Here is a 72,089-nt window from a genome sequence, read left to right on the forward strand (position 1 = left end):
ACATTCCGAACGGAACTTTCCAAACGGAACACTTTGAATGGAACTTTCCAAAAGGAACACTCCAAATGGAACTTTCCAAATGGAACACTCCAAATGGAACATTCCAAATGGAACATTCCAAATGGAAAATTGTAAATGGAACTTTTCAAATGGAACACTTCGAATGGATCATTCCGAACCGAACATTCCAAACGGAACTTTTCAAATGGAACACTCCGAATGGAACATTCCAAACGGAACATTCTAAATGGAACTTACTGAACATTCTGAATGGTACATTGTTGACTGAACATTCCGAATGGAACATTCCAAACGGAACACTCCGAATTGAAAATTCCAAAACAAACATTCCAAATTGAACATTCCGAACCGAACATTCCGAACGGAACTTTCCGAACATTCTGAATGGAACATTCCAAGTGTAACACACTGAACATTCTGAATGGAACATTCCAAATGTATCACTCCGAACGGTACATTCCAAAAGCAACACTCTTAATGGAACTTTCCAAATGGAACACTCCGAACGGAACTTTCCAAACGGAACACTCCGAACGGAACTTTCCAAATGGAACACTCCGAACGGAACTTTCCAAAAGGAACACTCCGAACGGAACTTTTCCAAACGGAACACTCTGAATGGAACTTTCCAAATGGAACTCCCCGAATGGAACTTTCCAAATGGAACACTCTGAATGGAACATTCCGAACCGAACATTCCGAACGGAACTATCGGAACATTCTGAATGGAACATTGTAGACTGAACATTCCGAAAGGAACATTCCAAACGGAACACTCGGAACGGTACATTCCAAACGGAACACTCCGAACGGAACTTTGCAAAAGAATACTCTGAACGGAACATTTCAAATGGAACACTCCCAATGGAACATTCCGAACTGAACATTCCGAACGGAACTTTCCGAACATTCTGAATGGAACATTCCAAATGTAACAATCCGAACGGTACATTCCAAACGGAGCACTCTGAATGGAACTTTCCAAACGGAACAAACAGAACAGAACTTTCAAAAGGAACACACCGAATGGAACTTTCCAAATGGAACACTCCGAACAAAACTTTCCAAACCGAAAATTCCAAATGGAACTTACCGAACATTCTGAATAGAACATTGTTGACTGAACATTCCGAACGTAACATTCCAAATGGAACACTCTGAACTGAACTTTCCAAACGGAACTCTCTGAACGGATTCTTCCAAACGGAACAATCCGAACAGAACTTTCCAAACGGAACACTCTGAATGGAAATTTCCAAACGGAAGACGCCAAAAGTAACTTTCCAAACGGAACACTCCAAATGGACCATTCCTAATGGAACATTCCAAATAGAACTTTCCAAACGGAACACTCCGAAAGGAACTTTCCAAACGGAACACTCCGAACGGAACTTTCCAAACGGAACACTCCGAACGGAACTTTCCAAAAGAAACACTCCAAATGGAACATTCCAAATGGAACATTCCAAACGGAACATTTCAAATGTAACCCACCGAATGGATCATTCCGAACCGAACATTCCGAAGGGAACTTTCCAAACGGAACACTCCAAAAGGACCATTCCAAATGGAACATTCCAAACGGAACTTTTCAAATGGAACACTCCTAACGGAACATTCCGAACCAAACATTCCGAACGGAACTTTCCGAACATTCTGAATGGAACATTCCAAATGTAACACTCCGAACGGTACATTCCAAAAGGAACACTCTTAATGGAACTTTCCAAATGGAACACTCTGAACGGAACTTTCCAAAAGGAACACTCCGAACGGAACTTTCCAAACGGAACACTCCGAACGGAACTTTCCAAAAGGAACATTCCGAACGGAACTTTCCAAATGGAACACTCCGAACGGAGCTTTCCAAACGGAACACTCTGAATGGAACTTTCCAAATGGAACTCCCCGAATGGAACTTTCCAAATGGAACACTCCGAACGGAACTTTCCATACAGAACACTCCGAATGGAACATTGCAGAGCACTCCGAACGGAACATTTTAAATGGAACACTCCGAATGGAACATTCCGAACCGAACAATCCGAACGGAACTTTCCGAAAATTCTGAATGGAACATTCCAAATGTAACACTCTGAACAGTATATTCCAAACGGAACACTCTGAAGGTAACTTTCCAAACGGAACAAACCGAACGGAACTTTCCAAAAGGAACACTCCGAATGGAACTTTCCAAATAGAACACTCCGAATGAAACTTTCCAAACGGAACACTCTGAATGAAACTTTCCAAATGGAACACTCCGAATGGAAAATTCCAAACCGAAAATTCCAAATGGAACCTACCGAACATTCTGAATGGAACATTATTGACTTAACATTCCGAATGGAACATTCCAAACGGAACACGCTGAACGTAACATTCCAAATGGAACACTGTGAACTGAACTTTCCAAACGGAACACTCTGAACGGAATCTTCCAAACGGAACAATCCAAACAGAACTTTCCAATCGGAACACTCCCAACGGAACTTTTCAAATGCAACACTCCGAACAGAACTTTCCAAACGGAACACTCGGAACGGAACTTTCCAAACGGAACACTCCGAACGGAACTTTCCAAAAGGAACACTCCGAACGGAACTTTCCAAATGGAACACTCCGAACGGAGCTTTCCAAATGGAACACTCTGAATGGAACTTTCCAAATGGAACACTCCGAACGGAACATTCCAGAGCTAACACTCTGGACCGAACATTCCAAACGGAACTTTTCAAATGGAACTTACCGAACATTCTGAATGGAACATTGTTTTCTGAACATTCCGAATGGAACTTTCCAAACGGAACAGTCTGAATGGAACTTGCAAAATGGAACACTCCGAATGGAACTTTCCAAACGGAACACTCCAAACGGAAAATTCCTAATGTAACATTCCAAATGGAACATTCCTAATGGAACTTTTCAAATGGAACACTCCGAATGGATCATTCTGAACCGAACATTCCGAACGGAACTTTCCAAACGGAACACTTTGAATGGAACTTTCCAAAAGGAACACTCCAAATGGAACTTTCCAAATGGAACACTCCAAATGGAACATTCCAAATGGAACATTCCAAATGGAAAATTGTAAATGGAACTTTTCAAATGGAACACTTCGAATGGATCATTCCGAACCGAACATTCCAAACGGAACTTTTCAAATGGAACACTCCGAATGGAACATTCCAAACGGAACATTCTAAATGGAACTTACTGAACATTCTGAATGGTACATTGTTGACTGAACATTCCGAATGGAACATTCCAAACGGAACACTCCGAATTGAAAATTCCAAAACAAACATTCCGAATTGAACATTCCGAACCGAACATTCCGAACGGAACTTTCCGAACATTCTGAATGGAACATTCCAAGTGTAACACACTGAACATTCTGAATGGAACATTCCAAATGTATCACTCCGAACGGTACATTCCAAAAGCAACACTCTTAATGGAACTTTCCAAATGGAACACTCCGAACGGAACTTTCCAAACGGAACACTCCGAACGGAACTTTCCAAATGGAACACTCCGAACGGAACTTTCCAAAAGGAACACTCCGAACGGAACTTTTCCAAACGGAACACTCTGAATGGAACTTTCCAAATGGAACTCCCCGAATGGAACTTTCCAAATGGAACACTCTGAATGGAACATTCCGAACCGAACATTCCGAACGGAACTATCGGAACATTCTGAATGGAACATTGTAGACTGAACATTCCGAAAGGAACATTCCAAACGGAACACTCGGAACGGTACATTCCAAACGGAACACTCCGAACGGAACTTTGCAAAAGAATACTCTGAACGGAACATTTCAAATGGAACACTCCCAATGGAACATTCCGAACTGAACATTCCGAACGGAACTTTCCGAACATTCTGAATGGAACATTCCAAATGTAACAATCCGAACGGTACATTCCAAACGGAGCACTCTGAATGGAACTTTCCAAACGGAACAAACAGAACAGAACTTTCAAAAGGAACACACCGAATGGAACTTTCCAAATGGAACACTCCGAACAAAACTTTCCAAACCGAAAATTCCAAATGGAACTTACCGAACATTCTGAATAGAACATTGTTGACTGAACATTCCGAACGTAACATTCCAAATGGAACACTCTGAACTGAACTTTCCAAACGGAACTCTCTGAACGGATTCTTCCAAACGGAACAATCCGAACAGAACTTTCCAAACGGAACACTCTGAATGGAAATTTCCAAACGGAAGACGCCAAAAGTAACTTTCCAAACGGAACACTCCAAATGGACCATTCCTAATGGAACATTCCAAATAGAACTTTCCAAACGGAACACTCCGAAAGGAACTTTCCAAACGGAACACTCCGAACGGAACTTTCCAAACGGAACACTCCGAACGGAACTTTCCAAAAGAAACACTCCAAATGGAACATTCCAAATGGAACATTCCAAACGGAACATTTCAAATGTAACCCACCGAATGGATCATTCCGAACCGAACATTCCGAAGGGAACTTTCCAAATGGAACACTCCAAAAGGACCATTCCAAATGGAACATTCCAAACGGAACTTTTCAAATGGAACACTCCTAACGGAACATTCCGAACCAAACATTCCGAACGGAACTTTCCGAACATTCTGAATGGAACATTCCAAATGTAACACTCCGAACGGTACATTCCAAAAGGAACACTCTTAATGGAACTTTCCAAATGGAACACTCTGAACGGAACTTTCCAAAAGGAACACTCCGAACGGAACTTTCCAAACGGAACACTCCGAACGGAACTTTCCAAAAGGAACATTCCGAACGGAACTTTCCAAATGGAACACTCCGAACGGAGCTTTCCAAACGGAACACTCTGAATGGAACTTTCCAAATGGAACTCCCCGAATGGAACTTTCCAAATGGAACACTCCGAACGGAACTTTCCATACAGAACACTCCGAATGGAACATTGCAGAGCACTCCGAACGGAACATTTTAAATGGAACACTCCGAATGGAACATTCCGAACCGAACAATCCGAACGGAACTTTCCGAAAATTCTGAATGGAACATTCCAAATGTAACACTCTGAACAGTATATTCCAAACGGAACACTCTGAAGGTAACTTTCCAAACGGAACAAACCGAACGGAACTTTCCAAAAGGAACACTCCGAATGGAACTTTCCAAATAGAACACTCCGAATGAAACTTTCCAAACGGAACACTCTGAATGAAACTTTCCAAATGGAACACTCCGAATGGAAAATTCCAAACCGAAAATTCCAAATGGAACCTACCGAACATTCTGAATGGAACATTATTGACTTAACATTCCGAATGGAACATTCCAAACGGAACACGCTGAACGTAACATTCCAAATGGAACACTGTGAACTGAACTTTCCAAACGGAACACTCTGAACGGAATCTTCCAAACGGAACAATCCAAACAGAACTTTCCAATCGGAACACTCCCAACGGAACTTTCCAAATGCAACACTCCGAACAGAACTTTCCAAACGGAACACTCGGAACGGAACTTTCCAAACGGAACACTCCGAACGGAACTTTCCAAAAGGAACACTCCGAACGGAACTTTCCAAATGGAACACTCCGAATGGAGCTTTCCAAACGGAACACTCTGAATGGAACTTTCCAAATGGAACACTCCGAACGGAACATTCCAGAGCTAACACTCTGGACCGAACATTCCAAACGGAACTTTTCAAATGGAACTTACCGAACATTCTGAATGGAACATTGTTTTCTGAACATTCCGAATGGAACTTTCCAAACGGAACAGTCTGAATGGAACTTGCAAAATGGAACACTCCGAATGGAACTTTCCAAACGGAACACTCCAAACGGAAAATTCCTAATGTAACATTCCAAATGGAACATTCCTAATGGAACTTTTCAAATGGAACACTCCGAATGGATCATTCTGAACCGAACATTCCGAACGGAACTTTCCAAACGGAACACTTTGAATGGAACTTTCCAAAAGGAACACTCCAAATGGAACTTTCCAAATGGAACACTCCAAATGGAACATTCCAAATGGAACATTCCAAATGGAAAATTGTAAATGGAACTTTTCAAATGGAACACTTCGAATGGATCATTCCGAACCGAACATTCCAAACGGAACTTTTCAAATGGAACACTCCGAATGGAACATTCCAAACGGAACATTCTAAATGGAACTTACTGAACATTCTGAATGGTACATTGTTGACTGAACATTCCGAATGGAACATTCCAAACGGAACACTCCGAATTGAAAATTCCAAAACAAACATTCCGAATTGAACATTCCGAACCGAACATTCCGAACGGAACTTTCCGAACATTCTGAATGGAACATTCCAAGTGTAACACACTGAACATTCTGAATGGAACATTCCAAATGTATCACTCCGAACGGTACATTCCAAAAGCAACACTCTTAATGGAACTTTCCAAATGGAACACTCCGAACGGAACTTTCCAAACGGAACACTCCGAACGGAACTTTCCAAATGGAACACTCCGAACGGAACTTTCCAAAAGGAACACTCCGAACGGAACTTTTCCAAACGGAACACTCTGAATGGAACTTTCCAAATGGAACTCCCCGAATGGAACTTTCCAAATGGAACACTCTGAATGGAACATTCCGAACCGAACATTCCGAACGGAACTATCGGAACATTCTGAATGGAACATTGTAGACTGAACATTCCGAAAGGAACATTCCAAACGGAACACTCGGAACGGTACATTCCAAACGGAACACTCCGAACGGAACTTTGCAAAAGAATACTCTGAACGGAACATTTCAAATGGAACACTCCCAATGGAACATTCCAAACTGAACATTCCGAACGGAACTTTCCGAACATTCTGAATGGAACATTCCAAATGTAACAATCCGAACGGTACATTCCAAACGGAGCACTCTGAATGGAACTTTCCAAATGGAACAAACAGAACAGAACTTTCAAAAGGAACACACCGAATGGAACTTTCCAAATGGAACACTCCGAACAAAACTTTCCAAACCGAAAATTCCAAATGGAACTTACCGAACATTCTGAATAGAACATTGTTGACTGAACATTCCGAACGTAACATTCCAAATGGAACACTCTGAACTGAACTTTCCAAACGGAACTCTCTGAACGGATTCTTCCAAACGGAACAATCCGAACAGAACTTTCCAAACGGAACACTCTGAATGGAAATTTCCAAACGGAAGATGCCAAAAGTAACTTTCCAAACGGAACACTCCAAATGGACCATTCCTAATGGAACATTCCAAATAGAACTTTCCAAACGGAACACTCCGAAAGGAACTTTCCAAACGGAACACTCCGAACGGAACTTTCCAAACGGAACACTCCGAACGGAACTTTCCAAAAGAAACACTCCAAATGGAACATTCCAAATGGAACATTCCAAACGGAACATTTCAAATGTAACCCACCGAATGGATCATTCCGAACCGAACATTCCGAAGGCAACTTTCCAAACGGAACACTCCAAAAGGACCATTCCAAATGGAACATTCCAAACGGAACTTTTCAAATGGAACACTCCTAACGGAACATTCCGAACCAAACATTCCGAACGGAACTTTCCGAACATTCTGAATGGAACATTCCAAATGTAACACTCCGAACGGTACATTCCAAAAGGAACACTCTTAATGGAACTTTCCAAATGGAACACTCTGAACGGAACTTTCCAAAAGGAACACTCCGAACGGAACTTTCCAAACGGAACACTCCGAACGGAACTTTCCAAATGGAACACTCCGAACGGAGCTTTCCAAACGGAACACTCTGAATGGAACTTTCCAAATGGAACTCCCCGAATGGAACTTTCCAAACGGAACACTCCGAACGGAACTTTCCAAATGGAACACCCTGAACTGAACTAACCAAACGGAACTCTCTGAACGGATTCTTCCAAACGGAACAATCCGAACAGAACTTTCCAAACGGAACACTCTGAACGGAACTTCCCAAATGGAACACGCAGAATGGAACTTTCGAAATGGAACACTCCGAACGGAACTTTCCAAATGGAACACTCTGAATGGAAATTTCCAAACGGAAGACTCCAAATGGAACTTTCCAAACGGAACACTCCAAATGGACCATTCCCAATGGAACATTCCAAATAGAACTTTCCAAAAGGAACACTCCGAAAGGAACTTTCCAAACGGAACACTCCGAGCGGAACTTTCCAAACGGAACACTCCAAATGGACCATTCAAAATGGAACATTCCAAATGGAACATTCCAAATGGAACTTTTCAAATGGAACACTCCGAACGGAACTTTCCAAAAGGAACACTCCGAACGGAACTTTTCCAAACGGAACACTCTGAATGGAACTTTCCAAATGGAACTCCCCGAATGGAACTTTCCAAATGGAACACTCTGAATGGAACATTCCGAACCGAACATTCCGAACGGAACTATCGGAACATTCTGAATGGAACATTGTAGACTGAACATTCCGAAAGGAACATTCCAAACGGAACACTCGGAACGGTACATTCCAAACGGAACACTCCGAACGGAACTTTGCAAAAGAATACTCTGAACGGAACATTTCAAATGGAACACTCCCAATGGAACATTCCGAACTGAACATTCCGAACGGAACTTTCCGAACATTCTGAATGGAACATTCCAAATGTAACAATCCGAACGGTACATTCCAAACGGAGCACTCTGAATGGAACTTTCCAAACGGAACAAACAGAACGGAACTTTCAAAAGGAACACACCGAATGGAACTTTCCAAATGGAACACTCCGAACAAAACTTTCCAAACCGAAAATTCCAAATGGAACTTACCGAACATTCTGAATGGAACATTGTTGACTGAACATTCCGAACGTAACATTCCAAATGGAACACTCTGAACTGAACTTTCCAAACGGAACTCTCTGAACGGATTCTTCCAAACGGAACAATCCGAACAGAACTTTCCAAACGGAACACTCTGAATGGAAATTTCCAAACGGAAGACGCCAAAAGTAACTTTCCAAACGGAACACTCCAAATGGACCATTCCTAATGAAACATTCCAAATAGAACTTTCCAAACGGAACACTCCGAAAGGAACTTTCCAAACGGAACACTCCGAACGGAACTTTCCAAACGGAACACTCCGAACGGAACTTTCCAAAAGAAACACTCCAAATGGAACATTCCAAATGGAACATTCCAAACGGAACATTTCAAATGTAACCCACCGAATGGATCATTCCGAACCGAACATTCCGAAGGGAACTTTCCAAACGGAACACTCCAAAAGGACCATTCCAAATGGAACATTCCAAACGGAACTTTTCAAATGGAACACTCCTAACGGAACATTCCGAACCAAACATTCCGAACGGAACTTTCCAAACATTCTGAATGGAACATTCCAAATGTAACACTCAGAACGGTACATTCCAAAAGGAACACTCTTAATGGAACTTTCCAAATGGAACACTCTGAACGGAACTTTCCAAAAGGAACACTCCGAACGGAACTTTCCAAACGGAACACTCCGAACGGAACTTTCCAAAAGGAACATTCCGAACGGAACTTTCCAAATGGAACACTCCGAACGGAGCTTTCCAAACGGAACACTCTGAATGGAACTTTCCAAATGGAACTCCCCGAATGGAACTTTCCAAATGGAACACTCCGAACGGAACTTTCCATACAGAACACTCCGAATGGAACATTGCAGAGCACTCCGAACGGAACATTTTAAATGGAACACTCCGAATGGAACATTCCGAACCGAACAATCCGCACGGAACTTTCCGAAAATTCTGAATGGAACATTCCAAATGTAACACTCTGAACAGTATATTCCAAACGGAACACTCTGAAGGTAACTTTCCAAACGGAACAAACCGAACGGAACTTTCCAAAAGGAACACTCCGAATGGAACTTTCCAAATAGAACACTCCGAATGAAACTTTCCAAACGGAACACTCTGAATGAAACTTTCCAAATGGAACACTCCGAATGGAAAATTCCAAACCGGAAATTCCAAATGGAACCTACCGAACATTCTGAATGGAACATTATTGACTTAACATTCCGAATGGAACATTCCAAACGGAACACGCTGAACGTAACATTCCAAATGGAACACTGTGAACTGAACTTTCCAAACGGAACACTCTGAACGGCATCTTCCAAACGGAACAATCCAAACAGAACTTTCCAATCGGAACACTCCCAACGGAACTTTCCAAATGCAACACTCCGAACAGAACTTTCCAAACGGAACACTCGGAACGGAACTTTCCAAACGGAACACTCCGAACGGAACTTTCCAAAAGGAACACTCCGAACGGAACTTTCCAAATGGAACACTCCGAACGGAGCTTTCCAAACGGAACACTCTGAATGGAACTTTCCAAATGGAACACTCCGAACGGAACATTCCAGAGCTAACACTCTGGACCGAACATTCCAAACGGAACTTTTCAAATGGAACTTACCGAACATTCTGAATGGAACATTGTTTTCTGAACATTCCGAATGGAACTTTCCAAACGGAACAGTCTGAATGGAACTTGCAAAATGGAACACTCCGAATGGAACTTTCCAAACGGAACACTCCAAACGGAAAATTCCTAATGTAACATTCCAAATGGAACATTCCTAATGGAACTTTTCAAATGGAACACTCCGAATGGATCATTCTGAACCGAACATTCCGAACGGAACTTTCCAAACGGAACACTTTGAATGGAACTTTCCAAAAGGAACACTCCAAATGGAACTTTCCAAATGGAACACTCCAAATGGAACATTCCAAATGGAACATTCCAAATGGAAAATTGTAAATGGAACTTTTCAAATGGAACACTTCGAATGGATCATTCCGAACCGAACATTCCAAACGGAACTTTTCAAATGGAACACTCCGAATGGAACATTCCAAACGGAACATTCTAAATGGAACTTACTGAACATTCTGAATGGTACATTGTTGACTGAACATTCCGAATGGAACATTCCAAACGGAACACTCCGAATTGAAAATTCCAAAACAAACATTCCGAATTGAACATTCCGAACCGAACATTCCGAACGGAACTTTCCGAACATTCTGAATGGAACATTCCAAGTGTAACACACTGAACATTCTGAATGGAACATTCCAAATGTATCACTCCGAACGGTACATTCCAAAAGCAACACTCTTAATGGAACTTTCCAAATGGAACACTCCGAACGGAACTTTCCAAACGGAACACTCCGAACGGAACTTTCCAAATGGAACACTCCGAACGGAACTTTCCAAAAGGAACACTCCGAACGGAACTTTTCCAAACGGAACACTCTGAATGGAACTTTCCAAATGGAACTCCCCGAATGGAACTTTCCAAATGGAACACTCTGAATGGAACATTCCGAACCGAACATTCCGAACGGAACTATCGGAACATTCTGAATGGAACATTGTAGACTGAACATTCCGAAAGGAACATTCCAAACGGAACACTCGGAACGGTACATTCCAAACGGAACACTCCAAACGGAACTTTGCAAAAGAATACTCTGAACGGAACATTTCAAATGGAACACTCCCAATGGAACATTCCGAACTGAACATTCCGAACGGAACTTTCCGAACATTCTGAATGGAACATTCCAAATGTAACAATCCGAACGGTACATTCCAAACGGAGCACTCTGAATGGAACTTTCCAAACGGAACAAACAGAACAGAACTTTCAAAAGGAACACACCGAATGGAACTTTCCAAATGGAACACTCCGAACAAAACTTTCCAAACCGAAAATTCCAAATGGAACTTACCGAACATTCTGAATAGAACATTGTTGACTGAACATTCCGAACGTAACATTCCAAATGGAACACTCTGAACTGAACTTTCCAAACGGAACTCTCTGAACGGATTCTTCCAAACGGAACAATCCGAACAGAACTTTCCAAACGGAACACTCTGAATGGAAATTTCCAAACGGAAGACGCCAAAAGTAACTTTCCAAACGGAACACTCCAAATGGACCATTCCTAATGGAACATTCCAAATAGAACTTTCCAAACGGAACACTCCGAAAGGAACTTTCCAAACGGAACACTCCGAACGGAACTTTCCAAACGGAACACTCCGAACGGAACTTTCCAAAAGAAACACTCCAAATGGAACATTCCAAATGGAACATTCCAAACGGAACATTTCAAATGTAACCCACCGAATGGATCATTCCGAACCGAACATTCCGAAGGGAACTTTCCAAACGGAACACTCCAAAAGGACCATTCCAAATGGAACATTCCAAACGGAACTTTTCAAATGGAACACTCCTAACGGAACATTCCGAACCAAACATTCCGAACGGAACTTTCCGAACATTCTGAATGGAACATTCCAAATGTAACACTCCGAACGGTACATTCCAAAAGGAACACTCTTAATGGAACTTTCCAAATGGAACACTCTGAACGGAACTTTCCAAAAGGAACACTCCGAACGGAACTTTCCAAACGGAACACTCCGAACGGAACTTTCCAAAAGGAACATTCCGAACGGAACTTTCCAAATGGAACACTCCGAACGGAGCTTTCCAAACGGAACACTCTGAATGGAACTTTCCAAATGGAACTCCCCGAATGGAACTTTCCAAATGGAACACTCCGAACGGAACTTTCCATACAGAACACTCCGAATGGAACATTGCAGAGCACTCCGAACGGAACATTTTAAATGGAACACTCCGAATGGAACATTCCGAACCGAACAATCCGAACGGAACTTTCCGAAAATTCTGAATGGAACATTCCAAATGTAACACTCTGAACAGTATATTCCAAACGGAACACTCTGAAGGTAACTTTCCAAACGGAACAAACCGAACGGAACTTTCCAAAAGGAACACTCCGAATGGAACTTTCCAAATAGAACACTCCGAATGGAACATTCCAAACGGAACATTCTAAATGGAACTTACTGAACATTCTGAATGGTACATTGTTGACTGAACATTCCGAATGGAACATTCCAAACGGAACACTCCGAATTGAAAATTCCAAAACAAACATTCCGAATTGAACATTCCGAACCGAACATTCCGAACGGAACTTTCCGAACATTCTGAATGGAACATTCCAAGTGTAACACACTGAACATTCTGAATGGAACATTCCAAATGTATCACTCCGAACGGTACATTCCAAAAGCAACACTCTTAATGGAACTTTCCAAATGGAACACTCCGAACGGAACTTTCCAAACGGAACACTCCGAACGGAACTTTCCAAATGGAACACTCCGAACGGAACTTTCCAAAAGGAACACTCCGAACGGAACTTTTCCAAACGGAACACTCTGAATGGAACTTTCCAAATGGAACTCCCCGAATGGAACTTTCCAAATGGAACACTCTGAATGGAACATTCCGAACCGAACATTCCGAACGGAACTATCGGAACATTCTGAATGGAACATTGTAGACTGAACATTCCGAAAGGAACATTCCAAACGGAACACTCGGAACGGTACATTCCAAACGGAACACTCCGAACGGAACTTTGCAAAAGAATACTCTGAACGGAACATTTCAAATGGAACACTCCCAATGGAACATTCCGAACTGAACATTCCGAACGGAACTTTCCGAACATTCTGAATGGAACATTCCAAATGTAACAATCCGAACGGTACATTCCAAACGGAGCACTCTGAATGGAACTTTCCAAACGGAACAAACAGAACAGAACTTTCAAAAGGAACACACCGAATGGAACTTTCCAAATGGAACACTCCGAACAAAACTTTCCAAACCGAAAATTCCAAATGGAACTTACCGAACATTCTGAATAGAACATTGTTGACTGAACATTCCGAACGTAACATTCCAAATGGAACACTCTGAACTGAACTTTCCAAACGGAACTCTCTGAACGGATTCTTCCAAACGGAACAATCCGAACAGAACTTTCCAAACGGAACACTCTGAATGGAAATTTCCAAACGGAAGACGCCAAAAGTAACTTTCCAAACGGAACACTCCAAATGGACCATTCCTAATGGAACATTCCAAATAGAACTTTCCAAACGGAACACTCCGAAAGGAACTTTCCAAACGGAACACTCCGAACGGAACTTTCCAAACGGAACACTCCGAACGGAACTTTCCAAAAGAAACACTCCAAATGGAACATTCCAAATGGAACATTCCAAACGGAACATTTCAAATGTAACCCACCGAATGGATCATTCCGAACCGAACATTCCGAAGGGAACTTTCCAAACGGAACACTCCAAAAGGACCATTCCAAATGGAACATTCCAAACGGAACTTTTCAAATGGAACACTCCTAACGGAACATTCCGAACCAAACATTCCGAACGGAACTTTCCGAACATTCTGAATGGAACATTCCAAATGTAACACTCCGAACGGTACATTCCAAAAGGAACACTCTTAATGGAACTTTCCAAATGGAACACTCTGAACGGAACTTTCCAAAAGGAACACTCCGAACGGAACTTTCCAAACGGAACACTCCGAACGGAACTTTCCAAAAGGAACATTCCGAACGGAACTTTCCAAATGGAACACTCCGAACGGAGCTTTCCAAACGGAACACTCTGAATGGAACTTTCCAAATGGAACTCCCCGAATGGAACTTTCCAAATGGAACACTCCGAACGGAACTTTCCATACAGAACACTCCGAATGGAACATTGCAGAGCACTCCGAACGGAACATTTTAAATGGAACACTCCGAATGGAACATTCCGAACCGAACAATCCGAACGGAACTTTCCGAAAATTCTGAATGGAACATTCCAAATGTAACACTCTGAACAGTATATTCCAAACGGAACACTCTGAAGGTAACTTTCCAAACGGAACAAACCGAACGGAACTTTCCAAAAGGAACACTCCGAATGGAACTTTCCAAATAGAACACTCCGAATGAAACTTTCCAAACGGAACACTCTGAATGAAACTTTCCAAATGGAACACTCCGAATGGAAAATTCCAAACCGAAAATTCCAAATGGAACCTACCGAACATTCTGAATGGAACATTATTGACTTAACATTCCGAATGGAACATTCCAAACGGAACACGCTGAACGTAACATTCCAAATGGAACCATGTGAACTGAACTTTCCAAACGGAACACTCTGAACGGAATCTTCCAAACGGAACAATCCAAACAGAACTTTCCAATCGGAACACTCCCAACGGAACTTTCCAAATGCAACACTCCGAACAGAACTTTCCAAACGGAACACTCGGAACGGAACTTTCCAAACGGAACACTCCGAACGGAACTTTCCAAAAGGAACACTCCGAACGGAACTTTCCAAATGGAACACTCCGAACGGAGCTTTCCAAACGGAACACTCTGAATGGAACTTTCCAAATGGAACACTCCGAACGGAACATTCCAGAGCTAACACTCTGGACCGAACATTCCAAACGGAACTTTTCAAATGGAACTTACCGAACATTCTGAATGGAACATTGTTTTCTGAACATTCCGAATGGAACTTTCCAAACGGAACAGTCTGAATGGAACTTGCAAAATGGAACACTCCGAATGGAACTTTCCAAACGGAACACTCCAAACGGAAAATTCCTAATGTAACATTCCAAATGGAACATTCCTAATGGAACTTTTTAAATGGAACACTCCGAATGGATCATTCTGAACCGAACATTCCGAACGGAACTTTCCAAACGGAACACTTTGAATGGAACTTTCCAAAAGGAACACTCCAAATGGAACTTTCCAAATGGAACACTCCAAATGGAACATTCCAAATGGAACATTCCAAATGGAAAATTGTAAATGGAACTTTTCAAATGGAACACTTCGAATGGATCATTCCGAACCGAACATTCCAAACGGAACTTTTCAAATGGAACACTCCGAATGGAACATTCCAAACGGAACATTCTAAATGGAACTTACTGAACATTCTGAATGGTACATTGTTGACTGAACATTCCGAATGGAACATTCCAAACGGAACACTCCGAATTGAAAATTCCAAAACAAACATTCCGAATTGAACATTCCGAACCGAACATTCCGAACGGAACTTTCCGAACATTCTGAATGGAACATTCCAAGTGTAACACACTGAACATTCTGAATGGAACATTCCAAATGTATCACTCCGAACGGTACATTCCAAAAGCAACACTCTTAATGGAACTTTCCAAATGGAACACTCCGAACGGAACTTTCCAAACGGAACACTCCGAACGGAACTTTCCAAATGGAACACTCCGAACGGAACTTTCCAAAAGGAACACTCCGAACGGAACTTTTCCAAATGGAACACTCTGAATGGAACTTTCCAAATGGAACTCCCCGAATGGAACTTTCCAAATGGAACACTCTGAATGGAACATTCCGAACCGAACATTCCGAACGGAACTATCGGAACATTCTGAATGGAACATTGTAGACTGAACATTCCGAAAGGAACATTCCAAACGGAACACTCGGAACGGTACATTCCAAACGGAACACTCCGAACGGAACTTTGCAAAAGAATACTCTGAACGGAACATTTCAAATGGAACACTCCCAATGGAACATTCCGAACTGAACATTCCGAACGGAACTTTCCGAACATTCTGAATGGAACATTCCAAATGTAACAATCCGAACGGTACATTCCAAACGGAGCACTCTGAATGGAACTTTCCAAACGGAACAAACAGAACAGAACTTTCAAAAGGAACACACCGAATGGAACTTTCCAAATGGAACACTCCGAACAAAACTTTCCAAACCGAAAATTCCAAATGGAACTTACCGAACATTCTGAATGGAACATTGTTGACTGAACATTCCGAACGTAACATTCCAAATGGAACACTCTGAACTGAACTTTCCAAACGGAACTCTCTGAACGGATTCTTCCAAACGGAACAATCCGAACAGAACTTTCCAAACGGAACACTCTGAATGGAAATTTCCAAACGGAAGACGCCAAAAGTAACTTTCCAAACGGAACACTCCAAATGGACCATTCCTAATGGAACATTCCAAATAGAACTTTCCAAACGGAACACTCCGAAAGGAACTTTCCAAACGGAACACTCCGAACGGAACTTTCCAAACGGAACACTCCGAACGGAACTTTCCAAAAGAAACACTCCAAATGGAACATTCCAAATGGAACATTCCAAACGGAACATTTCAAATGTAACCCACCGAATGGATCATTCCGAACCGAACATTCCGAAGGGAACTTTCCAAACGGAACACTCCAAAAGGACCATTCCAAATGGAACATTCCAAACGGAACTTTTCAAATGGAACACTCCTAACGGAACATTCCGAACCAAACATTCCGAACGGAACTTTCCGAACATTCTGAATGGAACATTCCAAATGTAACACTCAGAACGGTACATTCCAAAAGGAACACTCTTAATGGAACTTTCCAAATGGAACACTCTGAACGGAACTTTCCAAATGGAACACTCCGAACGGAGCTTTCCAAACGGAACACTCTGAATGGAACTTTCCAAATGGAACTCCCCGAATGGAACTTTCCAAACGGAACACTCCGAACGGAACTTTCCATACAGAACACTCCGAATGGAACATTGCAGAGCACTCCGAACGGAACATTTTAAATGGAACACTCCGAATGGAACATTCCGAACCGAACAATCCGAACGGAACTTTCCGAAAATTCTGAATGGAACATTCCAAATGTAACACTCTGAACAGTATATTCCAAACGGAACACTCTGAAGGTAACTTTCCAAACGGAACAAACCGAACGGAACTTTCCAAAAGGAACACTCCGAATGGAACTTTCCAAATAGAACACTCCGAATGAAACTTTCCAAACGGAACACTCTGAATGAAACTTTCCAAATGGAACACTCCGAATGGAAAATTCCAAACCGAAAATTCCAAATGGAACCTACCGAACATTCTGAATGGAACATTATTGACTTAACATTCCGAATGGAACATTCCAAATGGAACACGCTGAACGTAACATTCCAAATGGAACACTGTGAACTGAACTTTCCAAACGGAACACTCTGAACGGAATCTTCCAAACGGAACAATCCGAACAGAACTTTCCAATCGGAACACTCCCAACGGAACTTTCCAAATGCAACACTCTGAACAGAACTTTCCAAACGGAACACTCGGAACGGAACTTTCCAAACGGAACACTCCGAACGGAACTTTCCAAAAGGAACACTCCGAACGGAACTTTCCAAATGGAACACTCCGAACGGAGCTTTCCAAACGGAACACTCTGAATGGAACTTTCCAAATGGAACACTCCGAACGGAACATTCCAGAGCTAACACTCTGGACCGAACATTCCAAACGGAACTTTTCAAACGGAACTTACCGAACATTCTGAATGGAACATTGTTTTCTGAACATTCCGAATGGAACTTTCCAAACGGAACAGTCTGAATGGAACTTGCAAAATGGAACACTCCGAATGGAACTTTCCAAACGGAACACTCCAAACGGAAAATTCCTAATGTAACATTCCAAATGGAACATTCCTAATGGAACTTTTCAAATGGAACACTCCGAATGGATCATTCTGAACCGAACATTCTGAACGGAACTTTCCAAACGGAACACTTTGAATGGAACTTTCCAAAAGGAACACTCCAAATGGAACTTTCCAAATGGAACACTCCAAATGGAACATTCCAAATGGAACATTCCAAATGGAAAATTGTAAATGGAACTTTTCAAATGGAACACTTCGAATGGATCATTCCGAACCGAACATTCCAAACGGAACTTTTCAAATGGAACACTCCGAATGGAACATTCCAAACGGAACATTCTAAATGGAACTTACTGAACATTCTGAATGGTACATTGTTGACTGAACATTCCGAACTTAACATTCCAAATGGAACACTCTGAACTGAACTTTCCAAACGGAACTCTCTGAACGGATACTTCCAAACGGAACAATCCGAACAGAACTTTCCAAACGGAACACTCCGAATGGAACATTCCAAACGGAACATTCTAAATGGAACTTACTGAACATTCTGAATGGTACATTGTTGACTGAACATTCCGAATGGAACATTCCAAACGGAACACTCCGAATTGAAAATTCCAAAACAAACATTCCGAATTGAACATTCCGAACCGAACATTCCGAACGGAACTTTCCGAACATTCTGAATGGAACATTCCAAGTGTAACACACTGAACATTCTGAATGGAACATTCCAAATGTATCACTCCGAACGGTACATTCCAAAAGCAACACTCTTAATGGAACTTTCCAAATGGAACACTCCGAACGGAACTTTCCAAACGGAACACTCCGAACGGAACTTTCCAAATGGAACACTCCGAACGGAACTTTCCAAAAGGAACACTCCGAACGGAACTTTTCCAAACGGAACACTCTGAATGGAACTTTCCAAATGGAACTCCCCGAATGGAACTTTCCAAATGGAACACTCTGAATGGAACATTCCGAACCGAACATTCCGAACGGAACTATCGGAACATTCTGAATGGAACATTGTAGACTGAACATTCCGAAAGGAACATTCCAAACGGAACACTCGGAACGGTACATTCCAAACGGAACACTCCGAACGGAACTTTGCAAAAGAATACTCTGAACGGAACATTTCAAATGGAACACTCCCAATGGAACATTCCGAACTGAACATTCCGAACGGAACTTTCCGAACATTCTGAATGGAACATTCCAAATGTAACAATCCGAACGGTACATTCCAAACGGAGCACTCTGAATGGAACTTTCCAAACGGAACAAACAGAACAGAACTTTCAAAAGGAACACACCGAATGGAACTTTCCAAATGGAACACTCCGAACAAAACTTTCCAAACCGAAAATTCCAAATGGAACTTACCGAACATTCTGAATAGAACATTGTTGACTGAACATTCCGAACGTAACATTCCAAATGGAACACTCTGAACTGAACTTTCCAAACGGAACTCTCTGAACGGATTCTTCCAAACGGAACAATCCGAACAGAACTTTCCAAACGGAACACTCTGAATGGAAATTTCCAAACGGAAGACGCCAAAAGTAACTTTCCAAACGGAACACTCCAAATGGACCATTCCTAATGGAACATTCCAAATAGAACTTTCCAAACGGAACACTCCGAAAGGAACTTTCCAAACGGAACACTCCGAACGGAACTTTCCAAACGGAACACTCCGAACGGAACTTTCCAAAAGAAACACTCCAAATGGAACATTCCAAATGGAACATTCCAAACGGAACATTTCAAATGTAACCCACCGAATGGATCATTCCGAACCGAACATTCCGAAGGGAACTTTCCAAACGGAACACTCCAAAAGGACCATTCCAAATGGAACATTCCAAACGGAACTTTTCAAATGGAACACTCCTAACGGAACATTCCGAACCGAACAATCCGAACGGAACTTTCCGAAAATTCTGAATGGAACATTCCAAATGTAACACTCTGAACAGTATATTCCAAACGGAACACTCTGAAGGTAACTTTCCAAACGGAACAAACCGAACGGAACTTTCCAAAAGGAACACTCCGAATGGAACTTTCCAAATAGAACACTCCGAATGAAACTTTCCAAACGGAACACTCTGAATGAAACTTTCCAAATGGAACACTCCGAATGGAAAATTCCAAACCGAAAATTCCAAATGGAACCTACCGAACATTCTGAATGGAACATTATTGACTTAACATTCCGAATGGAACATTCCAAACGGAACACGCTGAACGTAACATTCCAAATGGAACACTGTGAACTGAACTTTCCAAACGGAACACTCTGAACGGAATCTTCCAAACGGAACAATCCAAACAGAACTTTCCAATCGGAACACTCCCAACGGAACTTTCCAAATGCAACACTCCGAACAGAACTTTCCAAACGGAACACTCGGAACGGAACTTTCCAAACGGAACACTCCGAACGGAACTTTCCAAAAGGAACACTCCGAACGGAACTTTCCAAATGGAACACTCCGAACGGAGCTTTCCAAACGGAACACTCTGAATGGAACTTTCCAAATGGAACACTCCGAACGGAACATTCCAGAGCTAACACTCTGGACCGAACATTCCAAACGGAACTTTTCAAACGGAACTTACCGAACATTCTGAATGGAACATTGTTTTCTGAACATTCCGAATGGAACTTTCCAAACGGAACAGTCTGAATGGAACTTGCAAAATGGAACACTCCGAATGGAACTTTCCAAACGGAACACTCCAAACGGAAAATTCCTAATGTAACATTCCAAATGGAACATTCCAAACGGAACATTTCAAATGTAACCCACCGAATGGATCATTCCGAAGGGAACTTTCCAAACGGAACACTCCAAAAGGACCATTCCAAATGGAACATTCCAAACGGAACTTTTCAAATGGAACACTCCTAACGGAACATTCCGAACCAAACATTCCGAACGGAACTTTCCGAACATTCTGAATGGAACATTCCAAATGTAACACTCAGAACGGTACATTCCAAAAGGAACACTCTTAATGGAACTTTCCAAATGGAACACTCTGAACGGAACTTTCCAAAAGGAACACTCCGAACGGAACTTTCCAAATGGAACACTCCGAACAGAACTTTCCAAACGGAACACTCCGAACGAAACTTTCCAAAAGGAACACCCCGAATGGAACATTCCGAACCAAACATTCCGAACGGAACTTTCCGAACATTCTGAATGGAACATTGTTGACTGAACATTCCGAATGGAACATTCCAAACGGAACACTCTGAACGTAACATTCCAAATGGAACACCCTGAACTGAACTAACCAAACGGAACTCTCTGAACGGATTCTTCCAAACGGAACAATCCGAACAGAACTTTCCAAACGGAACACTCTGAACGGAACTTCCCAAATGGAACACGCAGAATGGAACTTTCGAAATGGAACACTCCGAACGGAACTTTCCAAATGGAACACTCTGAATGGAAATTTCCAAACGGAAGACTCCAAATGGAACTTTCCAAACGGAACACTCCAAATGGACCATTCCCAATGGAACATTCCAAATAGAACTTTCCAAAAGGAACACTCCGAAAGGAACTTTCCAAACGGAACACTCCGAGCGGAACTTTCCAAACGGAACACTCCAAATGGACCATTCAAAATGGAACATTCCAAATGGAACATTCCAAATGGAACTTTTCAAATGGAACACTCCGAATGGATCATTCCGAACCAAACATTCCGAATGGAACTTTCCAAACGGAACACTCCAAATGGACCATTCCAAATGGAACATTCCAAACGGAACTTTTCAAATGGAACACTACGAATGGAACATTCCGAACCAAACATTCCGAACGGAACTTTCCGAACATTCTGAATGGAACATTCCAAATGTAATACTCCGAACGGTACATTCCAAAAGGAACACTCTGAATGGAACTTTTCAAACGGAACACTCTGAACGGAACTTTCCAAAAGGAACACTCCGAACGGAACTTTCCAAATGGAACACTCCGAACGGAACATTGCAGAGCACTCCGAACGGAACATTTCAAATGGAACACTCCGAATGGAACATTCCGAACCGAACATTCAGAATGGAACTTTCCGAAAATTCTGAATGAAACATTCCAAATGTAACACTTCTAACGGTATATTCCAAACGGAACACTCTGAATGGAACTTTCCAAACGGAACACTCTGAACGGAACTTTCCAAAAGGAACACTCCAAATGGAACTTTAAAATAGAACACTCCGAATGGAACTTTCCAAATGGAACACTCCAAATGGAACATTCCAAATGGAACATTCCAAATGGAAAATTGTAAATGGAACTTTTCAAATGGAACACTTCGAATGGATCATTCCGAACCGAACATTCCAAACGGAACTTTTCAAATGGAACACTCCGAATGGAACATTCCAAACGGAACATTCCAAATGGAACTTACTGAACATTCTGAATGGTACATTGTTGACTGAACATTCCGAACGGAACATTCCAAAAGGAACACTCTGAATGGAACTTTCCAAACGGAACACTCTGAACGGAACTTTCCAAAAGGAACACTCCGAACGGAACTTTCCAAATGGAAATCTCCGAACGGAGCTTTCCAAAACGGAACACTCTGAATGGAACTTTCCAAATGGAACTCCCCGAATGGAACTTTCCAAACGGAACACTCCGAACGGAACTTTCCATACAGAACACTCCGAACGGAACATTGCAGAGCACTCCGAACGGAACATTCCGAACCGAACATTCCGAACGGAACTTTCCGAACATTCTGAATGGAACATTCCAAGTGTAACACTCCGAACAGTACATTCCAAACGGAACACTCCGAACGGAACTTTCCAAATGGAACACTCCGAACGGAACTTTCCAAAAGGAACACTCCGAACGGAACTTTTCCAAACGGAACACTCTGAATGGAACTTTCCAAATGGAACTCCCCGAATGGAACTTTCCAAATGGAACACTCTGAATGGAACATTCCGAACCGAACATTCCGAACGGAACTATCCTAACATTCTGAATGGAACATTGTAGACTGAACATTCCGAAAGGAACATTCCAAACAGAACACTCTGAACGGAACTTTCCAAAAGAATACTCTGAACGGAACATTTCAAATGGAACACTCCGAATGGAACATTCCGAACTGAACATTCCGAACGGAACTTTCCAAACATTCTGAATGGAACATTCCAAATGTAACAATCCGAACGGTACATTCCAAACGGAACACTCTGAATGGAACTTTCCAAACGGAACAAACAGAACGGAACTTTCAAAAGGAACACACCGAATGGAACTTTCCAAATGGAACACTCCGAACAAAACTTTCCAAACCAAAAATTCCAAATGGAACTTACCGAACATTCTGAATGGAACATTGTTGACTGAACATTCCGAACGTAACATTCCAAATGGAACACTCTGAACTGAACTTTCCAAACGGAACTCTCTGAACGGATTCTTCCAAACGGAACAATCCGATCAGAACCTTCCAAACGGAACACTCTGAATGGAAATTTCCAAACGGAAGACGCCAAAAGTAACTTTCCAAACGGAACACTCCAAATGGACCATTCCTAATGGAACATTCCAAATAGAACTTTCCAAACGGAACACTCCGAAAGGAACTTTCCAAACGGAACACTCCGAACGGAACTTTCCAAACGGAACACTCCGAACGGAACTTTCCAAAAGAAACACTCCAAATGGAACATTCCAAATGGAACATTCCAAACGGAACATTTCAAATGTAACCCACCGAATGGATCATTCCGAACCGAACATTCCGAAGGGAACTTTCCAAACGGAACACTCCAAAAGGACCATTCCAAATGGAACATTCCAAACGGAACTTTTCAAATGGAACACTCCTAACGGAACATTCCGAACCAAACATTCCGAATGGAACTTTCCGAACATTCTGAATGGAACATTCCAAATGTAACACTCAGAACGGTACATTCCAAAAGGAACACTCTTAATGGAACTTTCCAAAAGGAACACTCCGAACGGAACTTTCCAAATGGAACACTCCGAACAGAACTTTCCAAACGGAACACTCCGAACGAAACTTTCCAAAAGGAACACCCCGAATGGAACATTCCGAACCAAACATTCCGAACGGAACTTTCCGAACATTCTGAATGGAACATTGTTGACTGAACATTCCGAATGGAACATTCCAAACGGAACACTCTGAACGTAACATTCCAAATGGAACACCCTGAACTGAACTAACCAAACGGAACTCTCTGAACGGATTCTTCCAAACGGAACAATCCGAACAGAACTTTCCAAACTGAACACTCTGAACGGAACTTCCCAAATGGAACACGCAGAATGGAACTTTCGAAACGGAACACTCCGAACGGAACTTTCCAAATGGAACACTCTGAATGGAAATTTCCAAACGGAAGACTCCAAATGGAACTTTCCAAACGGAACACTCCAAATGGACCACTCCCAATGGAACATTCCAAATAGAACTTTCCAAAAGGAACACTCCGAAAGGAACTTTCCAAACGGAACACTCCGAGCGGAACTTTCCAAACGGAACACTCCAAATGGACCATTCAAAATGGAACATTCCAAATGGAACATTCCAAATGGAACTTTTCAAATGGAACACTCCGAATGGATCATTCCGAACCGAACATTCCGAATGGAACTTTCCAAACGGAACACTCCAAATGGACCATTCCAAATGGAACATTCCAAACGGAACTTTTCAAATGGAACACTACGAATGGAACATTCCGAACCAAACATTCCGAACGGAACTTTCCGAACATTCTGAATGGAACATTCCAAATGTAATACTCCGAACGGTACATTCCAAAAGGAACACTCTGAATGGAACTTTCCAAACGGAACACTCTGAACGGAACTTTCCAAAAGGAACACTCCGAACGGAACTTTCCAAATGGAACACTCCGAACGGAACATTGCAGAGCACACCGAACGGAACATTTCAAATGGAACACTGCGAATGGAACATTCCGAACCGAACATTCAGAATGGAACTTTCCGAAAATTCTGAATGAAACATTCCAAATGTAACACTTCTAACGGTATATTCCAAACGGAACACTCTGAATGGAACTTTCCAAACGGAACACTCTGAACGGAACTTTCCAAAAGGAACACTCCAAATGGAACTTTAAAATAGAACACTCCGAATGGAACTTTCCAAATGGAACACTCCAAATGGAACATTCCAAATGGAACATTCCAAATGGAAAATTGTAAATGGAACTTTTCAAATGGAACACTTCGAATGGATCATTCCGAACCGAACATTCCAAACGGAACTTTTCAAATGGAACACTCCGAATGGAACATTCCAAACGGAACATTCCAAATGGAACTTACTGAACATTCTGAATGGTACATTGTTGACTGAACATTCCGAACGGAACATTCCAAAAGGAACACTCTGAATGGAACTTCCCAAACGGAACACTCTGAACGGAACTTTCCAAAAGGAACACTCCGAACGGAACTTTCCAAATGGAACTCTCCGAACGGAACTTTCCAAATGGAACACTCCGAACAGAACTTTCCAAACGGAACACTCCGAACGAAACTTTCCAAAAGGAACACCCCGAATGGAACATTCCGAACCAAACATTCCGAACGGAACTTTCCGAACATTCTGAATGGAACATTGTTGACTGAACATTCCGAATGGAACATTCCAAACGGAACACTCTGAACGTAACATTCCAAATGGAACACCCTGAACTGAACTAACCAAACGGAACTCTCTGAACGGATTCTTCCAAACGGAACAATCCGAACAGAACTTTCCAAACGGAACACTCTGAACGGAACTTCCCAAATGGAACACGCAGAATGGAACTTTCGAAACGGAACACTCCGAACGGAACTTTCCAAATGGAACACTCTGAATGGAAATTTCCAAACGGAAGACTCCAAATGGAACTTTCCAAACGGAACACTCCAAATGGACCATTCCCAATGGAACATTCCAAATAGAACTTTCCAAAAGGAACACTCCGAAAGGAATTTTCCAAACGGAACACTCCGAGCGGAACTTTCCAAACGGAACACTCCAAATGGACCATTCAAAATGGAACATTCCAAATGGAACATTCCAAATGGAACTTTTCAAATGGAACACTCCGAATGGATCATTCCGAATCGAACATTCCGAATGGAACTTTCCAAACGGAACACTCCAAATGGACCATTCCAAATAGAACATTCCAAACGGAACTTTTCAAATGGAACACTACGAATGGAACATTCCGAACCAAACATTCCGAACGGAACTTTCCGAACATTCTGAATGGAACATTCCAAATGTAATACTCCGAACGGTACATTCCAAAAGGAACACTCTGAATGGAACTTTCCAAACGGAACACTCTGAACGGAACTTTCCAAAAGGAACACTCCGAACGGAACTTTCCAAATGGAACACTCCGAACGGAACATTGCAGAGCACTCCGAACGGAACATTTCAAAAGGAACACTCCGAATGGAACATTCCGAACCGAACATTCAGAATGGAACTTTCCGAAAATTCTGAATGAAACATTCCAAATGTAACACTTCTAACGGTATATTCCAAAAGGAACACTCTGAATGGAACTTTCCAAACGGAACACTCTGAACGGAACTTTCCAAAAGGAACACTCCAAATGGAACTTTAAAATAGAACACTCCGAATGGAACTTTCCAAATGGAACACTCCAAATGGAACATTCCAAATGAAACATTCCAAATGGAAAATTGTAAATGGAACTTTTCAAATGGAACACTTCGAATGGATCATTCCGAACCGAACATTCCAAATGGAACTTTTCAAATGGAACACTCCGAATGGAACATTCCAAACGGAACATTCCAAATGGAACTTACTGAACATTCTGAATGGTACATTGTTGACTGAACATTCCGAACGGAACATTCCAAAAGGAACACTCTGAATGGAACTTTCCAAACGGAACACTCTGAACGGAACTTTCCAAAAGGAACACTCCGAACGGAACTTTCCAAATGGAACTCTCCGAACGGAACTTTCCAAATGGAACACTCCGAACAGAACTTTCCAAACGGAACACTCCGAACGAAACTTTCCAAAAGGAACACCCCGAATGGAACATTCCGAACCAAACATTCCGAACGGAACTTTCCGAACATTCTGAATGGAACATTGTTGACTGAACATTCCGAATGGAACATTCCAAACGGAACACTCTGAACGTAACATTCCAAATGGAACACCCTGAACTGAACTAACCAAACGGAACTCTCTGAACGGATTCTTCCAAACGGAACAATCCGAACAGAACTTTCCAAATGGAACTCTCCGAACGGAGCTTTCCAAACGGAACACTCTGAATGGAACTTTCCAAACGGAACATTCCGAACGGAAATTTCCATACAGAACACTCCGAACGGAACATTGCAGAGCACTCCGAACGGAACATTTCAAATGGAACACTCCGAATGGAACATTCCGAACCAAACATTCCGAACGGAACTTTCCGAACATTCTGAATGGAACATGCCAAATGTAACACTCCGAACGGTACATTCCAAAAGGAACACTCTTAATGGAACTTTCCAAATGGAACACTCTGAACGGAACTTTCCAAAAGGAACACTCCGAACGGAACTTTCCAAAAGGAACATTCCGAACGGAACTTTCCAAATGGAACACTCCGAACGGTACTTTCCAAACGGAATACTCCGAACGGAACTTTCCAAATGGAACACTCTGAATGGAAATTTCGAAACGGAACACTCCGATTGGAACTTTCCAAACAGAACACTCCAAATGGAACATTCAAAATGGAACATTCAAAATGGAACATTCCAAATGCAACTTTTCAAATGGAACACTCCGAATGGATCATTCCAAACCGAACATTCCGAACGGAACATTCCAAACGGAACACTCCAAATGGACCATTCCAAATGGAACATTCCAAACGGAACTTTTCAAATGGAACACTACGAATGGAACATTCCAAACCAAACATTCCGAACGGAAGTTTCCGAACATTCTGAATGGAACATTCCAGATGTAAAACTGCGAACGGTACATTCCAAAAGGAACACTCTTAATTGAACTTTCCAAACGGAAAACTCTGAACGGAACTTTGAAAACGGAACACTCTGAACGGAACTTTCCAAAAGGAACACTCCGAACGTAACTTTCCAAATGGAACACTCCGAACGGAGCTTTCCAAACGGAACACTCTGAATGGAACTTTCCAAATGGAACACTTCGAACGGAACTTTCCATACAGAACACTCCGAACGGAACATTGCAGAGCACTCCGAACGGAACATTTCAAATGGAACACTACGAATGGAACATTCCGAACCGAACATTCAGAATGGAACTTTCCGAAAATTCTGAATGAAACATTTAAAATGTAACACTTCTAAAGGTATGTTCCAAACGGAACACTCTGTATGGAACTTTAAAAAATGGAACACTCCGAACGGAACTTTCCAAAAGGAACACTCCAAATGGTACTTTCCAAACGGAACACTCCGAACGGAACTTTACAAACGGAACACTCCGAACGGAACTTTCCAAACGGAACACTCCGAACGGAACTTTCCAAACGGAACACTCCGAACGGAACTTTCCAAACGGAACACTCCGAACTGAACTTTCCAAAAGGAACACTCCGAACGGAACTTTCCAAATGGAACACTCTGAACGGAACTTTTCCAAACGGAACACTCTGAATGGAACTTTCCAAATGGAACTCCCCGAATGGAACTTTCCAAATGGAACACTCCGAATGGAAAATTCCGAACTGAACATTCCGAACGGAACTTTCCGAACATTCTGAATGGAACATTGTAGACCGAACATTCCGAAAGGAACATTCCAAACGGAACACTCGGAACGGTATATTCCAAAAGGAACACTCTTAATGGAACTTTCCAAATGGAACACTCTGAACGGAACTTTCCAAAAGGAACACTCCGAACGGAACTTTCCAAATGGAACACTCCGAACAGAACTTTCCAAACGGAACACTCCGAACGAAACTTTCCAAAAGGAACACCCCGAATGGAACATTCCGAACCAAACATTCCGAATGGAACTTTCCGAACATTCAGAATGGAACATTGTTGACTGAACATTCCGAATGGAACATTCCAAACGGAACACTCTGAACGTAACATTCCAAATGGAACACCCTGAACTGAACTAACCAAACGGAACTCTCTGAACGGATTCTTCCAAACGGAACAATCCGAACAGAACTTTCCAAACGGAACACTCTGAACGGAACTTCCCAAATGGAACACGCAGAATGGAACTTTCGAAACGGAACACTCCGAACGGAACTTTCCAAATGGAACACTCTGAATGGAAATTTCCAAACGGAAGACTCCAAATGGAACTTTCCAAACGGAACACTCCAAATGGACCATTCCCAATGGAACATTCCAAATAGAACTTTCCAAAAGGAACACTCCGAAAGGAACTTTCCAAACGGAACACTCCGAGCGGAACTTTCCAAACGGAACACTCCAAATGGACCATTCAAAATGGAACATTCCAAATGGAACATTCCAAATGGAACTTTCCAAACGGAACACTCCGAATTGAAAATTCCAAAACAAACATTCCGAATTGAACATTCCGAACCGAACATTCCGAATGGAACTTTCCGAACATTCTGAACGGAACATTCCAAGTGTAACACTCTGAACATTCTGAATGGAACGTTCCAAATGTATCACTCCGAAAGGTACATTCCAAAAGCAACACCCTTAATGGAACTTTCCAAATGGAACACTCCAAACGGAACTTTCCAAACGGAACACTCCAAATGGACCATTCCAAATGGAACATTCCAAACGGAACTTTTCAAATGGAACACTCTGAATGGAACATTCCGAACCAAACATTTCGAACGGAACTTTCCGAACATTCTGAATGGAACATTCCAAATGTAACACTCCGAACGGTACATTCCAAAAGGAACACTATGAATGGAACTTTCCAAACGGAACACTCCGAACGGAACTTTCCAAAAGGAACACTCCGAATGGAATTTTCCAAACGGAACACTCCGAACGGAACTTTCCAAACGGAACAATCCGAACAGAACTTTCCGAATGGAACACTCTGAATGGAAATTTCCAAACGGAAGACGCCAAAAGTAACTTTCCAAACGGAACACTCCAAATGGACCATTCCTAATGGAACATTCCAAATAGAACTTTCCAAACGGAACACTCCGAACGGTACATTCCAAAAGCAACACTCTTAATGGAACTTTCCAAATGGAATACTCCGAATGGAACTTTCCAAACGGAACACTCTGAACGGAACTTTCCAAAAGGAACACTCCGAACGGAACTTTCCAAACGGAACACTCGGAACGGAACTTTCCAAACGGAACACTCCGAATGGAACTTTCCAAAAGGAACACTCCGAACGGAATTTTCCAAATGGAACACTCCGAACGGAGCTTTCTAAACGCAACACTCTGAATGGAACTTTCCAAATGGAACTCCCCGAATGGAACTTTCCAAACGGAACACTCCGAACGGAACATTCCAGAGCTAACACTCCGGACCGAACATTCCAAACGGAACTTTTCAAACGGAACTTACCGAACATTCTGAATGGAACATTGTTTTCTGAACATTCCGAATGGAACTTTCCAAACGGAACACTCTGAATGGAACTTGCAAAATGGAACACTCCGAATGGAACTTTCCAAACGGAACACTCCAAACGGACAATTCCTAATGTAACATTCCAAATGGAACATTCCAAATGGAACTTTTCAAATGGAACACTCCGAATGGATCATTCCGAACCGAACATTCCGAACGGAACTTACGAAACGGAACACTTTGAATGGAACTTTCCAAAAGGAACACTCCAAATGGAACTTTCCAAATGGAACACTCCAAACGGAACTTTCCAAACGGAACACTCCAAATGGACCATTCCAAATGGAACATTCCAAACGGAACTTTTCAAATGGAACACTCTGAATGGAACATTCCGAACCAAACATTTCGAACGGAACTTTCCGAACATTCTGAATGGAACATTCCAAATGTAACACTCCGAACGGTACATTCCAAAAGGAACACTCTTAATGGAACTTTCCAAACGGAACACTCCGAACGGAACTTTCCAAAAGGAACACTCCGAATGGAATTTTCCACCATCTTTCCATTATACCCACTATGTTTTCATTAGCAACCAAGCACTCCAGCTTGCCCATTTCAGCTCAGAGGGTTCTGACATTGGTATATAGATACCTATATGCCGAGTCTCTTACCTGACGTAGGCATGTGCTATCTCCCATACTGTCATTTGACCTTTTTGACCAGTTGTCATGTGTTCGTCTGTTCTGTTCCCTGATTCTACTCTGTCCTCTTCTGCTTTATTTGAAAAGTTTCACCCTCGCACCTTTGGGGATTTTGCTTGCCAAACCAGATACTACCAAGTTCTTGTCAGCAATCCCCCAGGCATCATTTTAAAAGCTGCGCTGCAACCTTTAAAAAATTTAAGTGCCAGCAGTCTGGTTCCATCTCGGTTTGAGTGGAGCCTGTCCCTTCAGTACCTGCGTTGCTTGCCCCACAATGTATCCCAGTGCCTAACAACTCTAAACCCCTCCTCTTGGCACCACCACCTTATCCATGCATTGAGAGTCCTCAACTCTGCCTGTCTCACTTGCCCTGTGTGTGGGTCAACCTACCTCAGGGTATTTCTGTTGCCACTACTCAGATCTGTTTTGGAAAGATCTGAAACCAGAATCACAATTCTTCCTCCTGTTTTATTATATGGTAGTGTGGGGTATCTCCTCTGGCGATGTGAGAGAAGAAGTAAAATGTTTTAACTCTTTGTAGCTGGTCTTGTGGTAGCAAGCATGACTTGTCCCCATAGCTAAGCAGGGTCTGCCCTGGTTGCATCTGAATGAGAGACTTGATGTATGAGCACTGCAAGATATTCCCCTCAGGGGATGAAGCCGCTCTGGGAAGAGCAGAAGGTTTCAAGTTCCCTCCCTGGCTTCTCCAAGATAGGGCTGAGAGAGATTCCTGCCTGAAACCTTGGAGAAGCCGCTGCCAGTCTGTGAAGGCAATACTGAGCTAGATAGACCAATGGTCTGACAGTATATGGCAGCTTCCTATGTTTGTATGTTCCTTATTGTTGTAGCAGAAGTTCTTAATGAGGTTATTCACACATGCGTGCAAAACTGGGCTAAGGCAACCCAGCCCAGTTTTGTACATTTGTGTGAACCACCAGGATTAGACCGATCGCTGCAACAAAGCTGCTTAATTAGCCTCCCTTAAAAATGAGGTTAAGCGAGCAAGAGCTCCCCTAACCTCTTTTTTCCTTGTGTGTTACGGCTGCTTGCAGATGATCCACCTGCCTGGGTAAGGGGAGACGATTGTCTAAAGGGAAGGTCGTGTTTAACTCACCTTCCCGGCACCCACCCACAAGTCCTCCTCACTGCTCAATGTGTAATGCTTTCAAGTTTTAGTTGTAAGTAAACATAGTGGTTTCAGGGTGTTGCCATAAACCCTTAGCTTTAATTTACAGAGGTGATGACATTCTTAAGATGAAAAACAGTTGTAGTTCTTTCCTTGTTTATTTTCTCCACTTTGGGGCAGGAGTGCCTTGCTTGGTTACTTAATATCTGACCAGCTTCCCTTCTGAGAATGTTTAGGACTTTCTCTGAACAGAAAATTGCTTTCCTATAGAGAGCAGATTTACCCCTGCGTCTACTCAAGCCCCACTTCTCTCTTCCTCCAAAAAGTCTCTCCTGCCCAGTGCTCTTTTTATCTCCAAGCCTCCAGCTCATCTTTATATCCAGCAGTCATCCATCTGTTCCTCCACTGTTTCCCCTGCCTTCTGTTTCCTTTTCTCCTGCATTCTAAGCAGGTTTTCTTTTCTGCAGGGGTCTCACTGCTGCTGCTGCTGCCTCCCTTTCAGTCAAACTCCTTCCTGCACAGACTTTAACCGTATTATCTTGCCTTTTACTTAGTTCTATAACAAAAACTTTAGATTGTGCAAACACAGAGAGAGCTGCAATTAAACACTTCTAACAGAAATGCCAAAATGTCTCAGCATGTTTACCAATTGAATTTTCAAATGCCAACAGGACTATAGTGAAATTATATTCCATAAAAGCAAAGTGCATAAGTTATTTTTGTTTTGTGATGGTGGGGAGAGGTAAGGTTCGTGAATCATGCTTCCCTCTTTGGAACTGCATATCTCCTCCTGGAGCTTGTATTGCCATGCTGGATTTTTGTTTGGAAAAGATTGATCGCGACATTCTCCTCAGATCTCGCATGGAAGAACTCATCGTGTGATGGAAAATCTAACAAAAATACAAGTTCTCTGGAATGTATCAGATTTAACAACATGAACACATTTGGATGAGAAACAGGTAGAGAATAAGATTTTTGAAAGGTAATAGGAAACTCATTTTTTGAGTCAGAGCAGGAGGTTAGAGGAAATCTTGCCATTTCTTTACCCCTCCATACATGGGGATAAAGTAAATAAGATGACATTTTGGGATGGATATTGAACATTAACTCAACTGCCAGTCACTACACAGGAAAGGTCTTGAGGTCATAGCTTAAAGCCCCCTTACAGTGTCATCCTTGTGTGTAACACTGGAATAAAATTTCAAGATGAGATTAATAGAAAGTGTATTGAAAGTAAGTTCTAGATCTGAACAATGGCCTCATTCAGAATACCATGCACCCTATAGTTTTGACCATCCCTTTGGAAAGTAGTTTCCCACCTACTTACATAAGGATTTTGTGGATGTGTACTTTCAGTTTTCTACTAAGTGTGTCAGAATAAACTAATTAGGCTAAGCTAGTGCCTCCCAATTTGACAAAAAGGGGAGAGATGTTAAACAGTGGATATTTCTGTGATGATAAATAGTGACAAATATAGACTGCTCCTTGCACACTATACAATTTACTTTTAACATTAAATAAACAGTATCTTGTTCTTCCTCAGTGAGAAGAGAGAGGTCAAGATGCTGCTTGTGCATGAAAGCTGTAATTAATCCCACAATACAACACAGCACGAGTTCTTCTCTAGCAAAGGCTTTTTTTTAGGAATATTTGCTCCAAGTTGCATTTGTTAAAGGAAATTGGTTTCACTTAAGAGCAGAGGCGTAACTAGGGAAAACGGCGCCCAGGGCAAGCACTGAAATCGCGCCCCCCCCGCCCCCCAACATACATCTGACTGACACACATGTGTTTTTTCCTCACAACAACCCTGTGAAGTTGGCTTGTATCTCAAACATCAGAGTTATGATGCAATGAATGTTACATACTACATTACACTTAGGTTTTTCCTCACAACAACCCTGTGAAGTTGGCTGGTATCTCAAACATCAGAATTATGATGCAATGAATGTTACATACTACATTACACCTAGGTTTTTCCTCACAACAACCCTGTGAAGTTGGCTGGTATCTCAAACATCAGAGTTATGATGCAACGAATGATGATATACATACTACATTACACCTAGGTTTTTCCTCACAACAACCCTGTGAAGTTGGCTGGTATCTCAAACATCAGAATTATGATGCAATGAATGTTATATACTACATTACACCTAGGTTTTTCCTCACAACAACCCTGTGAAGTTGGCTGGTATCTCAAACATCAGAATTATGATGCAATGAATGTTACATAATACATTACACCTAGGTTTTTCCTCACAACAACCCTGTGAAGTTTGCTTGTATCTCAAACATCAGAATTATGATGCAATGAATGATGATATACATAATACATTACACTTAGGTTTTCCTCACAACAACCCTGTGAAGTTGGCTGGTATCTCAAACATCAGAATTAGCCTAGAAGACTTCTCAGATATAACATTCCTACACTCTTATTGAAATGAATTGGATAGACATCAAGGTAACAGAGAGGGAAAATGAGAACTTCCCCCACTCCCCTCCCTTCCTTTAGGTCTCCAGAGATTACAATACCAAAAGAACAGATTAGATAGCGAGGAAAAAACCCTAATCACATGATGCAGCTGAAGGCATTTGTTTCAAAGCCAATTGGAACATTAAAGGAGCAGACAATGAAGAGAAAAGGCTCGGAGAGCAAGCAGACCACGGGGGAGAAACTACAGTCATGATTACAATTTGTAATCTCTGGAGACCTAAAGGAGCGTCTCTCTCTTTTACAGTACTAAAAGAATAAATAGCGACTAGCAAGGAAAAATCACATGATGCAGCTGAAGGCATTGTTTCAAAGCCAATTGGAACATTTAAGGAGCAGACAATGAAGAGAAAAGGCACGGAGAGGGAGCAAGCAGTTCGGACCACGGAGGGAGAATACCAAAAGAATAGATTAGATAGCGAGATAGATTTAGATAGCAATTTGGAAAGTAATTATTTTCAGTAAAAGCAATAGTAGGAAAAAGCCCAGAGCCTGAGGATAAGGAAGTGGCAGAACGGGCGGGGAAGGGATTGATAAGTAAGAACGAACGAAGATAGAACAGTAACACAAACACACACACCTGAGTGCATGCTTGACGCTTTTAATTAATAAACGGACGCCCTCGAGGTCTGGTTCTTGGCTTCTTCTAGAGTCCGACATCCTGCCGTCCTCCTCCACCTCCTGCCTTCGCCTGGCTCTGCTGCAGCCCTACCCCAGCCCCCAGCAACGCTCTCCTCGGCTCTGCCGTGCTCCACGTGCAGAAAAGCAGGCGAGCCGAGCTGGGAGGAAGCTGCCGACGGACTCACACGCATGCGCAGCGCGTGTGTGTGTGTTTGATGATGAGACCGGGCTAGAGATCCGAGAGAGAGAGAGAACGCCGCCGACCAGCCGTGCGCCTTAAGAAGCAGCTCCTGTGCTGCCAATCAGTGCCGTGCTCGCTCATGCGCGCTCTCTTTCTCTCTTTCCCGCTGGCGGCGGCACGGCACCTGTGTCTCCCAGTAGTCCCAAGCCAGGCCAGCAAAGCAATGGAGGGGGGCACGGGCGCCGTGCGAAGGGACATTTAAAAATTTTTTTAAAAATAAAAAATAAAATTTTTTTGCATCGTCGGGGGTCATGGCGGCGCCCCCCACGTGACCTACAGAGATGGTGCCGGGGGCACGTGCCCCCCTGCCCCCCCTATCGTTACGCCTCTGCTTAAGAGTTCTAATCTCTTTAATAAGAGATTAACAACTCACACAATTTAGCTTGTCAAAGAACAGGCACCAGCAACAAAAACCTTAGAAGTGACAAGGTCAAGAATTACATTATTAGTTCCATGAAAGCGAATTGTTAATTGGTGATTCACACTAGTCTTAAGGCAAAGCCCTCCACAATAATCCAGTTTGCTCAACTAGTGACCTAATCTCTGATTTCTAAATTTCTGCACCTCTATGAGCAAACTTGCATATACTGTAGATGCTTATCAGTGAAACTCTATATTGAGATCATTATGGTTAAACTTCCCTTATTTTGGTAGTGCTTGGATGCATATTGAAAGCCACCTAATGGCACAGCGGGAAATGACTTGACTAGCAAGCAAGCCAGAGGTTGCTGGTTCGAATCCCCGCTGGTATGTTTCCTAGACTATGGGAAGCACCTATATCAGGCAGCAGTGATATAGGAAGATTCTGAAAGGCATCATCTTAGTTTGCGCAGGAGTTGGCAATTGTAAACCCCTCCTGTATTCTACCAAAGACAACCACAGGGCTCTTTGGTCGCCAGAAGTCAACACAGACTTGACGGCACAACTTTACCTTTAGGATGCATATGCTCCTTTCAGCCAGATTACTGGTATGTGAATAAGGGCCAATATGTTGGGCACCCCAACATTAGATCCAGAGGTACCAGCCTGGAAGTATATGGAATTCAGGCCTGTGTCTGATTTCATTTTATATTAAGAGTTCAATTAAATGCCTGAACTTGAGGTGAACATGATGCCCAGATCTCATGACTGCCTGGTAAATGATTTGTAAAGGCAGGGGTAATCTAGCATTGGTTATCAGTGTTTGTGGAACTCACAAGAGACACAATGGGTCAGGCTTAATTACCAGTCTCACAGTGCTGAAATTAACCTGCTGTCCAGTAATCCCTTTACCTCACTGACAGGATGCTTCTGCCTTAGTCATATGTGTTGATTAACTTGCCTCACACATGCTCCCCTTTTGATGTTACTTTAAATATTCTTTTGTTATAATTACACACTAGATAGAGGTACACAAGAAGTAATTTAATTGCTGTCTCACACAAATAGAGCTAATTCTTTCACTAACTCCTGACTTTTAACATTCTTGGGACAAGGCAGGAGAAGATGTAGATTTGTTTTGGGGAATGACAATAGAACAATACTCTGCTAACAGGAGAGACCCTGTTTACCCTGGACTGACCAAATATCCTGAGCGAATTTTGATAATTAAAAGACGATAGATGCCTATTGTGATCCAGAAGACTCAAATGAACATCAAAGGATGGAACCACTATAAGAAGGAGTCTCTGGACATGGCAGAGGGGAGTCTTGTGCCTACAAGCAGTCTTGTGCCTACAAGCAAGATCTGCTCAAGAGCCATCCCAGAGTTTGCTACTAAGCTGTAGGGCAACAAGCAGGAACTCTGTCCATGAACCGGAACTCTGTGACTTCTGCTGCACAGTGAGAAGTCAAGACTTCCCCAACCATGGTGCTCTGACTCTCAGCCTTGCTCTGAGCAAACTGCATGCTTGATGATCGCTCTGAAGACTCTTGTCCCCAGCTACAGCCTCCAGCTGAAAGATCCACCATTCTCAAGCCTCTGATCCGGGTAATATGCTGCCTCCACAAGCCTTGGATCCCTCCATCCTTTCCCTTCCTTCTCCTTTCCCCTCGTCCCTCTACTAATTCCTGATCACCCCAAACCTTGCCAGCCCTCAGCCTTCCTTACCTCCCCCCCCCGCTTTTTCCGTCTATATCTGAATTGTATTAGGCTCTAGGAAGATTTAACACACACACATATGTTAGTTAGGAACACTGGGTGAATATTGGTGCTGGCTAGGGTTGAAATACTGTTAGTAATATTGATCAAATGTTCTGCTTTCTGCTCAGCTAGACTGATGTTGTTATTCTTTTATACTCAATAAAGCCCACTGAATCATTTAGGATTGGTTTGATCTCCTTTCTTCCTTGCGCCCAGATCCTACATGGTCACTATATAAAAGAACTTGGTCACTTGGTGACACTATGAGACAGGCCTAATTTTGTATGCTAGCTAATGAGCATATAAAAGCAAGGTGAAACATAGATTTAGTAACTGGAGATAAAGGGCATCCAAACAATGTGTGTCAAGTCTGGGCTCATCAGTTCAAAGATGCTTAGACTGATTTTCTCAAGCAGGAACCCTCCTTCCCACAATGCTGCATGGCAAACTGAGGAAAGTTTCAAAAAGCAGTTTGCAATATAGCATGAGAGCAGGGAGAAACTGCTGTTCAAAAGTCAAATGTTCTACCAGGGTAATGCAAAACCCTTGCAAAAACCAAGCAGCTCTTTGGATACGAGCCAAACCTTGGATGCATAAATTGACTGTGTGATTTGTTACCCATGCTAGCAGTTTAATTCTGTCACTGCTAACCAACTCTATGAAGTTCTTGTCATGGCTTGATAAAATTGACAGTTATTTTGGGGAAATTAGAAATTTAACATGTAGTGAATTGTCACCCCACTTTAGGATTTACCTCACTACTGAACTCAACCCAGATTTCAATTGTGTGAATTGATCTTGTGTTTCTTTTCCAGGAACACATGCTCTGACCAAACTAAGCCATTTACAAGCCTATGAATGCATTGATTCATTTAAAAACAATGACAGTCACAATCTTTTCCACAATAAATCATAGTTAGGGCTTGATCTTGTAAGTACTTATGGTAGCCACACTACAAGTGCAGCATCAGGTTCAGGGGTGTTGCATTAGATTCTATATATTCCACAGAAGCAGTGATTTGGTTGATGTCACTACAGGGACATACTGAGGCATTCTAACAAAGCAGTTCCATGACACTGAAATAGGCAGACAAGGCAACATGACTGGAAACCTCACAAAAATAGACTTTTAAGAACTGCTTCAGACAATTTAGGAAAGTGGCAGCCAAGGAAGTACATGCTATTCACAGTTCCTTGCTAATGCCCACTACTTCTGGATTTTGTGAAATGGGGATATAGCAGGGCAGACTTGGTATGTATCACAGAGACTTGGCTGAGGGAGGCTGGTGGCCCAGTGTAGTCCCAACTTCTCTTCCAGGGTACTCTGTTGAAGAGCAGGAGCAGGGATGTGGGTGGGGAGGTGCAGTGGCTGTGATCTATAGGAGTAAAATCTTCCTGACCAGGATACTTGTTGAAGTGTCTGACCATATTGAATGTTTGTACCTAACTTGGGGGACCACGGATAGACTGTGACTTCTGTTGGTGCACCAATTGCCGCACTGCTCAATGGAGTCCCTAACTGAGCTGGCGGACTTGGTTTTGGGTTTGGCGTTGGAGTCCCCCAGGCTTGTGGTGCTGGGAGACTTCAAAGTCCACTGGGGGGGGGCGTGGCTAGCCACTGGGGAAGATGTCACATTGAGCCTGTTGCTCTCCCTCCAACTGAGCCTATTAGTCAGCTTTATTCTGTTTAATTTTGCCTGAGCTCTATTTGAAGCCAAGATTTTATAGAATGTCTAGAAAAGATATGCAGCGAAAAGGAAGGAGAATTAGAGCTTATTTGGACAAAGCAAAGACAGCTGGAGTGATGCCTCAGTCCAGTAATGAGGAGGAAGATATGCAGGACATTGAAGTAGCACAGGAGTATTGCTTAAAAACCTCCTCAAATCTTGGATGAGGTATGGAGGCTGATTTAATTGAAAGTTTGATAAAACAGCTCAAACATGAATTGAAAATGGAATGGGACAAACCCATTGGGATGATAAGGAATGACTTGGCAGGTATGTCTGAACAAATGATCAATTTAAGGAATTGTCTCAACAAATTTCAGACATTGTTCAAACTGCTAGCAAGGCTTATGATATGGTTACACAAAACACACCTGATATAAGCAAAGTTTTTAAAGATATTTCTGAAATCAAGACAGACTTGGCTGATGTTCAAAGTTGCAATAGGAGAAAAAATATACAGATAAAAGGAATGAGTGAGAGTATGGGGAAAGCTGATTTAATTGGATATATTGTTCCTAGCTGATTTAATTTGGATATTGCTAGACCTAAAGATTGTGGACAAAGATATTGAACGAGCTCATCGAGTGTTTTCTCCGAGGCTGTTGCAGCAAGCAAGAGACATTTCTGTGAGATTTGTTAATGCTGGCATAAAAGACAGGATTATGAGAAAAAGTGTGTGAAGTGCAACAGATTAATTGGGATGGAAGCAAAGTTAAAAAATTCCAAGACATTAGCATAGCTACACTTCAGAAGAGAAGAGACTTTAAACCACTCAGGGAATAATTAGTAAAAAAAGAATTATTTATTAAATTTGTTTGCGGACAATATGATCATAACTCTTGCAAATTCTGTATGTTGAGCTAAATATATTAAGGAGATGTTACAAGATTTCACGGAAGTATCAGGTTTAACGGTTAATTTTCAAAAATCTCAGTTTTTTCATACTATAGTTCAGAAAGCAGTATCTAATATTTTGGGAAAACTGGTAATCTATCACTCATTTAGATACGTAGGTATAAATGTTACTAAAAATTTCAATAAATTATTTAATAATTTTATACAAGTATGGGAAAAATTAAGTAAAGAGATGAAATTGGGGGTGGGGGCATATTAATATATTAGGATGGATTGAACCTGTAAAAATGATGGTTACTTGAAGATTATATTCCAAACAGAAGATTATATTCCAAGATTATATTCCAAACAGAACACTCTGAATGGAACATTCCAAACGGAAAACTCCGAACGGAACATTCCACATTCTGGACCGAACACTCCAGACCGAACATTCCAGACCGAACATTCCAAACGGAACATTCCAAATGGAACTTTTCAAATTGAACTTTCCGAATAGAACACTCCGAATGGAACATTATGAACCGAACATTCCGAGTGGAACTTTCCGAACATTTTGAATGGAACATTGTTGACCAAACATTCCGAATGGAACATTCCAAAAGGAACACTGCGAAGGGAACTTTCCATACAGAACACTCCGAATGGGACTTTTCAAATGGAACATTCCGAATGGAATATTCCGAACCTAACATTCCGAACGGAACTTTCCAAACATTCAAAATGGAACATTGTGGACCGAACAATCTGAATGGAACATTCCAAACGGAACATTCTGAACATAACATTCCAAATGGAAAACTCCAAACAGAACATTCCAAATGGAACATTCCAAACGGAACTTTTCAAATGGAACACTCCGAATGGAAGATTCAGAACCGAACATTCCAAACGGAACATTCCAAATGGAACAATCTGAACGGAAATTTCCAAACGGAAGACTACGAATGGAACTAACCAAACGGAACACTCCGAATGGAACTTTACAAACGGAACACTCTGAACGGAACATTCTGGACAGAACACTCCAGACCGAACATTCCGGACCGAACATTACAAACGGAACATTCCAAACGGAACTTTTCAAATTGAACTTTCCGAATAGAACACTCCAAACAGAACTTTCTGAACAGAACACTCAGAACGGAACATTCCAAATGGAACACAACGAACTGAACATTCCGGACCGAACATTCCGAACAGAACTTTCAGAACATTCTGAATGGAACATTGTGGACCGAACATTCCGAAAGGAAGATTCAAAATGGAACACTCCGAATGTAACATTCCAAAAGGAACTCTCCAAACGGAACTTTCCAAACGAAACCTTACGAATGGAACTTTCCGAACGGAAAACTCTGAACGGAACTTTGCAAATGGAACACTCCGAACGGAACATTCCAAAGAGAAAACTAAGAATGGAAGTAACCAAATGGAACACTCCTAATGGAACTTTCCAAATGGAACACTCTGAACTGAACTTTTCATATGGAACAATCCGAACGGAACATTCCGGACCTAACACTCTGGACGGAATATTCCAAATGGAACATTCCATACGGAACTTTCCAAACAGAACACTCCTAACGGAACGTTCCAAACGGAACAATCCGAACGGAATTTTCCAAACGGAAGACTCCGAACGGAACATTCCATACGGAACACTGCGAATGTAAAATTCCAAACGGAACACTGCGAAAGGAAATTTCCAAATGGAACACTCCGAATGGAACATTCCAAACAGAAAACTCCGAAAGTTACTTTCAAAAAGGAAGACTCCGACAAAAGGAATACTCTGAATGGAACATTCCAAACGGAACACTGCGAATGGAAAATTCCAAATGGAACACTCCGAACGGAACTTTTCAAATGGAACACTCCGAACGGAACTTTTCAAATGGAACACTCCGAACGGACCTTTGCAAATGGAACACTCCGAACGGAACTTTCCATATGGAACACTCCGAGCAGAACATTCCGGAGCTAACACTCCGGACCGAACATTCCAAATGGAATATTCCGAATGGAACTTTTCAAATGGAACACTCAGAATGGAACATTCCGAACCGAATCTTCCGAACGGATCTTTCCGAACATTCTGAATGGAACATTGTGGACCGAACATTCCGAATGGTACATTCCACACAGAACAATCCAAACGGAATTTCCATACGGAAAACTTCGAACAGAACATTCTGGAGCTAACACTCAGGACAGTACATTCCAAACGGAACATTCCAAACAGAACTTTTCAAATGGAACACTCCGAATGGAACATTATGAACCGAACATTCCGAGTGGAACTTTCCGAACATTTTGAATGGAACATTGTTGACCAAACATTCCGAATGGAACATTCCAAAAGGAACACTGCGAAGGGAACTTTCCATACGGAACACTCCGAATGGGACTTTTCAAATGGAACATTCCGAATGGAACATTCCGAACCTAACATTCCGAACGGAACTTTCCAAACATTCAAAATGGAACATTGTGGACCGAACAATCTGAATGGAACATTCCAAACGGAACATTCTGAACGTAACATTCCAAATGGAAAACTCCAAACGGAACATTCCAAATGGAACATTCCAAACGGAACTTTTCAAATGGAACACTCCGAATGGAAGATTCAGAACCGAACATTCCGAAAGGAACTTTCCGAACATTTTGAATGGAACATTGTAGACCGAACATTCCGAATGGAACATTCCAAACGGAACACTGCGAAGGGAACTTTCCATACGGAACACTCCGAATGGGACTTTTCAAATGGAACACTCACAATGGAACATTCCGAACCTAACATTCCGAACGGAACTTTCCAAACATTCAAAATGGAAAATTGTGGACCGAACAATCTGAATGGAACATTCCAAAAGGAACATTCTGAACGTAACATTCCAAATGGAAAACTCCAAACGGAACATTCCAAATGGAACATTCCAAACGGAACTTTTCAAATGGAACACTCCGAATGGAAGATTCAGAACCGAACATTCCGAACGGAACTTTCCGAACATTTTGAATGGAACATTGTAGACCTAACATTCCGAAAAGAATATTCCAAACGAAACACTCCAAACGGAATATTCCATATGGAACACTCCAAACGGAACTTTCCATACGGAAAACTTCAAACAGAACATTCCGGAGCTAACACTCCGGATCCAACATTCCAAACGGAACATTCCAAACGAAACTTTTCAAATGGAACACTCCGAATGGAACATTCCGAACCGAACATTCCGAGTGGAACTTTCCAAACATTTTGAATGGAACATTGTTGAACAAACATTCCGAATGTAACATTCCAAATGGAACACTCCGAACGGAACTTTCCAAAGTGAACAATCCGAACGGAACATTCCAAACGGAGCACTCCGAATTGAACATTCCAAATGGAACACTCGGAATGGAAATTTCCGAACATTCTGAATGGAACATTGTAGACCAAACATTCCGAATGGAACATTCCAAACGGAACACTCCGAACGGAACTTTCCAAACGGAACACTACGAATGGAACGTTACAAACGGAACACTCTGAATGGAACTTTCCAAACGGAACATTCCGGAACGAACATTCCCAATGGAAGATTCCAAATGGAACTTTTCAGATGGAACACTCCGAATGGAACATTCTGAACCGAACATTCTGAATGGAACTTTCCGAACATTCTGAATGGAACATTGTGGACTGAACATTCCGAAAGGAACATTCCAAACGGAACCCTCCAAATGGAACATTCCAAATGGAACTCTCCAAATGGAACTTTCCAAACGGAACACTCCGAACGGAAATTTCCAAACGGAAAACTCCGAACAGAACATTCCAGACCTAAAACTCCGGACCGAACATTCCAAATGGATCATTCCAAATGGAGCTTTTCAAATGGAACAATCCGAATGGAACATTCCGAACCGAAGATTCCAAACAGAACTATCCAAACATTCTGAATGGAACATTGTGGACCAAAAATTCCTAATCGAAAATTCCAAACGGAACACTCCGAACGTAACATTACAAATGGAAAAATTCGAATGGAAATTTCAAAATGGAACACTCCGAACGGAAATTTCCAAACGGAACAATCCGAATGGAACTCTCCAAACGGAACTCTCCGAACGGAACTTTCCAAACGGAACACTCCAAACGATGCTTTCCATATGGAACATTCCGAACAGAACATTCAGGACCTACCACTCCAGACAGAACATTCCAAATGGAACATTCCAAATGGAACTTTTCAAATGGAACACTCCGAATGGAACATTATGAACCGAACAATCCGAATGGAAGTTTCCAAATGGAACAATCTGAACGAAACTATCCAAACGGAACTCTCCGAACGGAACATTCCAAATGGAACACTCCTAACGGAACTTTACAAATGGAGCAATCCGAACAGAACTTTCCAAACGGAACACTCCGAACAGAACATTCTGGACCTAACACTCTGAACGGAATTTTCGAAACGGAACAATCCGAACGGAATTTTCCAAATGGAACAATCCGAAAGGAACTTTGCAAATGAAACATTCCGAACGGAAGTTTCCAAATGGAAGACTCCGAACGGAACATTCCAAACTGAACACTGCAAATGGATCTTTCCAAATGGAACAGTCCAAACGGAACTTTGCAAATGGAACACTCCGAAAGTAACGTTCCAAATAGAACAATCCGAACGGAACTTTCCAAACGGAAAACTCCGAACGTAACATTCCAAAAGGAACACTCTGAACGTAACTTTACAAATGGAACACTCCTAACGGAACATTTCAAACGGAACACTCCGAATTGAACATTCCAAAACAAACATTCCGAATGGAACATTCCGAACCGAACATTCCGAACGGAAATTTCCGTACATTATGAATGGGACATTGGGGATCAAACATTCCGAATGGAACATTCCACACGGAACACACCGAATGGAACTTTCCATACGGAAAACTCCGAACAGAACATTCCGGAGCTAATACTCCGGACAGAACATTCCTAACGGACCATTTCATATGGAACTGTTCAAATGGAACACTCCGGACCGAACATTCCGGACCAAACATTCCAAATGAAACATTCCAAACGGAACTTTTCAAATGGAACATTCCAAACGGAACACTCCGAACAGAACTTTCCGAACATTCTGAAAGGAGCATTGTGGGCCGAACATTCCGAATGGAAGATTCCGAAGGGAACACTCCGAATGGAAGATTCCAAACGGAACTCTACGACCGGAACTTTCCAAACGAAACCCTCCGAACGGAACTTTCCAATCGGAACACTCCAAAAGGAACATTCCGAACTGAAAATTCCGAACGGAACATTTAGAACATTCTGAATGGAACATTGTGGACCGAACATTCCGAATGGAATATTCCAAGTGTAACACTCCGAATGTAACATTCCAAAAGGAACACTCTTAATGGAACTTTCCAAATGGAACACTCCGAACGGAACTTTCCAAACGGAACACTCCGAACGGAACTTTCCAAATGGAACACTCAGAATGGAAATTTCGAAACGGAACACTCCAAATGGACAATTCAAAATGGAACATTCCAAATGGAACGTTCCAAATGGAACTTTTCAAATGGAACACTCCGAATGGATCATTCTAAACCGAACATTCTGAATGGAACATTCCAAATGGAACACTCCGAATGGAATTTTCAAAACGGAGCACTCCGAACGGAACATTCCAAATGGAAAACTCCGAACGTAACATTCCAAACGGAACACTCCCAACGTTACTTTCCAAAAGGAACAATCCGAATGGAACTTTCCAAATGGAACACTCCAAACGGAACTTTCCAAACGGAACACTCTGAATGGAACTTTCCAAATGGAACACTCTGAATGGAACTTTCCAAACGGAACACTCCAAATGAAACTTTCCGTACAGAACACTCCGAATGGAACACTACGGAGCTAACACTCTGGACCGAACATTCCAAACGGAACTTTTCAAATGGAACATTCCAAATGGAACATTCCCAACCGAATATTCTGAACGGAACTTTCTGACCATTCTGAATGGAACATTGTGGAGCGAACATTCCGAATGGAATATTCCAAATGGAACACTCCTAATGAAATTTTTAAAACACAACACTCCGAACAGAACATTCCGGACCTAACACTCCGGACCGAACATTCCAAATGGAACATTCCAAACGGAACTTTTGAAATGCAACACTCCGAATGGAACATTCCAAACTGAACTTTCCGAATGGAACTTACCTAAAATTCTGAATGGAACATTGTTGACTGAACATTCCAAATGGAACATTCCAAACTGAACACTCTGAACGTAACATTCCAAATGGAACACTCTGAACGGAACTTTCCAAACGGAACTCTCCGAACGGAACTTTCCAAACGGAACACTCCAAGTGGACCATTCCAAATGGAACATTCCAAATAGAACATTCCAAATGGAACTTTTCAAATGGAACATTCCGAATGAATCATTCCGAACCGAACATTCCAAACGGAACATTCCAAACGGAACACTCTGAATGGAATTTTACAAACGGAACACTCCGAATGGAACTTTCCAAATGGAACACTCCGAACGGAACTTTGCAAATGCAACACTCCGAATGGAAATGTCCAAACGGAACACTCCAAATGTAACTTTCGATAAGGAACACTCTGAATGGAAATTTGCAAACGGAACACTCCGAATGGAACTTTCCAAACGGAACACTGCAAATGGACCATTCCAAATGTAAAATTCCAAATGGAAGATTCCAAATGGAACTTTTCAAATGGAACACTCTGAATGGATCATTCCAAACCAAACATTCCGAATGGAACATTCCAAATGGAACACTCCGTACGTAACTTTCCAAAAGGAACACTCCGAACTGAACTTTCCAAATGGAACACTCCGAACGGAACTTTCTAAACAGAACACTCTGAATGGAACTTTCCAAACGGAACACTCTGAATGGAATTTTCCAAACGGAATACTCCGAACGGAACATTCCGCAGCTAAAATTCTGGACCGAATATTCCAAACGGAACTTTTCAAATGGAAGACTCCAAAAGGAACATTCCAAATCGAACGTTCCAAATGGAACTTTTCAAATGGAACACTTCGAAAGGAACATTCCGAACCAAACATACCGAATGAAACTTTTTGAACATTCTGAATGGAAAATTGTAGACAGAACATTCTGAAAGGAACATTCCAAATATAACACTCCGAATGGTACATTCCAAACAGAACACTCTGAATGGAACTTTCCAAACGGAACACTCTGAACGGAACTTTCCAAAAGGAACACTCGGAACGGAACTTTCCAAACGGAACACTCCAAATGGAATTTTCCATACAGAACACTCCGAACGGAACATTCCAGAGCTAAAACTCCGGACGGAACATTCCAAACGGAACTTTGCAAACGGAACACTCCGAAGAGAACTTTCCAAATGTAACATTCCGAATGGAACTTTCCAAACAGAACACTCCAAATAGACCATACCAAAAGTAACATTCCAAATGGAACTTTCCAAACGGAAAACTCCGAATGGAACTTTCCAAAAGGAACACTCTGAATGGATCATTCCGAACTGAACATTCAAAACGGAACTTTCCAAACGGAACACTCCGAAAGGAACTTTCCAAAAGGAACACTCCGAACGGAACTTTCCAAAGGGAACACTCTGAATGGAACTTTCCTAATTGAACTCTCCGAATGGAATTTTCCAAACGGAACACTCCAAATGGAACTTTCCATATGGAACACTCCGAACGGAACATTCCGGAGCTAAAACTCCGGACCGAACATTCCAAACGGAACTTTGCAAATGGAACACTCCGAATGCAACTTTCCAAACGGAACACTCTGAATGGAACTTTGCGAACGGAACACTCCGAATGGAACTTTTCAAATGGAACACTCCAAATGGATCATTCCAAGCTGAACATTCAAAACGGAACTTTTCAAATGGAACACTCCGAATGGAACATTCTGAACAAAACATTCCGAACGGAACTTTCCGAACATTCTGAATGGAACATTGTAGACCGCACATTCCGAGAGGAACATTCCAAACGCAACTCTCCGAACGGTACATTCCAAACGGAACACTCTGAATGGAACTTTCCAAAAGGAACACTCTGAATGGAACTTTTCAAACGGAACACTCGAAATGGAACTTTCCATACGGAACACTCCGCATGGAACATTCCGGAGCTAACATTCCGGACCGAACATTCCAATCGGAACTTTCCAAACGGAACATTTCAAATGGAACACTCCGAATGGAACATTCCGAAGCGAACATTCCGAACGGAACTTTCCGAACATTCTGAACGGAACATTCCAAGTGTAACACTCCGAACGGAACATTCCAAGTGTAACACTCCGAACGGTACATTTCAAAAGGAACACTCCAAACGGAACGTTCCAAAATTAACACTCCGAACGGAACGTTCCAAACGGAACACTCCGAACGGAACTTTCCAAAAGGAACGCTTTGAATGGAAATTTCGAAACGGAACACTCCGAACGGAACTTTCCAAACGGAACACTCCAAATGGACAATTCAAAATGGAACATTCCAAATGGAACGTTCCAAATGGAACTTTTCAAATGGAACACTCCGAATGGATCATTCCAAACCGAACATTCCGAATGGAACATTCCAAATGGAACACTCCGAATGGAATTTTCAAAATGGAACACTCCGAACGGAACATTCCAAATGGAAAACTCCGAACGTAACATTCCAAACGGAACACTCCCAATGTAACTTTCCAAAAGGAACAATCCGAACGGAACTTTCCAAACGGAACACTCTGAATGGAACTTTCCAAATGGAACACTCCGAATGGAACACTACGGAGCTAACAATCTGGACCAAACATTCCAAACGGAACTTTTCAAATGGAACATTCCAAATGGAACATTCCCAACCGAATATTCCGAACGGAACATTCCGAACATTCTGAATGGAACATTGTGGAGCGAACATTCCGAATGGAACATTCCAAATGGAACACTCCTAACAAAATTTTTAAAACACAACACTCCGAACAGAACATTCCGGACCTAACACTCCGGACCGAACATTCCAAATGGAACATTCCAAACGGAACTTTTGAAATGCAACACTCCGAATGGAACATTCCAAACTGAACTTACCGAATGGAACTTACCGAAAATTCTGAATGGAACATTGTTGACCGAACATTCCAAATGGAACATTCCAAACTGAAGACTCTGAACGTAACATTCCAAATGGAACACTCTGAACGGAACTTTCCAAACGGAACTCTCCGAACGGAACTTTCCAAACGGAACACTCCAAGTGGACCATTCCAAATAGAACATTCCAAATGGAACTTTTCAAATGGAACACTCCGAATGGATCATTCCAAACCGAACATTCCGAATGGAACATTCCAAATGGAACACTCCGAATGGAATTTTCAAAACGGAACACTCCGAACGGAACATTCCAAATGGAAAACTCCGAACGTAACATTCCAAACGGAACACTCCCAATGTAACTTTCCAAAAGGAACAATCCGAACGGAACTTTCCAAACGGAACACTCTGAATGGAACTTTCCAAATGGAACGCTCCGAATGGAACACTACGGAGCTAACAATCTGGACCAAACATTCCAAACGGAACTTTTCAAATGGAACATTCCAAATGGAACATTCCCAACCGAATATTCCGAACGGAACATTCCGAACATTCTGAATGGAACATTGTGGAGCGAACATTCCGAATGGAACATTCCAAATGGAACACTCCTAACAAAATTTTTAAAACACAACACTCCGAACAGAACATTCCGGACCTAACACTCCGGACCGAACATTCCAAATGGAACATTCCAAACGGAACTTTTGAAATGCAACACTCCGAATGGAACATTCCAAACTGAACTTACCGAATGGAACTTACCGAAAATTCTGAATGGAACATTGTTGACCGAACATTCCAAATGGAACATTCCAAACTGAAGACTCTGAACGTAACATTCCAAATGGAACACTCTGAACGGAACTTTCCAAACGGAACTCTCCGAACGGAACTTTCCAAACGGAACACTCCAAGTGGACCATTCCAAATGGAACATTCCAAATAGAACATTCCAAATGGAACTTTTCAAATGGAACATTCCGAATGAATCATTCCGAACCGAACATTCCAAACGGAATGTTCCAAACGGAACACTCTGAATGGAATTTTAAAAACGGAACACTCCTAATGGAACTTTCCAAATGGAACACTCCGAACGGAACTTTCCAAATGGAACACTCCGAATGGAACTTTCCAAACGGAACACTCCAAATGTAACTTTCCATACAGAACACTCTGAACGGAACATTCCGGATTTAACACTCCAGACCGAACATTCAAACGGAACTTTCCAAACGGAACACTCCGAAATGAACTTTCCAAAGGGAACACACTGAATGGAACTTTCCAAATGGAACACTCCGAATGGAACACTACGGAGCTAACAATCTGGACCAAACATTCCAAACGGAACTTTTCAAATGGAACATTCCAAATGGAACATTCCCAACCGAATATTCCGAACGGAACATTCCGAACATTCTGAATGGAACATTGTGGAGCGAACATTCCGAATGGAACATTCCAAATGGAACACTCCTAACAAAATTTTTAAAACACAACACTCCGAACAGAACATTCCGGACCTAACACTCCGGACCGAACATTCCAAATGGAACATTCCAAACGGAACTTTTGAAATGCAACACTCCGAATGGAACATTCCAAACTGAACTTACCGAATGGAACTTACCGAAAATTCTGAATGGAACATTGTTGACCGAACATTCCAAATGGAACATTCCAAACTGAAGACTCTGAACGTAACATTCCAAATGGAACACTCTGAACGGAACTTTCCAAACGGAACTCTCCGAACGGAACTTTCCAAACGGAACACTCCAAGTGGACCATTCCAAATAGAACATTCCAAATGGAACTTTTCAAATGGAACACTCCGAATGGATCATTCCAAACCGAACATTCCGAATGGAACATTCCAAATGGAACACTCCGAATGGAATTTTCAAAACGGAACACTCCGAACGGAACATTCCAAATGGAAAACTCCGAACGTAACATTCCAAACGGAACACTCCCAATGTAACTTTCCAAAAGGAACAATCCGAACGGAACTTTCCAAACGGAACACTCTGAATGGAACTTTCCAAATGGAACGCTCCGAATGGAACACTACGGAGCTAACAATCTGGACCAAACATTCCAAACGGAACTTTTCAAATGGAACATTCCAAATGGAACATTCCCAACCGAATATTCCGAACGGAACATTCCGAACATTCTGAATGGAACATTGTGGAGCGAACATTCCGAATGGAACATTCCAAATGGAACACTCCTAACAAAATTTTTAAAACACAACACTCCGAACAGAACATTCCGGACCTAACACTCCGGACCGAACATTCCAAATGGAACATTCCAAACGGAACTTTTGAAATGCAACACTCCGAATGGAACATTCCAAACTGAACTTACCGAATGGAACTTACCGAAAATTCTGAATGGAACATTGTTGACCGAACATTCCAAATGGAACATTCCAAACTGAAGACTCTGAACGTAACATTCCAAATGGAACACTCTGAACGGAACTTTCCAAACGGAACTCTCCGAACGGAACTTTCCAAACGGAACACTCCAAGTGGACCATTCCAAATGGAACATTCCAAATAGAACATTCCAAATGGAACTTTTCAAATGGAACATTCCGAATGAATCATTCCGAACCGAACATTCCAAACGGAATGTTCCAAACGGAACACTCTGAATGGAATTTTAAAAACGGAACACTCCTAATGGAACTTTCCAAATGGAACACTCCGAACGGAACTTTCCAAATGGAACACTCCGAATGGAACTTTCCAAACGGAACACTCCAAATGTAACTTTCCATACAGAACACTCTGAACGGAACATTCCGGATTTAACACTCCAGACCGAACATTCAAACGGAACTTTCCAAACGGAACACTCCGAAATGAACTTTCCAAAGGGAACACTCTGAATGGAACTTTGCAAACGGAACACTCCGAATGGAACATTCCGAACTGAACACTCTGAACGTGACATTCCAAATGGAACACTCTGAACGGAACTTTCCAAACGGAACACTCCAAGTGGACCATTCCAAATGGAACATTCCAGATAGAACATTCCAAATGGAACTTTTCAAATGGAACACTCCGAATGGAATTTTTGAAATGGAACACTCCGAACGGAACTTTCCAAATGGAACACTCCGAACGGAACTTTACAAACAGTTTACTCTGAATTGAACTTTCCAAGTGGAACACTCTGAACGGAACTTTCCAAATGAAACACTCCAAAAGGAACATTCCAAATGGAACATTCCAAATGAAAATTTTCAAACGGAACACTTCGAATGGAACATTCCAAACCGAACATTTCGAATGGAACTTCCCGAATATTCCGAATGGAACATTCCAAATGGATCACTCTGAACGTAACATTCCAAACGGAAGAATCCGAACAGAATTTTCCACACGGAACACTCCAAATGGACCATTCCAAATGGGACATTCCAAATGGAACTTTTCAAATGGAACAGTCCGAATGGAACGTTCCATACTGAACACTCCGAACGGAACATTCCGGAGCTAACACTCCGAACCGAAGATTCCAAACAGAACTTTTCAAATGGAACACTCCGAATGGAACTTCCAAACTGAACATTCCGTATGGAACTTACCGAACATTCTGAATGGAACATTCTTGACCAAACATTCCGAATGGAACTTTACAAACGGAACTCTCCGAATGGAACTTTCCAAATGGAACACTCCAAATGGACCATTCCAAATGGAACATTCTAAATGGAACATTCCATATGGAACATTCCAAATGGAACAATCCGAATGGAACTTTCCAAACGGAAAACTCCGAACGTAACATTCCAAACGGAACACTCCGAACGTAACTTTCCAAACGGAACACTCCGAATGGAACATTTCAAACGGAACACTCCGAATTGAAGATTCCAAAACAAACATTAAGAATTGAACATTCCGAACCGAACATTCCGAACGGAACTTTCCGAACATTCTGAACGGAACATTCCAAGTGTAACACTCTGAACGGTACATTCCAAAAGGAACACTCTTAATGGAACTTTCCAAATGGAACACTCTGAACGGAACTTTCCAAAAGGAACACTCCGAACGGAACTTTCCAAACGGAACACTCCGAACGGAACTCTCCAAACGGAACACTCCGAACGGAACTCTACAAATGGAACACTCCGAATGGAACTTTCCAAACGGAACACTACAAATGGACCATTCAAAATGGAATATTCCAAATGGAACATTCCAAATGGAACTTTTCAAATGGAACACTCCGAATGGATCATTCCGAACCGAACATTCCGAACTGAACTTTCCAAACGGAACACTCCAAATGGACCATTCCAAAAGGAACATTCCAAACGGAACATTTCAAATGGAATACTCCGAATGGAACATTCCGAACCGATCATTCCGAACGGAACTTTCCGAACATTCTGAATGGAACATTCCAAATGTAACCCTCCGAACGGTACATTCCAAAAGGAACACTCTGAATGGAACTTTCCAAACGGAACACTGTGAACGGAATTTTCCAAAAGGAAAACTCCGAACGGAACTTTCCAAATGGAACACTCCGAACGGAACTTTCCAAATGGAACACTCCGAACGGAACTTTCCAAAAGGAACACTCCGAATTGAACTTTCTAAATGGAACACTCCGAACGGAACTTTCCAAACGGAACACTCTGAATGGAACTTTCCAAATGGAACTCCCCGAATGGAACTTTCCAAACGGAACACTCTGAACGGAACTTTCCATACAGAACACTCCGTACGGAACATTCCAGAGCTAACACTCCGGACCAAACATTCCAAACGGAACTTTTCAAACGGAACAGTCCAAATGGAACATTCCAAACCGAACATTCCAAAAGGAACTTACCGAACATTCTGAATGGAACATTGTTGACTGAACATTCCGAATGGAACTTTCCAAACGGAACACTCTGAATGGAACTTGCAAAATGGAACACTCCGAATGGAACTTTCCAAACGGAACACTCCAAACGGACAATTCCTAATGTAACATTCCAAATGGAACATTCCAAATGGAACTTTTCAAATGGAACACTCCGAATGGATCATTCCGAACCGAACATTCCGAACGGAACTTTCCAAACGGAACACTTTGAATGGAAATTTCAAAACGGAACACTCCAAATGGAACTTTCCAAATGGAACACTCCAAATGGAACATTCCAAATGGAACATTCCAAATGGAAAATTGTAAATGGAACTTTTCAAATGGAACACTTTGAATGGATCATTCCGAACCGAACATTCCAAACGGAACTTTTCAAATGGAACACTACGAATGGAACATTCCAAACGGAACATTCCAAATGGAACTTACTGAACATTCTGAATGGTACATTGTTGACTGAACATTCCGAATGGAACATTCCAAACGGAACACTCTGAACGTAACATTACAAATGGAACACTCTCAATGGAATTTTCCAAACGGAACTCTCCGAACGGAACTTTCCAAACGGAAGACTCCGAATGGAACTTTCCAAACGGAACACTCCAAATGGACCATTCCCAATGGAACATTCCAAATGGAACATTCCAAATGGAACTTTTCAAATGGAACTCTCCGAATGGATTACTCCGAACCGAACATTCCGAACGGAAATTTCCAAACGAAACATTCCGAACGGAACTTTTCAAATGGAACACTCAGAATGGAACATTTCGAACCGCACATTCCGAACGGAACTTTCCGAACATTCTGAATGGAACATTGTAGACCGAACATTCCAAAAGGAACATTCCAAACGGAACACTCTGAACGGAATTTTCCAAACGGAACACTCTGAATGGAACTTTCCAAAAGGAACTCTCCTAACGGAACATTTCAAATGGAACACTCCGAATGGAACATTCCAAACCGAACATTCCGAACGGAACTTTCAGAACATTCTGAATTGAACATTCCAAATGTAACACTCCGAATGGAACTTTCCAAACGGAACACTCCAAAAGGAACACTCCGAACGGAACTTTCCAAATGGAACACTCCGAACGGAACTTTCCAAATGGAACACTCCGAACGGAACTTTCCAAAAGGAACACTCCGAATTGAACTTTCTAAAAGGAACACTCCGAACGGAACTTTCCAAACGGAACACTCTGAATGGAACTTTCCAATTGGAACTCCCCGAATGGAACTTTCCAAACGGAACACTCTGAACGGAACTTTCCATACAGAACACTCCGAACGGAACATTCCAGAGCTAACACTCCGGACCGAACATTCCAAACGGAACTTTTCAAATGGAACTTACCGAACATTCTGAATGGAACATTGTTTTCTGAACATTCCGAATGGAACTTTCCAAACAGAACACTCTGAATGGAACTTGCAAAATGGAACACTCCGAATGGAACTTTCCAAACGGAACACTCCAAACGGACAATTACTAGTGTAACATTCCAAATGGAACATTCCAAATGGAACTTTTCAAATGGAACACTCCGAATGGATCATTCCGAACCGAACATTCCGAACGGAACTTTCCAAACGGAACACTTTGAATGGAAATTTCGAAACGGAACACTCCAAATGGAACTTTCCAAATGGAACACTCCAAAAGGAACATTCCAAATGGAACATTCCAAATGGAAAATTGTAAATGGAACTTTTCAAATGGAACACTTCGAATAGATCATTCCGAACCGAACATTCCAAATGGAACTTTTCAAATGGAACACTCCGAATGGAACATTCCAAATGGAACATTCCAAATGGAACTTACTGAACATTCTGAATGGTACATTGTTGACTGAACATTTCGAATGGAACATTCCAAACGGAACACTCCGAAAGGAATTTTCCAAACGGAACACTCCGAATGGAGCATTTCAAACGGAACATTCCGAATTGAAAATTCCAAAACAAACACTCCGAATTCAACATTCCGAACCGAACATTCCGAACGGAACTTTCCGAACATTCTGAACGGAACATTCCAAGTGTAACACTCTGAACGGTACATTCCAAAAGGAACACTCTGAATGGAACTTTCCAAACGGAACACTCTGAACGGAACTTTCCAAAAGGAACAATCCGAACAGAACTTTCCACACGGAACACTCCCAACGGAACTTTCCAAACGGAACACTCCGAACGGAACTTTCCAAATGTTACACTCCGAACGGAACTTCCCAAATGGAACACGCAGAATGGAACTTTCCAAACGGAACACTCAGAACGGAACTTTCCAAATGGAACACTCTGAATGGAAATTTCCAAACGGAAGACTCCAAATGGAACTTTACAAACGGAAAACTCCAAATGTACCATTCCCAATGGAACATTCCAAATAGAACTTTCCAAACGGAACACTCCGAAAGGAACTTTCCAAACGGAACACTTCGAACGGAACTTTCAAAACGGAACAGTCCGAATGGAACTTTCCAAACGGAACACTCCGAACGGAACTTTCCAAACAGAACACTCCGAACGGAACTTTCCAAACGGAACACTCCGAACGGAACTTTCCAAACGGAACACTCCAAACGGAACTTTCCAAATGGAACATTCCAAATGGAACATTCCAAATGGAACATTCCATACGGAACATTTCAAATGGAACACTCCAAATGGAATATTCCGAAGGAAACACTCCAAATGGAACATTCCAAATGGAACATTCCAAACGGAACATTTCAAATGGAACACTCCGAATGGAACATTCCGAACCAAACATTCCGAACGGAACTTTCCGAACATTCTGAATGGAACATTCCAAATGTAACACTCCGAACGGTACATTCCAAAAGGAACACTCTGAATGGAACTTTCCAAACGGAACACTCTGAACGGAACTTTCCAAAAGGAACACTCCGAACGGAACTTTCCAAACGGAACACTCGGAACGGATCTTTCCAAACGGAACACTCCGAACGGAACTTTCCAAAAGGAACACTCCGAACGGAGCTTTCCAAACGGAACACTCTGAATGGAACTTTCCAAATGGAACTCCCCGAATGGAACTTTCCAAACGGAACACTCCAAACGGAACATTCCAGAGCTAACACTCCGGACCGAACATTCCAAACGGAACTTTTCAAACGGAACTTACCGAACATTCTGAATGGAAAATTGTTTTCTGAACATTCCGAATGGAACTTTCCAAACGGAACACTCTGAATGGAACTTGCAAAATGGAACACTCCGAATGGAACTTTCCAAACGGAACACTCCAAACGGACAATTCCTAATGTAACATTCCAAATGGAACATTCCAAATGGAACTTTTCAAATGGAACACTCCGAATGGATCATTCTGAACCGAACATTCCGAATGGAACTTTCCAAAAGGAACACTCCAAATGGAACTTTCCAAATGGAACACTCCAAATGGAACTTTCCAAATGGAACACTCCAAATGGAACATTCCAAATGGAACATTCCAAATGGAAAATTGTAAATGGAACTTTTCAAATGGAACACTTCGAATGGATCATTCCGAACCGAACATTCCAAACGGAACTTTTCAAATGGAACACTCCGAATGGAACATTCCGAACGGAACATTCCAAATGGAACTTACTGAACATTCTGAATGGTACATTGTTGACTGAACATTCCGAATGGAACATTCCAAACGGAACACTCCGAATTGAAAATTCCAAAACAAACATTCCGAATTGAACATTCCGAACCGAACATTCCGAATGGAACTTTCCGAACATTCTGAACGGAACATTCCAAGTGTAACACTCTGAACATTCTGAATGGAACATTCCAAATGTATCACTCCGAACGGTACATTCCAAAAGCAACACTCTTAATGGAACTTTCCAAATGGAACACTCCAAACGGAACTTTCCAAACGGAACACTCCGAACGGAACTTTCCAAACGGAACACTCCAAATGGACCATTCCAAATGGAACATTCCAAACGGAACTTTTCAAATGGAACACTCTGAATGGAACATTCCGAACCAAACATTTCGAACGGAACTTTCCGAACATTCTGAATGGAACATTCCAAATGTAACACTCCGAATGGTACATTCCAAAAGGAACACTATGAATGGAACTTTCCAAACGGAACACTCTGAACGGAACTTTCCAAAAGGAACACTCCGAACGGAACTTTCCAAACGGAACACTCCGAACGGAACTTTCCAAACGGAACACTCCGAACGGAACTTTCCAAAAGGAACACTCCGAACGGAGCTTTCCAAACGGAACACTCTGAATGGAACTTTCCAAATGGAACTCCCCGAATGGAACTTTCCAAATGGAACACTCCGAACGGAACTTTCCATACAGAACACTCCGAACGGAACATTGCAGAGCACTCCGAACGGAACATTCCGAACCGAACATTCCGAACGGAACTTTCCGAACATTCTGAATGGAACATTCCAAGTGTAACACTCCGAACAGTACATTCCAAAAGGAACACTCTTAATGGAACTTTCCAAATGGAACACTCCGAACGGAACTTTCCAAACGGAACACTCCGAACGGAACTTTCCAAATGGAACACTCCGAACGGAACTCTCCAAACGGAACACTCCGAACGGAACTCTACAAATGGAACACTCCGAATGGAACTTTCCAAACGGAACACTACAAATGGACCATTCAAAATGGAATATTCCAAATGGAACATTCCAAATGGAACTTTTCAAATGGAACACTCCGAATGGATCATTCCGAACCGAACATTCCGAACTGAACTTTCCAAACGGAACACTCCAAATGGACCATTCCAAAAGGAACATTCCAAACGGAACATTTCAAATGGAATACTCCGAATGGAACATTCCGAACCGATCATTCCGAACGGAACTTTCCGAACATTCTGAATGGAACATTCCAAATGTAACCCTCCGAACGGTACATTCCAAAAGGAACACTCTGAATGGAACTTTCCAAACGGAACACTGTGAACGGAATTTTCCAAAAGGAAAACTCCGAACGGAACTTTCCAAATGGAACACTCCGAACGGAACTTTCCAAATGGAACACTCCGAACGGAACTTTCCAAAAGGAACACTCCGAATTGAACTTTCTAAATGGAACACTCCGAACGGAACTTTCCAAACGGAACACTCTGAATGGAACTTTCCAAATGGAACTCCCCGAATGGAACTTTCCAAACGGAACACTCTGAACGGAACTTTCCATACAGAACACTCCGTACGGAACATTCCAGAGCTAACACTCCGGACCAAACATTCCAAACGGAACTTTTCAAACGGAACAGTCCAAATGGAACATTCCAAACCGAACATTCCAAAAGGAACTTACCGAACATTCTGAATGGAACATTGTTGACTGAACATTCCGAATGGAACTTTCCAAACGGAACACTCTGAATGGAACTTGCAAAATGGAACACTCCGAATGGAACTTTCCAAACGGAACACTCCAAACGGACAATTCCTAATGTAACATTCCAAATGGAACATTCCAAATGGAACTTTTCAAATGGAACACTCCGAATGGATCATTCCGAACCGAACATTCCGAACGGAACTTTCCAAACGGAACACTTTGAATGGAAATTTCAAAACGGAACACTCCAAATGGAACTTTCCAAATGGAACACTCCAAATGGAACATTCCAAATGGAACATTCCAAATGGAAAATTGTAAATGGAACTTTTCAAATGGAACACTTTGAATGGATCATTCCGAACCGAACATTCCAAACGGAACTTTTCAAATGGAACACTACGAATGGAACATTCCAAACGGAACATTCCAAATGGAACTTACTGAACATTCTGAATGGTACATTGTTGACTGAACATTCCGAATGGAACATTCCAAACGGAACACTCTGAACGTAACATTACAAATGGAACACTCTCAATGGAATTTTCCAAACGGAACTCTCCGAACGGAACTTTCCAAACGGAAGACTCCGAATGGAACTTTCCAAACGGAACACTCCAAATGGACCATTCCCAATGGAACATTCCAAATGGAACATTCCAAATGGAACTTTTCAAATGGAACTCTCCGAATGGATTACTCCGAACCGAACATTCCGAACGGAAATTTCCAAACGAAACATTCCGAACGGAACTTTTCAAATGGAACACTCAGAATGGAACATTTCGAACCGCACATTCCGAACGGAACTTTCCGAACATTCTGAATGGAACATTGTAGACCGAACATTCCAAAAGGAACATTCCAAACGGAACACTCTGAACGGAATTTTCCAAACGGAACACTCTGAATGGAACTTTCCAAAAGGAACTCTCCTAACGGAACATTTCAAATGGAACACTCCGAATGGAACATTCCAAACCGAACATTCCGAACGGAACTTTCAGAACATTCTGAATTGAACATTCCAAATGTAACACTCCGAATGGAACTTTCCAAACGGAACACTCCAAAAGGAACACTCCGAACGGAACTTTCCAAATGGAACACTCCGAACGGAACTTTCCAAATGGAACACTCCGAACGGAACTTTCCAAAAGGAACACTCCGAATTGAACTTTCTAAAAGGAACACTCCGAACGGAACTTTCCAAACGGAACACTCTGAATGGAACTTTCCAATTGGAACTCCCCGAATGGAACTTTCCAAACGGAACACTCTGAACGGAACTTTCCATACAGAACACTCCGAACGGAACATTCCAGAGCTAACACTCCGGACCGAACATTCCAAACGGAACTTTTCAAATGGAACTTACCGAACATTCTGAATGGAACATTGTTTTCTGAACATTCCGAATGGAACTTTCCAAACAGAACACTCTGAATGGAACTTGCAAAATGGAACACTCCGAATGGAACTTTCCAAACGGAACACTCCAAACGGACAATTACTAGTGTAACATTCCAAATGGAACATTCCAAATGGAACTTTTCAAATGGAACACTCCGAATGGATCATTCCGAACCGAACATTCCGAACGGAACTTTCCAAACGGAACACTTTGAATGGAAATTTCGAAACGGAACACTCCAAATGGAACTTTCCAAATGGAACACTCCAAAAGGAACATTCCAAATGGAACATTCCAAATGGAAAATTGTAAATGGAACTTTTCAAATGGAACACTTCGAATAGATCATTCCGAACCGAACATTCCAAATGGAACTTTTCAAATGGAACACTCCGAATGGAACATTCCAAATGGAACATTCCAAATGGAACTTACTGAACATTCTGAATGGTACATTGTTGACTGAACATTTCGAATGGAACATTCCAAACGGAACACTCCGAAAGGAATTTTCCAAACGGAACACTCCGAATGGAGCATTTCAAACGGAACATTCCGAATTGAAAATTCCAAAACAAACACTCCGAATTCAACATTCCGAACCGAACATTCCGAACGGAACTTTCCGAACATTCTGAACGGAACATTCCAAGTGTAACACTCTGAACGGTACATTCCAAAAGGAACACTCTGAATGGAACTTTCCAAACGGAACACTCTGAACGGAACTTTCCAAAAGGAACAATCCGAACAGAACTTTCCACACGGAACACTCCCAACGGAACTTTCCAAACGGAACACTCCGAACGGAACTTTCCAAATGTTACACTCCGAACGGAACTTCCCAAATGGAACACGCAGAATGGAACTTTCCAAACGGAACACTCAGAACGGAACTTTCCAAATGGAACACTCTGAATGGAAATTTCCAAACGGAAGACTCCAAATGGAACTTTACAAACGGAAAACTCCAAATGTACCATTCCCAATGGAACATTCCAAATAGAACTTTCCAAACGGAACACTCCGAAAGGAACTTTCCAAACGGAACACTTCGAACGGAACTTTCAAAACGGAACAGTCCGAATGGAACTTTCCAAACGGAACACTCCGAACGGAACTTTCCAAACAGAACACTCCGAACGGAACTTTCCAAACGGAACACTCCGAACGGAACTTTCCAAACGGAACACTCCAAACGGAACTTTCCAAATGGAACACTCCAAATGGAACATTCCAAATGGAACATTCCATACGGAACATTTCAAATGGAACACTCCAAATGGAATATTCCGAAGGAAACACTCCAAATGGAACATTCCAAATGGAACATTCCAAACGGAACATTTCAAATGGAACACTCCGAATGGAACATTCCGAACCAAACATTCCGAACGGAACTTTCCGAACATTCTGAATGGAACATTCCAAATGTAACACTCCGAACGGTACATTCCAAAAGGAACACTCTGAATGGAACTTTCCAAACGGAACACTCTGAACGGAACTTTCCAAAAGGAACACTCCGAACGGAACTTTCCAAACGGAACACTCGGAACGGATCTTTCCAAACGGAACACTCCGAACGGAACTTTCCAAAAGGAACACTCCGAACGGAGCTTTCCAAACGGAACACTCTGAATGGAACTTTCCAAATGGAACTCCCCGAATGGAACTTTCCAAACGGAACACTCCAAACGGAACATTCCAGAGCTAACACTCCGGACCGAACATTCCAAACGGAACTTTTCAAACGGAACTTACCGAACATTCTGAATGGAAAATTGTTTTCTGAACATTCCGAATGGAACTTTCCAAACGGAACACTCTGAATGGAACTTGCAAAATGGAACACTCCGAATGGAACTTTCCAAACGGAACACTCCAAACGGACAATTCCTAATGTAACATTCCAAATGGAACATTCCAAATGGAACTTTTCAAATGGAACACTCCGAATGGATCATTCTGAACCGAACATTCCGAATGGAACTTTCCAAAAGGAACACTCCAAATGGAACTTTCCAAATGGAACACTCCAAATGGAACTTTCCAAATGGAACACTCCAAATGGAACATTCCAAATGGAACATTCCAAATGGAAAATTGTAAATGGAACTTTTCAAATGGAACACTTCGAATGGATCATTCCGAACCGAACATTCCAAACGGAACTTTTCAAATGGAACACTCCGAATGGAACATTCCGAACGGAACATTCCAAATGGAACTTACTGAACATTCTGAATGGTACATTGTTGACTGAACATTCCGAATGGAACATTCCAAACGGAACACTCCGAATTGAAAATTCCAAAACAAACATTCCGAATTGAACATTCCGAACCGAACATTCCGAATGGAACTTTCCGAACATTCTGAACGGAACATTCCAAGTGTAACACTCTGAACATTCTGAATGGAACATTCCAAATGTATCACTCCGAACGGTACATTCCAAAAGCAACACTCTTAATGGAACTTTCCAAATGGAACACTCCAAACGGAACTTTCCAAACGGAACACTCCGAACGGAACTTTCCAAACGGAACACTCCAAATGGACCATTCCAAATGGAACATTCCAAACGGAACTTTTCAAATGGAACACTCTGAATGGAACATTCCGAACCAAACATTTCGAACGGAACTTTCCGAACATTCTGAATGGAACATTCCAAATGTAACACTCCGAACGGTACATTCCAAAAGGAACACTATGAATGGAACTTTCCAAACGGAACACTCTGATCGGAACTTTCCAAAAGGAACACTCCGAACGGAACTTTCCAAACGGAACACTCCGAACGGAACTTTCCAAACGGAACACTCCGAACGGAACTTTCCAAAAGGAACACTCCGAACGGAGCTTTCCAAACGGAACACTCTGAATGGAACTTTCCAAATGGAACTCCCCGAATGGAACTTTCCAAATGGAACACTCCGAACGGAACTTTCCATACAGAACACTCCGAACGGAACATTGCAGAGCACTCCGAACGGAACATTCCGAACCGAACATTCCGAACGGAACTTTCCGAACATTCTGAATGGAACATTCCAAGTGTAACACTCCGAACAGTACATTCCAAAAGGAACACTCTTAATGGAACTTTCCAAATGGAACACTCCGAACGGAACTTTCCAAACGGAACACTCCGAACGGAACTTTCCAAATGGAACACTCCGAACGGAACTTTCCAAAAGGAACACTCCGAAAGGAACTTTTCCAAACGGAACACTCTGAATGGAACTTTCCAAATGGAACTCCCCGAATGGAACTTTCCAAATGGAACACTCTGAATGGAACATTCCGAACCGAACATTCCGAACGGAACTATCCTAACATTCTGAATGGAACATTGTAGACTGAACATTCCGAAAGGAACATTCCAAACGGAACACTCTGAACGGAACTTTCCAAAAGAATACTCTGAACGGAACATTTCAAATGGAACACTCCGAATGGAACATTCCGAACTGAACATTCCGAACGGAACTTTCCGAACATTCTGAATGGAACATTCCAAATGTAACAATCCGAACGGTACATTCCAAATGGAACACTCTGAATGGAACTTTCCAAACGGAACAAACAGAACAGGACTTTCAAAAGGAACACACCGAATGGAACTTTCCAAAAGGAACACTCCGAACGGAACTTTCCAAACGGAACACTCCGAACGGAACTTTCCAAATGGAACACTCCGAACGGAACTTTCCAAATGGAACACTCCGAACGGAACTTTCCAAACGGAACACCCTGAATGGAACTTTCCAAATGGAACTCCCCGAATGGAACTTTCCAAACGGAACACCCTGAACGGAACTTTCCATACAGAACACTCCGAACGGAACATTCCAGAGCTAACACTCCGGACCGAACATTACAAACGGAACTTTTCAAACGGAACAGTCCAAATGGAACATTCCAAACTGAACATTCCAAATGGAACTTACTGAACATTCTGAATGGTACATTGTTGACTGAACATTCCGAATGGAACATTCCAAACGGAACACTCTGAACGTAACATTACAAATGGAACACTCTGAACAGAATTTTCCAAACGGAACTCTCCGAACGGAACTTTCCAAACGGAAGACTCCGAACGGAACTTTCCAAACGGAACACTCCAAATGGACCATTCCCAATGGAACATTCCAAATGGAACATTCCAAATGGAACTTTTCAAATGGAACTCTCCGAATGGATTATTCCGAACCGAACATTCCGAATGGAAATTTCCAAACGAAACATTCCGAACGGAACTTTTAAAATGGAACACTCAGAATGGAACATTTCGAACCGAACATTCCGAACGGAACTTTCCGAACATTCTGAATGGAACATTGTAGACCGAACATTCCGAAAGGAACATTCCAAACGGAACACTCTGAACGGAATTTTCCAATCGGAACACTCTGAATGGAACTTTCCAAAAGGAAAACTCCGAACGGACCTTTCCAAAAGGAACACTCCGAACGGAACTTTCCAAAAGGAACATTCCGAACGGAACTTTCCAAACGGAACACTTTGAATGGAACTTTCCAAAAGGAACACTCCAAATGGAACTTTCCAAATGGAACACTCCAAATGGAACATTCCAAATGGAACATTCCAAATGGAAAATTGTAAATGGAACTTTTCAAATGGAACACTTCGAATGGATCATTCCGAACCGAACATTCCAAACGGAACTTTTCAAATGGAACACTCCGAATGGAACATTCCGAACGGAACATTCCAAATGGAACTTACTGAACATTCTGAATGGTACATTGTTGACTGAACATTCCGAATGGAACATTCCAAACGGAACACTCCGAATTGAAAATTCCAAAACAAACATTCCGAATTGAACATTCCGAACCGAACATTCCGAATGGAACTTTCCGAACATTCTGAACGGAACATTCCAAGTGTAACACTCTGAACATTCTGAATGGAACATTCCAAATGTATCACTCCGAACGGTACATTCCAAAAGCAACACTCTTAATGGAACTTTCCAAATGGAACACTCCAAACGGAACTTTCCAAACGGAACACTCCAAATGGACCATTCCAAATGGAACACTCCGAACGGAGCTTTCCAAACGGAACACTCTGAATGGAACTTTCCAAATGGAACTCCCCGAATGGAACTTTCCAAACGGAACACTCCGAACGGAACTTTCCATACAGAACACTCCGAACGGAACATTGCAGAGCACTCCGAACGGAACATTCCGAACCGAACATTCCGAACGGAACTTTCCGAACATTCTGAATGGAACATTCCAAGTGTAACACTCCGAACAGTACATTCCAAAAGGAACACTCTTAATGGAACTTGCAAAATGGAACACTCCGAATGGAACTTTCCAAACGGAACACTCCAAACGGACAATTACTAGTGTAACATTCCAAATGGAACATTCCAAATGGAACTTTCCAAACAGAACACTCTGAATGGAACTTGCAAAATGGAACACTCCGAATGGAACTTTCCAAACGGAACACTCCAAACGGACAATTACTAGTGTAACATTCCAAATGGAACATTCCAAATGGAACTTTTCAAATGGAACACTCCGAATGGATCATTCCGAACCGAACATTCCGAACGGAACTTTCCAAACGGAACACTTTGAATGGAAATTTCGAAACGGAACACTCCAAATGGAACTTTCCAAATGGAACACTCCAAAAGGAACATTCCAAATGGAACATTCCAAATGGAAAATTGTAAATGGAACTTTTCAAATGGAACACTTCGAATAGATCATTCCGAACCGAACATTCCAAATGGAACTTTTCAAATGGAACACTCCGAATGGAACATTCCAAATGGAACATTCCAAATGGAACTTACTGAACATTCTGAATGGTACATTGTTGACTGAACATTTCGAATGGAACATTCCAAACGGAACACTCCGAAAGGAATTTTCCAAACGGAACACTCCGAATGGAGCATTTCAAACGGAACATTCCGAATTGAAAATTCCAAAACAAACACTCCGAATTCAACATTCCGAACCGAACATTCCGAACGGAACTTTCCGAACATTCTGAACGGAACATTCCAAGTGTAACACTCTGAACGGTACATTCCAAAAGGAACACTCTGAATGGAACTTTCCAAACGGAACACTCTGAACGGAACTTTCCAAAAGGAACAATCCGAACAGAACTTTCCACACGGAACACTCCCAACGGAACTTTCCAAACGGAACACTCCGAACGGAACTTTCCAAATGTTACACTCCGAACGGAACTTCCCAAATGGAACACGCAGAATGGAACTTTCCAAACGGAACACTCAGAACGGAACTTTCCAAATGGAACACTCTGAATGGAAATTTCCAAACGGAAGACTCCAAATGGAACTTTACAAACGGAAAACTCCAAATGTACCATTCCCAATGGAACATTCCAAATAGAACTTTCCAAACGGAACACTCCGAAAGGAACTTTCCAAACGGAACACTTCGAACGGAACTTTCAAAACGGAACAGTCCGAATGGAACTTTCCAAACGGAACACTCCGAACGGAACTTTCCAAACAGAACACTCCGAACGGAACTTTCCAAACGGAACACTCCGAACGGAACTTTCCAAACGGAACACTCCAAACGGAACTTTCCAAATGGAACACTCCAAATGGAACATTCCAAATGGAACATTCCATACGGAACATTTCAAATGGAACACTCCAAATGGAATATTCCGAAGGAAACACTCCAAATGGAACATTCCAAATGGAACATTCCAAACGGAACATTTCAAATGGAACACTCCGAATGGAACATTCCGAACCAAACATTCCGAACGGAACTTTCCGAACATTCTGAATGGAACATTCCAAATGTAACACTCCGAACGGTACATTCCAAAAGGAACACTCTGAATGGAACTTTCCAAACGGAACACTCTGAACGGAACTTTCCAAAAGGAACACTCCGAACGGAACTTTCCAAACGGAACACTCGGAACGGATCTTTCCAAACGGAACACTCCGAACGGAACTTTCCAAAAGGAACACTCCGAACGGAGCTTTCCAAACGGAACACTCTGAATGGAACTTTCCAAATGGAACTCCCCGAATGGAACTTTCCAAACGGAACACTCCAAACGGAACATTCCAGAGCTAACACTCCGGACCGAACATTCCAAACGGAACTTTTCAAACGGAACTTACCGAACATTCTGAATGGAAAATTGTTTTCTGAACATTCCGAATGGAACTTTCCAAACGGAACACTCTGAATGGAACTTGCAAAATGGAACACTCCGAATGGAACTTTCCAAACGGAACACTCCAAACGGACAATTCCTAATGTAACATTCCAAATGGAACATTCCAAATGGAACTTTTCAAATGGAACACTCCGAATGGATCATTCTGAACCGAACATTCCGAATGGAACTTTCCAAAAGGAACACTCCAAATGGAACTTTCCAAATGGAACACTCCAAATGGAACTTTCCAAATGGAACACTCCAAATGGAACATTCCAAATGGAACATTCCAAATGGAAAATTGTAAATGGAACTTTTCAAATGGAACACTTCGAATGGATCATTCCGAACCGAACATTCCAAACGGAACTTTTCAAATGGAACACTCCGAATGGAACATTCCGAACGGAACATTCCAAATGGAACTTACTGAACATTCTGAATGGTACATTGTTGACTGAACATTCCGAATGGAACATTCCAAACGGAACACTCCGAATTGAAAATTCCAAAACAAACATTCCGAATTGAACATTCCGAACCGAACATTCCGAATGGAACTTTCCGAACATTCTGAACGGAACATTCCAAGTGTAACACTCTGAACATTCTGAATGGAACATTCCAAATGTATCACTCCGAACGGTACATTCCAAAAGCAACACTCTTAATGGAACTTTCCAAATGGAACACTCCAAACGGAACTTTCCAAACGGAACACTCCGAACGGAACTTTCCAAACGGAACACTCCAAATGGACCATTCCAAATGGAACATTCCAAACGGAACTTTTCAAATGGAACACTCTGAATGGAACATTCCGAACCAAACATTTCGAACGGAACTTTCCGAACATTCTGAATGGAACATTCCAAATGTAACACTCCGAACGGTACATTCCAAAAGGAACACTATGAATGGAACTTTCCAAACGGAACACTCTGAACGGAACTTTCCAAAAGGAACACTCCGAACGGAACTTTCCAAACGGAACACTCCGAACGGAACTTTCCAAACGGAACACTCCGAACGGAACTTTCCAAAAGGAACACTCCGAACGGAGCTTTCCAAACGGAACACTCTGAATGGAACTTTCCAAATGGAACTCCCCGAATGGAACTTTCCAAATGGAACACTCCGAACGGAACTTTCCATACAGAACACTCCGAACGGAACATTGCAGAGCACTCCGAACGGAACATTCCGAACCGAACATTCCGAACGGAACTTTCCGAACATTCTGAATGGAACATTCCAAGTGTAACACTCCGAACAGTACATTCCAAAAGGAACACTCTTAATGGAACTTTCCAAATGGAACACTCCGAACGGAACTTTCCAAACGGAACACTCCGAACGGAACTTTCCAAATGGAACACTCCGAACGGAACTTTCCAAAAGGAACACTCCGAAAGGAACTTTTCCAAACGGAACACTCTGAATGGAACTTTCCAAATGGAACTCCCCGAATGGAACTTTCCAAATGGAACACTCTGAATGGAACATTCCGAACCGAACATTCCGAACGGAACTATCCTAACATTCTGAATGGAACATTGTAGACTGAACATTCCGAAAGGAACATTCCAAACGGAACACTCTGAACGGAACTTTCCAAAAGAATACTCTGAACGGAACATTTCAAATGGAACACTCCGAATGGAACATTCCGAACTGAACATTCCGAACGGAACTTTCCGAACATTCTGAATGGAACATTCCAAATGTAACAATCCGAACGGTACATTCCAAATGGAACACTCTGAATGGAACTTTCCAAACGGAACAAACAGAACGGAACTTTCAAAAGGAACACACCGAATGGAACTTTCCAAATGGAACACTCCGAACAAAACTTTCCAAACCAAAAATTCCAAATGGAACTTACCGAACATTCTGAATGGAACATTGTTGACTGAACATTCCAAACGTAACATTCCAAATGGAACACTCTGAACTGAACTTTCCAAACGGAACTCTCTGAACGGATTCTTCCAAACGGAACAATCCGAACAGAACTTTCCAAACGGAACACTCTGAATGGAAATTTCCAAACGGAAGACGCCAAAAGTAACTTTCCAAACGGAACACTCCAAATGGACCATTCCTGATGGAACATTCCAAATAGAACTTTCCAAACGGAACACTCCGAACGGTACATTCCAAAAGCAACACTCTTAATGGAACTTTCCAAATGGAACACTCCGAACAGAACTTTCCAAACGGAACACTCCGAACGGAACTTTCCAAATGGAATACTCCGAACGGAACTTTCCAAATGGAACACTCTGAATGGAAATTTCGAAACGGAACACTCCGAATGGAACTTTCCAAACGGAACATTCCAAATGGACCATTCAAAATGGAACATTCCAAATGGAACATTCCAAATGGAACTTTTCAAAGGGAACACTCCGAATGGATCATTCCGAACCAAACATTCCGAACGGAACTTTCCAAACGGAACACTCCAAATGGACCATTCCAAATGGAACATTCCAAACGGAAATTTTCAAATGGAACACTCCGAATGGAACATTCCGAACCAAACATTCTGAACGGAACTTTCCGAACATTCTGAATGGAACATTCCAAATGTAACACTCCGAACGGTATATTCCAAAAAGGAACACTCTGAATGGAACTTTCCAAACGGAACACTCTGAACGGAACTTTCCAAACGGAACACTCTGAACGGAACTTTCCAAAAGGAACACTCCGAACGGAACTTTCCAAACTGAACACTCCGAACGGAACTTTCCAAACGGAACACTCCGAACGGAACTTTCCAAAAGGAACACTCCGAACGGAATTTTCCAAATGGAACACTCCGAACGGAGCTTTCCAAACGGAACACTCTGAATGGAACTTTCCAAATGGAACTCC

Source organism: Hemicordylus capensis, chromosome 3, assembly GCF_027244095.1.
Source record: "Hemicordylus capensis ecotype Gifberg chromosome 3, rHemCap1.1.pri, whole genome shotgun sequence".
Lineage (NCBI taxonomy): Eukaryota > Metazoa > Chordata > Lepidosauria > Squamata > Cordylidae > Hemicordylus > Hemicordylus capensis.